General features: G+C 32.7%; 6 protein-coding genes across 8 annotated transcripts; 2 read left to right on the top strand and 4 right to left on the bottom strand.

Moving 5' to 3' along the window:
- Positions 1-14,384: 14,384 nt before the first annotated feature.
- LOC120082131 lies at positions 14,385-15,305 on the bottom strand. Of its 2 annotated transcripts, XM_039037373.1 has the most exons (3): positions 15,007-15,305; positions 14,788-14,917; positions 14,385-14,707 (listed from the first exon to the last, which is right to left on the bottom strand). In XM_039037373.1, the coding sequence occupies exons 1-3, from the start codon at positions 15,116-15,118 to the stop codon at positions 14,593-14,595; spliced, it is 357 nt and encodes a 118-aa protein (XP_038893301.1). In that variant the 5' UTR covers positions 15,119-15,305; the 3' UTR covers positions 14,385-14,592. The 2 variants fall into 2 exon arrangements, with proteins under 2 accessions (XP_038893301.1, XP_038893300.1); XM_039037372.1 differs by having other exon boundaries at positions 14,479-14,917; positions 15,007-15,299.
- Positions 15,306-19,959: 4,654 nt separating this feature from the next.
- On the bottom strand, positions 19,960-24,756 carry LOC120082229 (repressor of RNA polymerase III transcription MAF1 homolog). Its single transcript, XM_039037506.1, has 11 exons — positions 24,531-24,756; positions 22,859-22,977; positions 22,672-22,742; positions 22,517-22,566; positions 22,223-22,296; positions 22,070-22,132; positions 21,613-21,700; positions 21,045-21,107; positions 20,893-20,972; positions 20,729-20,800; positions 19,960-20,555 (listed from the first exon to the last, which is right to left on the bottom strand). Exons 2-11 carry the CDS (start codon positions 22,888-22,890, stop codon positions 20,474-20,476), a joined length of 675 nt encoding a protein of 224 aa, XP_038893434.1. The 5' UTR covers positions 22,891-22,977; positions 24,531-24,756; the 3' UTR covers positions 19,960-20,473.
- An 8,029-nt stretch (positions 24,757-32,785) lies between these two features.
- Positions 32,786-40,479, top strand: LOC120081748 (sulfhydryl oxidase 2). 2 transcript variants are annotated; one of them, XM_039036862.1, is made up of 12 exons: positions 32,786-33,355; positions 34,210-34,234; positions 34,328-34,420; positions 37,181-37,362; positions 37,449-37,521; positions 37,627-37,695; positions 37,798-37,871; positions 37,955-38,093; positions 38,688-38,728; positions 39,201-39,347; positions 39,421-39,849; positions 40,047-40,479. In XM_039036862.1, exons 1-12 carry the CDS (start codon positions 33,150-33,152, stop codon positions 40,090-40,092), a joined length of 1,524 nt encoding a protein of 507 aa, XP_038892790.1. In that variant the 5' UTR covers positions 32,786-33,149; the 3' UTR covers positions 40,093-40,479. The 2 variants fall into 2 exon arrangements, with proteins under 2 accessions (XP_038892790.1, XP_038892791.1); XM_039036863.1 differs by having other exon boundaries at positions 39,421-39,898.
- A 1,244-nt stretch (positions 40,480-41,723) lies between these two features.
- On the top strand, positions 41,724-43,389 carry LOC120082021 (putative fasciclin-like arabinogalactan protein 20). The gene has a single exon (XM_039037230.1). It carries the CDS (start codon positions 42,252-42,254, stop codon positions 43,230-43,232), a length of 981 nt encoding a protein of 326 aa, XP_038893158.1. The 5' UTR covers positions 41,724-42,251; the 3' UTR covers positions 43,233-43,389.
- Positions 43,390-44,581: 1,192 nt separating this feature from the next.
- Positions 44,582-49,263, bottom strand: LOC120081994. The gene is made up of 9 exons (XM_039037191.1): positions 48,933-49,263; positions 48,213-48,397; positions 47,118-47,296; positions 46,304-46,588; positions 46,164-46,222; positions 46,031-46,067; positions 45,874-45,945; positions 45,376-45,697; positions 44,582-45,237 (listed from the first exon to the last, which is right to left on the bottom strand). The coding sequence occupies exons 1-9, from the start codon at positions 49,048-49,050 to the stop codon at positions 44,785-44,787; spliced, it is 1,710 nt and encodes a 569-aa protein (XP_038893119.1). The 5' UTR covers positions 49,051-49,263; the 3' UTR covers positions 44,582-44,784.
- Positions 49,264-60,670: 11,407 nt separating this feature from the next.
- On the bottom strand, positions 60,671-62,118 carry LOC120082185 (probable ribose-5-phosphate isomerase 2). Its single transcript, XM_039037442.1, has one exon. The coding sequence runs from the start codon at positions 61,770-61,772 to the stop codon at positions 60,945-60,947; it is 828 nt and encodes a 275-aa protein (XP_038893370.1). The 5' UTR covers positions 61,773-62,118; the 3' UTR covers positions 60,671-60,944.
- Positions 62,119-72,089: the final 9,971 nt, after the last annotated feature.

Raw genomic sequence — 72,089 nt, 5'->3', positions numbered from 1 at the left:
CCGAGCGAAGCAACGCATCTCCANGGTTCAAAAAGGTGAACCGGGTCTTGAACCGTCCGAGCGAAGCAACGCATCTCCAACCATCGTGTACCAAACTCCCCGCGATCGTTTACACAAAAGAACAAATGCTTCGCTCTATCGTTTACCAGCACTCCCAGAGCTAAACGATCGTTTAGCAATGATTGTGTACCTTTTACTAAGCGATGAAGCCCAAGGTATGCGATCGTCGAGCGCGCTCCACACAACGCATGCCTTACACGATTGTCTAAATGACTACGATGCGGCAAAGCACCATTGCCCACACGATCGCTTAGCTAGTGCCTTCATATTGTATATCGCACGATCGTGTAGGTAGTAACTAAGCGATGAGACTTGCTAACTACATGATCGTCTAGCGCGCGCCTTTTACTCAAAGATGAGCATCATATGCTCCCACTACGATCGTCTACCTCCAGCACCTACGCGATCGGGCAACCAACGCTATGCGATAGAGTAAACGATTTACCCCATCGCTTAGCATTAGCTAAACAATCGTTTAGTAAATACTACACGATCGTATAGAAAAATGTACACGATCGCTTAGATAAATCCCAATGATCGTTTACCTTAGGCTACACGATACGACTAACTCTTGGTCTTTTTCCTCGTTGAGAACCGTATCTCCATGCTCTGAAACTTCATCATGAATGACTCGACTAACTCAAACTCTTTGAATTACAGACTTGATTGCAAGTTAATTACGCCCAAAAAACACAAGGGACCTTATAAATTAACACTTTGTAATTGAAGAAAGCTTTAAACAAAGGCAATTAAACCTGAAAACATTCATCAACTCCATCCACAAATGCAGAAAACCCACCAAGACTGTAAAAGAAGTTCAAAAAACATAATTGAAATTTGGAATATCATAACAACTTGGCTCTGATACCAATTGAAGGAAATCGAACACGAGGATTTCCATGAGTAGCAGAAAGATCATTCCAAATTACAATCATATATGAACTTTACAATTACAATCTCAAAATAGAAATATATGGTTATGCAAAAAATATATAGATTACAACATGCTATACATATGATCAAGGACAAGAGTAACACACTTTTGCAGACTCATCTTCTGGCTCCTTGATCAAGTAATGAACTAAGAAAACATGCTTCCATTCACCCTTATACTATAACGCTTATAATATAAAGATGCATGAATATGTTTACTGCATGCATAAATATAACTCTTATATTTCATGATGCATGCGCATGCTCTTGTAATTTCATCATGCCAAAGACTATATTATAACACTTATAATATATGATGCATGAATAATTGCACAACCTAAGGTGGGTTTCAAATCTATATGTCATACACTATGGCATATAAACAACATACATCACATGTACATTAAATAAAAGTTGATGAACCAGGATAATTAGCTTCAAAATCCTTAAAACCAAAGCTAATTATTACAAATAGCAAAGAGTCTTCAGTTCAAACAGGAAAACCGAGTCTTGAACAATCTGGGCAGAGAAACGCGTCTCCTTTGATCATGTACCAACTCCATGTGATCGTCTACACAAAAGAGTAAACGCTTTACTCAATTGTTTACCAACGCTTTCTGAGCTAAACGATCGTGTACCTTGACTATGCGATGAAGCATGAGGTACGCGTCGTGCAGCACACAATGTACAATGCAAGCCTTAAACGATTGACTAAATGACAATGATGCAGTGAAGCATAATTGTCTAAACGACCGCTGAGTAAGCACGAGGTATCGCACACCGAGTGATCGTGTACTCAGTGACTATGCGATGAAGCATGCTAACTACACGATCGGTTAGTGCGCGTGCCTTTTATTAAACATTGAGCATCAAATGCTCCCACTCGATCGTTCACATCCTGTGTCCATGCGATCGGGCAACCAATGCTACGCGATAGAGCAAATACTTTACTCCATCATTTAGCATTAGCTAAACGATCGTTTAGTAAATACTACACGATCGCGCATAACTTTTCTAGATGATCGTTTAGTAAAAACTCAACTGTCGTTTACCTTAGGCTATACGATACGACCAACCCTTGGTCTTCTTCCTCGTTGAGAATCGCATCCATGCTTCGAAACTTCATCATGAACGAATCAACAAACTCAAACACTTTGAATTACATACTCGATTGCTTGTTAATTATGCCTAAAAACGCAAGGGCTCTTACAAATTAACACTTTGTAAACGAAAAGAAAGCTTTAAACAGAGGCAATTAAACCCGTAAACATTCATCAACAACCATCCACAAACGCATTTAACACATAAACGCAATGCAGAAAACCTACCACGACTGTAAAAGAAGTTCAAAACAGAAATGAAATTTGGAATACAGAACAGCCTGACTTTGATACCAATTGAAGGAAATCATACATGAGGAATTCTATGAGCAGCGGAAGGATCATTCTAAATTCCATTCAAAATTGAACAACAACAATTACAGTACAAGAACGGAAACTAATAGGTCATGCACAACAAGAAATTACAGCATGCTTAAGAGTGTCAAGGGATATAATATACATACCTTTGAAGACTCGTTCTTCAAACTCTCTCGATCAGTCTCCAAGCGTCCAAAACATTAATACACGAACACTCGAACACAATGACTGGTACAACACGAGTACAACGAACACAACGATCACGAACCCAACGAACGGTCTCCAGAATCTCGAAATCAACCAAGTTGAGTGAGGACACCACCACAATGGTTACCTTGGTATTCTCAATGTGAGAATCCAGGAGTTGTGAGCTTTGTATGGACTTGGTTAGAGGAAGAGATAGGAGGAACAACAATCGTGTAGACGATCAAGCAAGTGGGAGATGGTATGTTGTCTATCGTATAGACAATATGTTAGATCGTATAGAAGATGGTAGCCTATCATATAGACAATGTCACGCGATCGTTTAGCTACAACCAGCTGAATGAACTATCGTATAGTTAATGTCCACGATCGTTTAGTCTCTCTACTAGCTATCGCTTAGTGAAACACTTTCATTTAATAGCTTTACCGTGAGTACTTTCCGAATTGAGTAACACTTTAAAATTAGGAAAACATTTTTCCTTTTATCTCACGGTTACCATAAAACCATCAATAACCTCCCACTCAATTGGTTATTAGAGAAAAAGAGATAATTATCAAATAATTAATATTATTATAAATAAATATGATAACCAACTTACCATATTATATTTATAACCTATAGTTTTAATATTTTATCTCATGAAACATATAAACCATAGTTCTTTTTCTATTTTATGGTACTTAATGTAAGTCATATTTACATTAATCCTCCACTTGATGTATCTCATATATCATACTAATTATATTATATATAATTAAATTTCCTCTTGTCAATTTGAACACTTCAAACTAACACCAAAAACTGATTCTCAACTTAAATCCATTGAGCTACCAAGGCGACCTTATAGACCTGTAGCTTGAAGCTCTAATGGTACGTGAATAACTGACTAAACTCTTTAGTCACGGATCCACCATCCGTTAACTGTTGGGCACTCCACTAAAGACCGACAGCTGCACTCTCCTCCCTACAGATATATTTTTGTGTCCTTATCAACCAATCAATAGTGCGATAACCCTTCACAGATCGCTCGTAAGTACAGTTGGGCCAATTTACTGTTTTTCCCTTCTAGTTACATCTAACTTCTTAAGTACCACTAATCCCTCTAATGAACATAAGTCATAGTTTTACTATGACTGAGTCCTCTATTCCAAAGAGAGGATGTGGCCACTATGTTCAAGACCCGGAATCAGCCCTTAAGGGACCAATCTATCTACTTACCCTGCTTCGGGGAAGGAGTGAATTCCATCTTGTGTAACTGAGTTCCCATCTCCCCAATCAGACAAATCCCCAAAAAGGTAGGCTTGTTGAGTTGGCAATCTAACCACTCTCACCCATACTAATCAAAGGACAACCCTCAAAGGTAGAAGTTCCTAAAACACTCAGGATTGAGGTCATGTCACCTATGGTCGTTTAGGTGAGAAGGTGAGATATAAGTCTCAAGTATCAACGGTGTTATATAAGGAGACTAATCATCTCGTGGTCCGATCTTATACAAACTTTTATATAGGACACTTCTGCTCGCATGTCTCCACATGAATGGTCAAGATTAGACCATTATAGTAGTTCACAAGACTTGCAAACCTCTACAAAGCAAAGTTGTACATTGACTTCACAATGGAAGCGAAATACATGGTTGCATGTGAAACTGCTAAAGAAGCAGTATGGCTACACAAATTCTTAGTTAATTTGGAAGTAGTTCCAGATATGCACCTACCTATCACACTGTATTATGACAATAGTGTTGTTGTTGCTAACTCGAAAGAACCAAAGAGTCACAAACGTGGAAAACATATTGAAATAAAGTACCATCTCATCAGAGAGATAGTACACCAAGGAGATGTGATTGTCACAAAGATTGCCTCTGAAGACAACCTTGTTGATCAATTTACAAAGGCCCTCTTGGCTAAAGTGTTCGAGGGCCACCTAGTTGGACTAGGACTCCGAGTAGTGTAATTTAGGGCAAGTGGGAGAATATCTATAGTATTATAGATGTCCTAGTTTATTATAATTTCCTTTTATGTTTCTCAACATTATATTGTATGTATTTGTTCTCACTTGAGTTTTAGTCCAAATGGGAGATTGTTGGAAATGTCCTGTAACTCGTAGTTCGTATTAAACATTCTATTTATCGATAATAATAAGTTGTTTATTTTGCATTCTATTATGAAAATCCAATAAACATATCTATGGCTATAGTCTGAATACTTTAACTTTATATGGTGACACAAACAGGATCAAGTTAACAGTATATAGCATAAATGGTCTAATAAGTATATGGATGAAACTAGGTATCTCATCCTGATAACACTATTGGATGTGACCCCACTCTATAGTTGTTACAAGGAGTTGTAAAGTGCTATAAATGATGTGATCCACAGATCATTCATGTTGAGACATGTGAGTAGAGACATCCTATGCAATGAGTTTGCATATAGACTAGACCACGAAAATAGTCACTTTTCTTTATAACGATCGTTTACTATTAAAACTGACTATTTCATTTATAAAGTAACCTAGGTTAACTCGATCTTAATCCTGAGCTAGCTATGAACTCCTGTTTGCTCGGGATTATCCTTTGATCTACATGGGTGAGAGTAGTCCAACAGCATAGCTCAATAAGCCTCCTATTTTGGGGTTAAGACCGAATGAATAGCTGGGACGTAGCCCTGCAAGATGGAATTTACTCCTACTCGATTTAGGGTTAGCAGATAGGTTGTTCTCTTAAGTGCTGATTCCAGGTCTTGAACAATCGGGGCCTGCCTTCTCATGATAGAGAAAGGGCTTGATTCATAGGTATTATGAATCAAAACTATTCATTAGAGGGTCAGTGGGAACTTAGGAAACAAGATGTATTTACAGGGATAAAACGGTAATCTTGACCTAGCTGTGATTACAAACAACCTATGAAGGATCGACTTACTGATTATGGTTATATCAAGTGGACATAATATATCTACAGTGATGGGAGTTCAACTATGGGCCATAGTAGAATGACTCATTAGTTAACGAATGGGGATTAATTCGGTATAATGAATTTAGCCGATTAATCTTGGATCGTTGGAACCCATGATCTGTAGGTCCACGAGGTCTCCCTACTAGCTCGTAAATGGATAAGCGTTAGAGTAGCACGATAAGTTAATTTGAAATATTCAAATTAGAATTAAACGGAATAGGAGAATTTATATTTAAATATGATTTAAATATACGAAGGTGGATTTGTGTAAAACTTAATTTCATGTTTGATATTAAATTAATTAGAATTATTTAGATGATTGTTTAAATAATTATTTATTAATTTTATTAGAAAATTAATTTTATAAAATTAATAACATTTTTTAGTTTTAAAATCAAATTGATTTTGAAATCATTTTTTATGAAAATAGAAAAAATTGGAAAATTACACAAAATGGAAAAATGGGTTTTTCCATTACCATCTTCAACTAGCTCACTCAAAAACCATTCACCTTGTCTTCAATTACTCCAAGCATGAACTGCATCTCATTCAATCAATCATACAATTGCTAGCTTCGATAAATTTAACGGTGAAGGATATTCAAACTGGAAATCCAACATAAATACGATATTAGTTGTGGATGATTTGAGGTTTGTGTTGACGAAGGAATGTCCTCCGGTTCCCAATTCAACAGCGAACCGAAATGTTTGGGACATCTATGATAGGTGGGTAAGGGCTAATGAGAAAGTTCAGGCTTATATCTTAGCAAGTATATCTGATGTACTTAATAAGAAGCATGAGGTTATGCCCATCGCCCATGAGATAACGACGTCGCTTCAGGAGATGTTCGGGCAACCGTTATCCTCTGTTCGGCATGAAGCCATTAAGTATGTCTACGTTACGCGCATGAAAGATGGAATCAACGTAAGAGAACATGTTCTCAATATGATGGTCCATTTTAATGTTGCGAAGGCTCATAGGGCGATGATAGATGAAACGAGTCAAGTAAGTATGATATTGGAATCTCTCCTAGAGAGTTATCTGTCGTTCAGAACAAATGCTGTTATGAACAAAATTACTTATAATCTGACCACACTGTTGAATGAGTTACAGACATATCAGTCGATGATGAAACTGAAGGAAAAAGAAACAAATGTTGTTTCTAAACCAAAAAAGTTTTATAAAGGGTCTACGTCTGGAAAGAAACCCACTGATAATAAGAAGTATGTTCCTTCTTCTTCGAAAGATAAAACCGTACAAATGAAGAATAAAGGAAAAGGGAAAAAGAAAACCACTTCAAAGAAAAACTAAAACAAAAATCCCAAAGGAAAATGTTTTCTTTGCGGAGAAGATGGGCACTGGAAATGTAACTGCCCAAAGTATTTGACTGAGAAGAAAGCAAAAAAGGCAAAACAAGGTAAATTTGATTTACTAGTTGTTGAAATATGTCTAGTGGAGAATACTCACCTTACCTGGATATTGGATTCAGGTGTCGCTAATCATGTTTGCACTTTTCTACAGGAAACTAGTTCTTGGAGAGGACATTCTGAACAGGAAATGACTTTCAAGGTGGGAAGGGGTGAAGTCATTTCAGCTCAAGCTATAGGAGATGTCAAGTTATTTTTTTGGAGATTCTTTTATCTTACTTAGGAATGTATATTATGTACCTAAGATGAAAAGAAACTTGATCTCCATTTCCTATCTACTAGAAAATATGTACAAAATATCTTTTGAATGTAATGAAGTGTTTGTTTATTCAAGAGGTGTTCATATTTGTTCTACAAGACTCGAAAATAACTTGTACATATTAAAACCAATTGATGTAAGAGCCATTTTAAATATAGAGATGTTTAAAACGATTGAGACTCAAAATAAGAAACGAAAAATTTCTCCTAACGCCTAACTTTGGCACCTTAGACTTGGTCACATTAATCTCAACAGGATTGAGAGATTAGTAAAAAAACGGCCATCTTAATCAGTTAGAAGATAGTTCTTTACCTCCATGTGAATCATGTCTTAAGGGAAAAATGATAAAAAGAACTTTTTCTTACAAAGGTCTTTGTGCCAAAGAGCCTCTCGAACTTATACATTCAAACCTATGTGATCCGATGAATGTTAAAACTCAAGGAGGCTATCAATATTTTGTCAGTTTTATTGATGATTACTCTAGATATGGCTACATTTACTTAATCAATCATAAGTCTAAAACTCTTGAAAAGATCAAAGAATTTAAGACTGAGACAGAAAATTTGTTAAGTAAAAGAATCAAAACGCTTCAATCTGATCGAGGTGGTGAGTATATGGATTTACAATTTCAAAACTATCTAGTAGATCATGGAATTCAATTCTAGCTCACAGCACCTGGAACACTACAACAAAATGGTGTTTCAAAAAAGAGAAATCGAACCTTGTTAGACATGGTCCGATCTATGATGAGTCATACTTAGTTACCTTAATCCTTTTGGGGGTATGCAGTATAGACTGCAGTATTTATTCTAAACATTGTTCCTTCAAAAAGTGTTTTAGAAACATCGTATGAATTATGGAAAGGACACAAAACTAGTTTACATCATTTCCGTATCTAGGGTTGTCCAACACATGTGTTGGTACAAAATCCTAAGAAATCGGAAACACATTCGAAATTATGCCTTTTTGTAGGATACCCCAAAGAAACAAAAGGAGGATTGTTTTATGACCCTTAAGAAGACAAAGTATTTGTATCGACAGACACTGCATTCATGGAAGAAAACCATATAAAAAATCATCTAGCTCGCAGTAAACTAATATTGCAAGAAATGATTAAAGATGCTACAGAAACATCAATAAGAGGTGTTGATCAAGCTGGTCCATCAACAATTTTTTTTGTCCCGTCACGTACATCCCAAGAGTTGAGGATGCCTCAACGTAGTGGGAGGGTTATTCAACAACCTGAATGCTATATGGGTTTAACAGAAACTCAAAACATTATACAGGATGATGGTTTAGAGGATCTATTAACCTTTAAGAATGCAATGGAGGACGTTGACAGGGAACAGTGGATAAAAGCCATGGACGATGAAATAGAGTTTATGTACTTCAACTCTATTTATGAACATGTAGATCAACCACATGTGGTTACACCTATAGGTTGCAAATGGATCTACAAGAAGAAACGAGACCAAACTGACAAGGTACGAACCTGTCAGACTCGTGGCAAAAGGTTTTACCCAAAGAGAAAGAGTTGATTATGAAGAAACTTTTTTTCCTATTGCCATGATAAAGTCAATAAGAATACTTCTTTCCATTGCCACATATTATGACTATGAAATATGAAAAATTGATGTCAAGACATCTTTTTTGAACAGTTATCTTGATGAAAGTATTTTTATGTCTCAATCAGAAGGGTTCATCAAAAAAGGACAGGAACATTCTGTCTGTAAGTTTAATCAATCCATTTATGGATTGAAACAAGCATCCAGATCCTGGAATATAAGTTTTGACACTGCGATCAAATCTTATGGCTTTGAACAGAATGTTGACAAACTTTGTGTATACAAGAAGATAGTCAACAAAACTGTAGCATTCTTAGTTCTTTATGTTGATGATATCTTGCTCATTGGGAATGAGACAAGTTTCCTTGTTGACGTAAAGAGATGGTTAGCAACACAGTTCCAAATGAAAGATTTGGGTGATGCTCAATATGTTCTAGGAATACTGATCTTTCATAATCGAAAGAATTAGCACTATCTCGGGCATCTTATATTGACAAGATATTGTCAAGATATAATATGTTAAATTCCAAAAAATGTATGTTACCTTTTAGACATGGAATTCATTTGTCGAAGGAATAGTGTCCTAAGACACCTCAAGATGTTAAGGAAATGACAAGAATTTCATATGCATCTGCAGTTGGGAATTTGATGTACGCAATGTTATGTACACGCCCTGATATATGCTTTGCAGTTGGAATTGTCAGCAGGTTCCAATCCAATTCGGGACACAGTCATTGGACTGCTGTTAAAAACATCCTCAAGTATCTAAGGAGAACAATGGACTATATGCTTGTGTATGGACCTAAGGATTTGATCCTTACAGGATACACTGATACTGATTTCCAGACTGACGTAGATTCCATGAAATCTACTTCAGGGTCAGTTTTCACTCTCAATGGAGGAGCTATAGTTTGGAGAAGCATTAAGCAAAGTTATATCGTTGACTCCGTAATGGAAGTGGAATACGTGGTTGCATGTGAAGCTGCTAAAGAAGCAATATGGCTAAGCAATTTCTTGGCTGATTTGGAAGTAGTTCCAGATATGCACCTGCCTATCACACTGTATTGTGACAATAATGGTGATGTTGCCAACTCGAAAGAACCAAGGAGTCAAAAACGTGGAAAATATATTGAAAGAAAGTATTATCTCATCAGAGAGATAGTACACCAAGGATATGTGATCATCACAAAGATTGTCTCTGAAGACAACCTTACTGATCCATTTACTACGGCCCTCTCCGCTAAAGTGTTCAAGGGCCACCTAGTTAAACTAGGACTCCGAGTAGTGTAATCTAGGGTAAGTGGGAGAATATCTATGGTATTGTAGATGCCCTAGTTTATTGTATTTTTTCCTTTATGTTTCACAACATTATATTTTATATATTTGTTCTCACTTGAGTTTTAGTCCAAGTGGGAGATTGTTGGGAATGTCCTAGAACTCGTTGTTCGTGTTAAGCATTCTATTTATCGATAATAATAAGTTGTTAATTTTGCATTCTATTATGAAAATCCAATAAACATATCCATGGCTATAGTCTGAATACTTTAACTTTATGTGGTGACATAAACAGGATCAAGTTAACAGTATATAGCCTAAATGGTCTAATAAATATATGGATGAAATTGGGTATCTCATCCTGGTAACACTATTGGATGCGGCACACTCTGTAGTTGTTACAAGGAGTTGTAAAGTGCTACAAATGATGTGATCCACAGATCATTCATGTTGAGACATGTGGGTGGGGGCATCCTATGCAATGAGTTCGCATATAGACTGGACCATGAAAATAGTCACTTTTCTTTATAACGACCGTTTACTATTAAAACTGACTATTTCATTTATAAAGTAACATGGGTTAACTCGATCTTAATTCTGAGCTAGCTATGAACTCCTATTTGTTCGAGATTATCCTTTGATCTGCATGGGTGAGAGTAGTAGAACAGCACTGCTCAATAAGCCTCCCATTTTGAGGATAAGACCAGATGAATAGCTGGGGACATAGCTCTGCAAGATAGAATTCACTTCTACCTGATTTAAGGTTAGTAGATAGGTTGTTCTCTTAAGTACTGATTCCAGGTCTTGAACAATCGAGGTCCTGCTTTCTCATGATAGAGAAATGTCTTGATTCATAGGTATTATGAATCAAAATTGTTCATTAAAGGATCAGTGGGAACTTAAGGGACAAGATGCATTTACAGGGGTAAAACGGTAATCTTGACCTAGCTATGATTACGAACAACTTGTGAAGGATCGACTTACTGATTATGGTTATATCAAGTGGACATAATATATCTACAGTGAGGGGAGTTCAACTATGGGCTATAGTGGAGTGACCCATTAATTAACGAAATTAATTTTATAAAATTAATAACATTTTTCAGTTTAAAATCAAATTGATTTTGAAATCATTTTTTGTAAAAATAGAAAAAATTAAAAAATTGCACAAAATGGAAAAATGAGTTTTTCCATTACCATATTCAACTAGCTCACTCAAAAACCATTCACCTTGTCTTCAATTACTCTAAGCATAAGCTGCATCTCATGCAGCTAGAGATGTCCATAGGGCAAGGTGGGACCGGGGATGCCATTCCCCATCCCCGTCCCCGTTCCCCATTTCATTCCCCTTCCCCATGAAATTTCCCACGGGGATCGGGACGGGGATTCCCCGCGGGGAATTTTTCTCCGTTACATTTTTTTTTTTGTAAAAAGTCAATTAATTTAAATCACTAATGTGGGCAAATTTTAATTAAATAATTAACTTTATCACTAAATTGTTTATCATGGTTAGTTTTGAATGAAAATTTGAATTTAAAGATAAATTACTCAAATTTTGGCCTAAAAAACTAATTAATTTTTTTAGTAGAAAGAAATAAATATAAATTAAAATAATCACATATATAATCTAAATTTTTCAATTTAAACATATACATTATCTTTCCTAATTAATAATCAAATTTGAATTTAAATGTAATATTTATATAATAATAATAATAACATAACATTAGATAATTATACTAAATAAATATGTAAAAGCTAAATGTGGGCGCGGGAGGGGGAACGGGGCGAGGCGGGCGCGGGGGCATTCCTGTCCCCATCCCCGTTTAGCTCACGGGAATTTTTTCCCCCACTCCCTCCTCCATTCTCTGCCTAATCGGGGAATCCCCGCCCCGTTCGGGACAAGGCCCCGCGGGGCCCGTTCCCGTGGGAAAATTGGATATCTCTACATGCAACCATCTTTTTTGCATGTTCACCTGCAATAAATAAAGAAGATTGGGGTGGAAGTGAGGCATGCATTCAAAGTGGTTTTTTTTAGAGAAATTCGTGCTGAAGAAAGAGTTCTTTAAACGAATTGATGTAGCTTCTTCCAAGTTTTGCTTGAACCCCACAACTCATTCTAAAGCTCCAAGAGGATAGTGGGGAATATCTTGAGGTGGTTCAAGGCAAGTTTTGGAGAAGACAACTGTTGAGGATCAAGATCTTGAAGAGTTCTACAAAGGTATGACTTCAAACTCTCATATATTAGATGAACATACTTTAGTTTCTGCCAAAATTAATGAATTAGAATGTTATTGATCCTTGTTACTTCCGCTGCATGTTAATTTACTCTTACAATGTATTATGCAACGGTTATCAATGTAGCTCCATAACTGGTATGCCTCTTTTATTTTGCTTAATAGATGTGTGAACTAATTGGATATTGGTTTCACTATCTCCTTTTCTCTATGATTAATTCGTTTGAAATTAAATAGTGCAAACTTTGGATTATTATTGAAGTGGTTTTTTAGCCTTTGAGTTTTCTTGTTCAACTTCATATTTAGAATAAAAGATTTGTTGCTTTCAATTAGATATTACTTGTATTTTCTGAACACAACTTCTTAATTTATTATTTTGTATTAGTATTTTATTGCCCATTTTCTAGTTGTTTATCAGAAAACCTCTTAGTTTGTTCATTTTTAATTTTTTCTTTTTCTTACTAGAATGCCCCTCCTCTTGAGAGAACATTTCTCAGAATGGGCTGATTTCAACATTGATGCATTCTCTACAATAACCCTTAAAGGCAATTCATATGCATATTCAGGCATAAGACCCACAAGATTTACTGGAAGCCTAATCATCGAGTTAAATTTCTTTTCATTATTGAGTTGAGTTGTTAGGTTTGATAACTTTGTTTAATTTGTATTTGTAAGTCTATAAGATATATTGTTGATTAGGTATAAGTCTCATTCTTTAAATTTTAGAGCTCTATGTATATATTGATCAATGTAACTTGTTGATAACTTAGATTTTAGAGCTCTATGTATATATTAATCAAGGTATTTTATTGTTGAAAGTTGAATTGTATATATAACAACAAATAAGATTTTATTTTGTGCATGTATAGATAAAAGAAAATTATTATTGATTTGTAGTGCATAAGTAAAAAAAAAGTGTAAATGTATTTTTATTTTTTCAATAATAAACCCATGACAGACATTTGATAACGAACAATTATTGATAAAAAAACAGGTGAAAAACCAATAATAAAGATGATGTTAAATGCCGGTTGAAAACTGACATTGAACATAATTGGCATTGAAATCTTGGTCATCTATAATGTCGGTTTTAAATCAATATTAAAGACTACCAACATAGAAGACCTTTTATAACATGATCTTCAATGTCGGTTTTCAACTTGTGCCCCTATAATGTCAGTCTTAAACCAACATTAAAGCCTAGTTTTATAATAATGTTTGGTTTTTTTTTTTTTTTTTGTATAAAATTGGACATATTAGCTTGTATTTGGAGAAAACTAAAAAGTATTGGTTCTTATCGATTTTTTATTTAACAAACAAATCAAAATCGAACCGAACTGAATCGAGGGTATATATATTCTTAAAAATAAACTGTTAGATATCTTTTAGTATCTTAATTATTATGGTATATATGTATTTGTCGTTTAGGGAAAAAAAAAAAAGATAATTTATCATGGCACTTGTATGTTTAAAAAAGTGCCATAAAAAACAAAATTTTCAAATTTCAACTTTTATATAATATATAGAGAGAGAAAAGAAATATACCCAATTTTAATATAAAATTAGCAAGAAGAACCAAATCAAAATAATGGTGAGAATAAAAAATTGGAAAATAAAAAGAAAATGCAAAAAAATCGAGAACTAGACCAATAATAAACGGAACCAAATAAAAACCAATCTATTTTGTTTTGTTCTTTATTAGATATTGGTTTGGATTCCATCTTTATAAAATTAAGACCCCATCTGATAACTATTTAGTTTTTTATTTTTATTTTTTAAAATTAAGTCTGAAATTTGGATGTGAAAATAAGGATTGTTTTCAAATATAAGAAAATGAATCAAAATTATTTACAAATAATAGTAAAATATCACGGTCTTCTATCGTGATCTATCACAGATAGACTGTGATATTTTATAAATATTTTTAGCATTTTTATTATTTAAAATGATTTTTTACGAAAATAATGCTCATAAGCTTAATTTTAAAAAATAAAATCGTGGGATTTAATTTTTTCTTGATTGGCACCAAATGGACAAAACCAGTATCACCCGTAATCAGTAGTATGCATGTATTATTATTATTATTATTATTTGAAACATACGAATGAATTATTAGAGCCACACATTTTTTTCTACAAAAAAATAATAATAACAAAGGCAAGTACCAGTAAAATGATTGTTTTGGAAATTGAAAATTAAAATATATATTTTTAAAAATGAAAATTCAAAATTCCAAAATGAAAATATAAACCCATTAAAATCATCCAATTACCAGAAATGACGTACTAAAAGAGCAACCAAACAGATGCCTAAAGATCCACCCACAAAAACAAGCCCAACTGCACCGCCAACCGTAGTCACCACCTCCAAGCACCCTGCAATTAGGGCAAATTTCTTCAAAATCTTACCATCAAAACTGCGATCGAACTTCGCGCCGTCGCTCATCGACAAATACCTCCAGCCATTATCGAATTCGAGTCCTCCGCGCCGTGCTGGAAGCGGAATCCGCCGCTCCTTCTTCCTCAAATCTTCCATTCTCGCTCTCAACACCGTCAAATTCGCGTCCACGATGTCCTTCTGATTCTCTGCAGAACATACAAAACAGATTTGTGTTTAAGAAAGTAAAGAGATGAAGATCGTCGATATTACAGAGACAGAGTGCGCGGCTAAGGACCTTCATCGCCGACGCCGCCGTGGCATCTCGGAGCTCTGCGGTGGTCGGACGGTCTTCGCCGCGTGGAAACTGGGCTGTGGAAATGAAACGATGGGAAACGAGCGGAAGCCATTTTGCACCATACTGTGTGTGTGGAAGTTGGTTGTGATTCGAACTAAAGCCTTCTATTTATATGATACTTGGTTACTTTGATGATAGTGATCAACCGCCGGACGAATAAGAGACGCTATAAGATCAAAAAAAAGGAAAGCCCGGGACTAAAATAGATATTTTCAAAAGTTGAGAGGTTAAAATGAAAATATATAAAATAAAAATTTAAAAATCAAAATAAAACTAGTGCTTACAAATTTTAAAATGAAGATTAAATAAGAAACATGTCTAAAGTATTAGTAGATATAGTATAATGTAAAAAGAAATTATAAACAAAATTTAGATATTTTATCCGTGATAAATTAGGGTTGGTAACGGGGACGGGATGGGGATTCTCTGTCGAGGAAATGGGTCCCCACGGAACCCATTCTTTTTTTTTCTAATATATATATATATAAATATAAAATATTTGTAATTAATATATATATATTGAAAATATAAAAAAAAATTAATCGGGGACGAGGTGGAGATACCATCCATGTCCCGACCGAGGACCAGTCAAACCGAGACTCGACCTTGCGAGGATTTTTCCAACCTTATGATAGACCATATCGTTGATAGAATGAATCTATCATTGAGATCATATCTCTAGTAAGAGTTTATTAACGATAAAAGCCTATTGCGGATAGACTTTACTATGTTTGCATTTTTTTTTTTTTAAATGGCAATAGGCTTTGCTATATTTGCAATTTTTTTAAAATTCTATTATATGGTTGGTTATTATCCTAAAAAATTAGGGTTCATAACTCAATTGATATAAAGTTCATACTATCGAGTTCAATTTTTCCACCATACATATTGTCAATATATAAAGAAAAATAATTGGTAGATCTTTACTATCTCGTGCAACTCATTTAAGTGTTCGGTCACACAAGTTATCACGTGATAAAAATTTTTTCTGAAGAAGATAAGTGTGTGTGATTGAAAGGTATGATGAAAATGGAAGTAGCGCTTTCAAGTATTATATATATAAAAATAATATAAACTAGTAGCTTTTTAGAAAAAGTTAAATGTATAGAATTATAATGTAAACCAATAGTTTTTATATAATTAAAATGTAAACCAATGGTTTTTAGAAAAGGTTAAATGTTTAAAAATGGTCGCTGCATTTTCTAAGTGACGTGTTTTTAAGTGGGCACTAAAATTTTGTAAGTGATGTGTGTTTTATCTACTTCTTGTACTCTCTCTTTTTCTTTTTTTTTTAATAATAGGATTGATAAATTTTTTTTAGTTGATTAAACACTTAGAAAGTGAAATATTTATAATTTCTTGATCAGTTATGTCTAAACTAATTTAATTATGTTAAAGTTAATTCGAATGATTAATTTTATTGATTTCTTGCTTACCCTCGTTTTAAGGGTAAATAGACACTAAATTATATGAAAAAATTTAAAGTTCGTAATCTTTTAATATATATAAACTTACAGTATAAAGAGATTGAAAGACAACCTTACTTATAATTTAACCCAACCATGTAATATTAAAGAATCGAAGGGAGATGATGAACAAATATTGAATTCTTTTTTTTTTCTAATGTTTTGTGTTAATTTTATAGGGTGTAGCTTCCTTTTTCTTTTTTCTTTTTTTTTGGGGGGGCTAGTTTGTTTGTATCTTGAGATATAAAATCAAGGCTTGTTTTTAATAAAAGAAAATAAGTCAACTTATTTATAAATATAGTAAAATTTTGTTATTTTCCAATGATAGAACTAAGATAAACGTTTATCAATATTAGTGATAGATGTCTATCACAGTCTATCACTGATAGACAATGACATTTTGCTATATTTGAAATTTTTTTAAGAATTTTACCATTTAAAACAATTAACCTAAAATCAATCTTATTAAATTTTGTCATCTAGTGATCTTAAGCCATGCATAAATGTAAAATTAGTACTTATTTTCATTTTGCATGCATTCTTTTTCTCTTAGATTTACGTGTGACCGTAAAATGAGTCAAATACATGATTGTAAAAGTTCAAAAATATATGTCTTAACTAGTTAAGTTATATATGTATATTCCAAATGGATACAGATGGTCATGAATCGATATAAAAGCACTTATTTTTTTCACTAAAAATATCAAAATGAACGTAATTTAGTGGTAGTTAATATAAATATGTATTTCTTCTTCTAAGTCAGAAATTCAAATCTCCAGTTGTCACTTTATTGTACTAAAAAAAATCCAAATTCTTTATCTCATGCGCATGTGAGCTTACATATTATACATTTTTCTGACCAAACATCTCCAGGTTATTGCATTCAATAAATCCCTTCAACCAATTGTACTGGTTGAGGTTTAACTTATTTAACAAATTGTAAAGAGTTCAATATAGGATATATTTGATACCAATGTCAAAATTCTTTAACTCAAAAATATTAATTTCAAGGGTTCTTTTATTATTGAAGAAACTAAATCAAAATGTTGATTCTTTTTTATTTATTATTATTATTATTTAAGTTCAACAAATAGAAGTGAAGTCGAACTTCTTTAACTTTTTCATCCAAAGTATATGTCTAAATCAAGTTGGCTCAAAATATAATTCATTTAAGCGAAACTACATCTAGTCATTATGATTTATGAGGTCATTTTATTGAAACGTCAATCTTTTTAGATAATGGAATTGAATGAATATACATAAACTATCCTAAGACCAACTCTATAGATAAAATTACTCCCTATATATTAATTATTATTGCATCATAATTTCAAATCTCAAATTATGTTATGTAGATCATCTTAATGAGATGATTCCAAAAATATTGGTAATTTTTTTTAAAAAAAATTTCCAATCCACAAAAGTTGGCAGCTGATTCTGATACATATCTTCTTTCCATGATTGAAGTTTGAAAAATAATTAGTGGGGCAAAATTTAGGATATGATTCATATAAAGGTATTTAAAATTTAAAAGAAAGATGCTCACATCCAAGTTTTGCTAAACAAGTGTCAATTTTTGAGGTTTTGGGCTCTTTGTTTTTTGAGTTTAAAATAATGTGTGATGGATCAGCCAATAGCCCCTTGACAAGATTGCCATTGCTATTTTCCATAGTCACATGGACATGTTTAATTTTTATTTTAACCCTTTTGTTTTGGTTTTGTTATTTTCAATCTTACTTGATTCCATAATGTAATAAAGCATATCAAGATGCATTTCTCCCTTTAGAAACAGCCTAACTAGTTTAAATATATACACTTTTGACTTAGAGATCAAATGTCTGAATCCCTTTACCCCACCTTACATGTCGTGAAATTAAAAAAAAAAAAATACATTTTTACCTTTAAATTTTGAGTAAATCTTTATTTGATACTTAGGTTTCTAGATTTTACACTAACTTTCTATTCATAAATATAAAATAATTATAATATAAAATCTTCAATTAATTTTAATAGTGGCCGAAAATTAATGAAAGCTATCAATAAAAAATCGATGCAAAATAATAATAATAAAAGTGGCCAACAAGTAAAATGTAAAATTTTGAAGTATAAGACCAAATGAAAACTATATTAAAAACTCAAGGGCAAAAATTTACATTTTAAAATCTAAGGACTAAATAAAATTTAAACCATTTTGGAATCTAATACAAACCATACTCAAGATATTATTTTTCTCTTTACTAAATCTAAAAGAAATTGAGAATTCAAATATTTATTTAGAAAAGATAAAACCATAAAAAGAAATTATAAGAAAGGTAAAAAAAAAAAACAAAAAAACAAACACAATTTCAAAGATTCAAATGATTATCAAACAAGACTTAAAGAATTTGAAAAAGACTTAAAAGAATTTGAAAATGAAATAAAAAACGAATATACATGGGTTAATTTGAATCTTTATGCCAAAGATTAAATTACAATTTACAAGAAGAAACATTATAGAAAAATCCATCTTTCAAAAATGGAAAAATAAAAGAAAACTAAAAATGGGGTGAATAGAGAGAAGAGATTGTGGTAGGTTGATAAAATGCATGTGTCAAGAACATAGGCAAAAGGAAGAGAGAATCTTATCATTCATTATTAAAAAAACAAGGGAGGAATTTAAAAAAAGAGAAAGTACAAAAGTCCAAATAATTAAAAGCAGAATAAGTGCTGGAAGAAATGGTATTTTATGGACCCATATTTCACTTTTTCAAAGTTTACAAGATTTTGGGGCACAACAGAACAAGTACAGAATGCACTCTATTTTATAGTTGGTTTGGTAAAAAGTGTTTGCATATCTATGAATTGATGCTCTGTCCCGCAACAAAAATTACTTAAAATATCATTTTGATCAATGTTACTTCCAAACTTTTCTGTTTTGGGGGAAAAAACGACAATCAAAGTCCAACGCTCAACATGGAAAATCAGAACACTATTCTTTGACCTTCTAACCTAGACGAAGAAGAAGGTTGGACAAAAAGAAGAAGAAGAAATTAGCGATCACCAAAGAAACATTGACAATTTTCTTTATTTCGAACAGATCAACATCCAACCCTCCCAAAAAAATAAAAAAATAAAAAAAGGGTCTTCACTCTTCATTGTCTTCCCTCCATAAAGTTGGAAAACAAATTCTCTGTCTTTCATGTATGGAAATTATTATTATTATTTTATCAATTTCAATCAAGATTAACGACAAACTAAAAGTAATTACCCATTTTAAAATTTATGGAAAGAGACCCAACTATTTGAACTTCTAAATGAGTTTAAACTACAGAGACCAAAGAAAGATTTAAGGAGAATGTAAAGGGCAAACATGAAGTACTTTTTTTATTTTCAAATTTTTAAATTCAACTTCAAACAAATCATATCGATTTCCAAGTACCATTCGCCGTCACCAACACAGCTGACACCTGAAGACTTTCCATTGATTCGGGAGGGTTTTGAATAACAGGTATCATAAAATTGAGAACAAGTATTGTTGTAAAGCAATAACTAACACAAAAACAAGTCTATCCTTCCAGGTTTTTTTTTTTTTTTTTTTTTTGCTAACATAATAGGGAGCTCAATTATTTTCTACAGGTTCTCAAAGGACCAAAGTGAGTATAACTCAACTAGCATAAAGTGTATACCCTCGAACTAAAAGGTCTGATTCACCCATGTTGAAAGGGGTGTCTAAAAAAGGTCTGATTCACCCATGTTGAAAGGGGTGTCTAAGGTTACGTTACATCTAGGGACGGATTGTACATTCCTATATACAATAATAAAAGTCATCCCACCATATGAACATGGTTCAAGCGAAAGTATGAACCTAACACCAAACCATGTGGCTTCAAAAGTTAGTACGGAATCGAGAATCAGCCATGCAAGAAGTCTTCATTTATGCACAAATTGATTACAGTACTGTCTCAGATATCCATGTTATCGAAGATATCTCCATCTTCCTCATAACCTATCCCGTCCAAATGAAATCCCTCGGCCACCAAAGTACTGCCACACCAAACAAAATGCAGTGATAAACGGGTATTAAATTAGTAGAAAGTCCTAGATGGAGGACCTTTTTGAAACCGCCTTTTAAATACTTAACGATTTTCACTTGGAAAACCTTTTTTAAGCATTTAAAAAGTCATTTCAAACAGGACTGAACCGACAATTTTACGCACCTTAAACACCAAAAGCGGAAGCTAACAACACGCTTTAACTTTCTATTATAGAAGAAGAAATTGAAGGACCATCTGATGAAGCACACAGATATATCATTAAATGTTACAATCCTAGATGTCGAACTGACTAACATTTTAGGCAACCAATAGATAAGAACACATACATTGCCCCTCTCTCTATAGAGGGATCAGCATCAGAATTCGGGTTGTAACTGTAAATTTCACACTCTGCTAGTTTTACAGCCTGCATTTGAGTGGCTAGATGTCATGAATATTCCTAATATCGCCATTTATATCCATTTAAAACCGCAAATACCTCATCAAGAGCCTTATATGTCATCTCCAGTAAGGAACCACCCTCATTATTCTCAATCCATTCCTGCAAATCGGTGATCCAAGGATTTAAAAATGTAACAACCGGAAGTGTTGGTTATAATGAGTTCTTCATCAGGGCATTTCTTAAATATTATGACATAGAAATTTCAACCACATTAGGTGTCCAACCCTCTCCCCTCTCCAGTTCTCATGTCTCATAACTAAATAAACACCATGACGATAGCCACATCTCCATGAACATTCAAAATCAACAAATCAACAAAAAGGTCCAAAAGAAAGTAGATAGAGACATAATTTGATCCAAATCCAAGAAGGGTATCCTAATATTCACTAGTAAAGCTACTGAGCCCACAAGAAATAAGTTAGAAATAGTAAACAAAAGTAAAATTGCACCCTGCTCTTCGAGAAAAGGGAGCATTGGACAGAAAAGCTAATTCAGCAACATCTTCAACAACACCAAAATTGATAGTTGAGCAGCTAAATTATTACGTACCCATATGGACATCTCAACACATTAATAAGCACAAACAAGTACGACTATATATTACCTTAGATGCTTCTAACATATAAGCATCAAAGATCTGCTTAAAACTGTCCCAGCTTTCCTCTGTAAAGAACTGGTGAGCTTGCATTGCACTAGCAAACAACAAAGACGTATGAAAATATCATATAAGGAAGCACAATGGAACGACATAGAAACTTCCGTATAATCCATATAATGCAAAAATTCAGCACCAACGCACTAACTTGAGAGTATTAGACTTCGGGAAATGGAGAGACTTGAACTCTCAGCTCCTAGAGCAACAGTTCATTAAAACTGTCTGTCAATCCTTTTGACAACACTCCCAATTCTATTTTTATGAAAGGTAGGAATATAAAGTGGGTTGCCACGTCGCCCAATAAGCTGACAGTAGCATTACCCATAATCCTCCATCATGGTTTATTACAAAAACTGATGGTGGCATGCATGAAGTCGTGCACGTGCACTATTATTTTAGCAGATACCTGAAGTCATAATCCGGGTACACGTGATTGAGAGTGAGAACCAAGTATATCAGTGTCTTTCGGCTGCCATGAAGTAAAACTTGTCAAAGAACCACATAATACAATAAGCACCTAGAACATCATATGATTCATATCAAGGTTGCCATTCATCACCTTGATCTGCTCAATAAAAATTCATCTGGTGAAGAAGAGTCAGCATCAGATGATTTCCCAAGATAGTCAAGAATCTGAAAAAACATGAAGACGATAAATCAATACTTGGTAGCTAAAAACAATATTTCCCCAATTCAAATGCATGGCACATCCACATACAGAACCAAATAATGTGTAACAGCATAAATAAAAATTGAAAGTTGGAAAGTTTGACGCAAGGTTGCCCATTATTCGCATGAGTCCAGAGACTCGGAAATATGCAAACATGTTATAAGCAGATTGAAACATCCTTACCTCATTCTCCAAGCTTAAAGATAGTTTCTTATCTATTCCTGTATGTTTACCTAAGGAACATCAAAATAAAGAAAGTTTACACTTCAAGAAATCTGAAATACATTGACAGAAGAACATAAATTTTCAGTTCTACATGCAAGCACACATATTCTTACAAGAATAAGCTTCTAGGCATCCCTTGATAGTACGTTCTCCAAGATTCAAATGACTCAAGAAATCATTCAACCTATAATAACAGTCATACAAAAATCAAAATGAAGTAAGAGAAGACAATATGTCTGAAGAAAATATCAGAAGGGAAAATCGTTGAAATAGACCATGATTTGATTTAACAAGACAAACCTATCAAACGGGGTGTATTCTAGGAACTTCATTGGGTAACTTGCAGGCGGATATGGTAACTTCGTTGCTCACTGCTGAGTAGTATGGTATAAAGTCCCCTTCAATAGTACAGATGATATCTGTGATTCCATAAAACAGGGCACTTAATGTAAGTAGCACAATTATAATGTATAGAATTCTGGGTCTGCCAAGAATAGCATGAGATGCTGAAGAATTTATTATGAAAGTCAACAACCATTGGAAAGACTGGTAAAATGGAATACAATGTAAATAATTATCTGATCAAGAAATAAGGTGATAGCATACTATTACATACTGAATCCTGCATGAAATTATACTGGCACAGAACCCACGCTAGTAGTATGTGTAAATAATCAGGCAACTAAAAGCAATAAAAGGCAACAGCACTCGGAATGAATAACAATGAGAGAACATGAAATGAGAGAAAAGTTTCGGAATAACCAAATTATCAACACCCCTGTGACCCGTGAACTTTTTTTACAATTTTTCATTTTTTTTTTTTAAAGAAAATAAAATTAAAATGCTGCATGTGAACGAAGGATGCCACTTTCATCTAATAACTCAACTCTTCTCAAGCAAGTAATTCACCCTTGCTCCACATATTGTGATTAAAAACTAATGCCTCATTTAATAACCATATGTGGGATGGGATTCCTCATTTAATAACCATATGATTTTTCGTTTTTGAAAAATTGTACTTTTTTCTCTAGCCTTCCTTTATAATGGTTTTCATCTTCTTAAACTAATAAATTTTAGCCAAATTAGAAAAACAAAAACAAGATTTTAACAACTATATTTTTTGGACAAATATCAATTTATATCCTTGAACTTTAGGAGTTGTATCAATTTAAACCCTAAACTAACAGTTATATCAATTTAAACTCTGAACTTTTGGGGTTGTATCAATATAAACTCCAAACTGTATCAATTTAAATCCTAAAATTTTATAAGTATATAATTTAAAAACCTTGAACTTCCATAAGTTCAGATGCATAAATTGATATTTGCCCTATTCTTTTCTTCTTAAATTTTCAAAATTTAACAAGTAGATAACAAAACAAAGCAACCCGTTGGTAAAAATAGATTCCATTGGTGGGAGTAGTTTTTATACATAAATTTCACAAACCAAAACTTTAAAACCAAATACTTAGGCACCATTTGATACCATTTCTTGTTTTCTTACAACTTCATTTCTCATAGTTCTCATCTTTCCTAACTAAATATTTGATTTAGCCAAAAGCCAAAAACAAAATGGTTATCAAACTATCAAACGATGATTAATCAATTAGATTCTTAAATCTGAAAAAAAAAAAAAAAAAAATCAAAGTCAACTAGTTCTCAAATCTTCCTAGAAAAACCCACAAGGTCGCTCTAGAAAAACATTTCAATCCCCGTTCAACTTTCTGAACTCCGAATGCAAAATTAGCACAACAACCATTCTCATCCCTACACACATTGGTTGATTAAGAAATTTCCCAGAAAAAAAAATCAACAAGAAGCTCCATACACGATGAACTCTCAAAGAAAAGCAGCTCGCCACAGAACAATTAGAAAAAAACAAAAAAAAAAAAAAAAAAAAAAACAAAAAAACAAAAGGCCCAAACGAATAATTGAACGAAATGCAACCTAAAATAACACGAATCGAGAGTACCTTTGTGACCAACGACGGTCTGCCGAAGATAAATTTGAAGCGTTAACGACTGGTTTCTCTTAAAAGATATGGTTTTTTTTTTTTTTTTTTTTTTTTTGTAATGGAATTGGGAATGAAACACAAATCTCGAAAATGGGTTCTTTCGATGCGAGCCCTAAAATCGAATATTCTACGATCTACCCAAAATTTTCGACTATCGGTGTCTCGTGTCTGGTAGTTGGGAAGTCATGATTCGTAAACGACGCGTTTTCAGATTTTCTTCTGTTATCTTTGAAACGATGGGCCAACGTCTAAAAAGCCCAGCCCAATTTAAATGCACAGTTGGTCCAATTTCTAAGGCTGATCGTGAAAAATGCCTATAATTATTTTTTAAAAATAATAATAATAATAATAATAATGTGATATTATAATTTTGGTCAATCATCGTTCAATATTGGCATGTGTACTATAACATGTTCAATTTTAATTTATTTAATTATATTTAAATTTAGTCTTTACCATTAGTTTAGCGTTGATTTTATTAAAAAAAAAGTATATAATATATAATAACTTTTCTATATCTCGTCATAAAGTACATGAAATTCATTTGTAAGTATAGAATTTTAAAAAAATCATCATGAAATTATAAAATTATAAGTCCAAGACATATATTTTTATTTTGAAATTAAATGTTCAAATCTCAATACTTAAAATTCGTTCCTCTTATTATATTTTGTCCGACTTATTTTTCATTTTCATATTTTTTTTTTGTTTAATTTAATCTTTCACTTTTATCATCGTCCATTTTTGTTAAAGCTTCATAAAACAAAAAGAAAAAAAAAAGTAAAGGTTGAATTTGATTTGAAATTGATTTTAAAAGAAAATAAGTTTTTAATTAACAAATATTGATTTTATAAAAAATCTCCTAATTTTTCTAATTCTCTCTCCCCGCTCTCTCACATCTTACGTATTATTATTTTCTTCTCACACTTCCTAATCTCTTCACACTCTCACGTTCTCCTTCACCTTCCTCCCCTTTCACACAGTCTTTAAGTCATGGTAAGCTTTGACGTCTCTCTACATTTACCATAAGCATTTATTTTTCTTCTATAAATTGCCAAGGCGACTTACATACCAATCGGGGTCCTAATAAGGTTTATTTTGTTTACTTTGATTTGATATCAATCTGTCATCTAATTATATGTTATCTTTTACTCTCCTCTTTCAAATTAAATATTAAATAAATTGATAGATATTAATTTCATACTTTTTCACTTGAAGATTGTATGTTTAGGGAGGCTAATTTACTGGATTTGATTTGAATATCAAGTACTATATCATCAATTAATTATTGTTAATTCGTAATTTTGTATATACCTATGTGTATAAATCTTAAATCTACTTTAATCTCATAATTTAAAAAAATGAAAATAAATTATGCACTGCAAATATTCCTTAAATTGAAAATTGGAGCAAATTAATATTAATTTTTGAGACATAATTGGAGCAAATTAAAATGATGTAAAGACCTGGAAATGTTTAACTAAAATTGACTTTGTAATTTTACAAAATAAAAAAAAAAATGAATTTGAAAGTTAGTGGTGTTTTCTTGTGAATTTTTTGGATCCATAAATACATAATAATTTTATATACATTGTTTAAAATAATAAAATTGAGAAAAGTAGTGTTTCTTTATGAGTTTTATTATTAAAAATTAAAATACACAAAATTTCTCCCTAATTTAAAATTCTAATTTTGAAATCATTTTTCAAAATTAACATTATTTTACCATTAATAATAATTTTTTAATTTAAAATGAGATCAAGTAGTGTTCTTTTTTAAAAAAAATATTATTAATCCCTTAAATACATGAAATTTCTCATCAAACACTGACAGATTAAAAACATCAAAGTTTGATGTTATAACATGCTTGAGGTGTAGGAAATTATTTCGGGAATCCAAAATAGATTTTTAATTTTCTTAATGTCTTTGATGCCACTCATAGTTATTAGTTCATATTATTTCTAAAATGTGAGCTAGTAAACATGAGATATTTAAAAGAAGAGGAAAATAACATTTTGTGGACCTTATTAGTTTTTTCAATTGAATAATAAGATATAAAATTTAGTATCTGTTTTCACCGTTGTTGTAGGGTGCTAACAACTTCCCTACACACAAATGGCTCTTGAACTCAAATATGAATTTACTTTAACCATTACTTTTTGTAATTAGGTGACCAATCACGCCTTTAATATGATTGTCGGCGACTCCAAAACTATTTATTTTAATAGATCCATACAAGATGACGTCAGGCGCTCTACATCACGGTTACGTTGTGACAATATAAAATCATTTTACATTATATAATATTATTCAGTAGTGTTCTACCTTGTGAATATGGGAATTAAAATTTGAACATGTGGTTTTTTTTAGAAAAAAAAACAAAAACATAGAATTTACTTCATCGTTAAACTATGCTTAAGATAGCAAAACTGATGAAAATTAATTGACATTTAATATGTTATCCGGTTCAATTTATTTAACATCTCGGATTTGTCACAAATTAGAATTATCATAAAATACTCATATTTACCACTTAATTATCACTACACAACTAATCAAACATACTAATTATTATGGGGGAAAAAACAATGTTTATTTGGTTGGATATGGAGATTCATTCAAAAGATGGACCATAAAGTCACGATGCATAAGTATAGAGATCGATTCATAGGATCAACTATAAAGGTATAATGCCTAAGCATAAAGGTTGACCCATAAAGGAGACTAGTGGCGGAGTCATAAATTTTATAAAGGGGATACTTATATGCAATTATATTAATATTATATTATATATTATATATATATATAAATGAATGTAAAAAATGTATTCATAACTTCATAAATTAACTAATTTAGTACATTACAACTGCCCTCTACGAGTTTTCAGCTTTTGAAATCGATCCATGATAATTTGAGTATTTAACTTATCAAATAAATCATTTTCAATATAGGCTAGGAGACAATCCTTCATCCATTAATCTCTCATTCGATTATGCAATGAGTATTCACAATATACATAGCAGAAAATGTTCTCTCTACAGTAGTTGTGGCCATAGGTAAAATCAACGTCAATATGAGTAATTTGTAAACTAATGGATAAACTTTGTCTTTATTCATCATGACCATTTTTACTCCAAGAAGTTTCTTAGGTAAAATTGAGTAAGTTGACTAAGCTTTTTTTTATCAAAGGAAAAAAAATGAATTACTCAGATTTAGACATGTCACAGAGAGAAACAATTCAATATTAGTTTCAGTAAAACAATTATTCAACTCTCGAAGTTGCATGTCAATGAAGGCATAGAAAACTTCAATACGATAATGATGAAAATTTGTAACTTGTTGCGATTTTCGCTTTTGTCGTCCTCGAATTAGAAAGGTCATCCATTTTAAGGACTTCAATATCATGACTACGACAGAAATCACAAACAATACTCAACCATGGATCCCAATCAGACTCTCTTATTTTATTCAGTATTTCTTTACAAATTTTGACTAAATTCATTGCATTCACAATATCTTGATATTTTCTTTGTAATGCTTGAGACAAGTCATTTGTGATTCCCAAGATAATTTTCATAAAATGTATATGACAAACAAAGTCAAAAGATATAATTGAACTTATTAAAGTATCTACTTCATATTTTTGTTCTAAATTTGATCCACCTTGCATAAATGTCTCAAATACATCAACTACTGAAGAGAATATTGTAACAAAACTCGTTAAAGTGTAGTAATGTGATCCCCATCGAGTATCTCTTGGTCGTTTAATCATTATCTCCTGATTTAATCCTCGACCACTTAATATTTCACCATTATTTAAAGCTTCAAAATTTTCCATTCCATGTTTCTCTCGTAGAATATCTCGTCATTTTGTTGATGCCCAATTACATTTGCCACATTTGTAACAATAAAAAAACAGACCAATTTTTTCCACATGTTGTTAGTAGTAGTTATAAGAGCTAATTGAAGTTGATGAGAAAAACAATGAATGTAAAAGGCACATTCATTTTCTTTTAAAATAAGTGCTTTCAATCAATTAAATTGACCTTGCATATTACTTGTTCCATCATATCATTGTCTTCGTAAAATAGCAATGCTTAACCCATGTTGAGGGGGAAAAAAACCATCTATGACTTTCTTAAGTGGTAGATAACTTGTATCATGGACATGTATGATTCCAACAAATCGTTCAATCACATGACCTTTATCCACATATCGCAATAAAATTGACGTCATCTCCTTTGAAGATACATCTTTTGATTCGTCTATCAAGATAGAGAACTGTTTGTTACACATATCTTTTATAACCACATGAACAACTTCTACTGCAATGGAATGCACTATATCTTTTTTAAAATCGAGTTAAGTCAATTTCAAATTTTCTTGAGCATTTTTCAAAGTCACAACTTCAATATCCTTATTATGGTTGCATAACCATTGTAAGATTTCAAGAAAATTACCTCGATTCTTCGAATCATTTGCCTCATCATGTCCACAGAATGCAACTCCTTGTCATAATAAGAATCGAATACAATTAATCGATGAACCTAATCAAGTTCGATACTCAACTCATGCTTGGTTAGATATCCTATTTAAAAGAGTCTCAATATGTTGTTTTTGTTTCAAAATAGCCCCACATTTACCCAAATCCGTGTGCACTATTAAGACCACCAACATGAATATGCAATTTCTCTTTTTTCTTCCAATTAGAAAATTCGTCACTAACAAAACAGTCACCTCCTAACTCGTCACTTACTTCTGGTTTGAATGGATATATAAACAAAATGTGACATCTTTTGAAATGCTATATTCTAGCCAAATAGAATATTCACTAAATCAAGTTGGGTTAAATTGTCTCGACTTTGTACCAAATTTCCTAAGTGGAAAAGTATGATTTCGAAGCTGGCAATGACCTTTTAGCAAGAACTTGATCTCGAATATTATAATTATAATCATATTTTTTTTTATTCTTAGGCCAGGATCTGCGGGTAATTCTTCTATATTAAATTATGTATAACATCGATCAGAACCCAAAACATTTTTCTTCTTTGAAGATGATGCCTCTATTGTCTCCATTGTTGGTTTTCTTTTATAACGTCTCTCCATGTTAATTTTGAATTAACTCTACAAAAGTATTAATAATAATAATAGTACACTATATTATATAGATTTAAAAGCATAAAAACTTAAAGTCTAAAAAGATTTTAAAATTTACTTGCCAAGTTCGTATATTCAAACGAGTGAAAACAAGTAATCCTCTAATTTGAACTTTGAAATTAATTTATACGAGTTATGTGAATGTAAAAATAACATGAAAACAAACAAAAATATAAAGAGAGTAATGTGAATATAAAAATTATGTATACAAAATTAATAGCACAATAAAAATATCTCTCCATATTGAATTAATTTCCATCGAGATAAACCAGAATTTTTGTTTCTATCAAGATAAATCGATATAAGAATCCCACTTTTAAATCTTTTTTTTTCTCTTAAAGATAAACCAGTTTTTGGAGAGGAATTTAAAATCAAAGTTAAAAAAATGATCAAACGAGAATCAAACTCATGTTTCATGCAGCTTTGACAAACCCCTTAACTATTGAACCACGAACGGGATTGAATAATAAGTGCACATTTATTAATTATATTATTAACTATTACTTGAAAATTTATATTAAAAATACAAAACTAATAATTCGAGGGGCATACTCCTGGTCCCTATGTGGCTCCACCCTTGGAACAACCATAGTGATTAAAGAGACCTACTAAACAAAGTAAAGATTATCCCTGATTATTGTAGTTTTGTTCATGCTTAAGTCACTAGTGAAATAAATCCGACAATTCATAGGATTAGTAACGACTTGATTAATGACTTGAAAATTTAATTGGCGACTAATTGTTAAAAATTTTATTTTTATATAATCGAGAGGGCTCGTGATATTTGAGGTAGGATGAGATACATCCCGAATTCTCTACTTTCTAACTCTCTCTAAACGAATACTAACTTGATCATCGGAGTAATAGTTGTCAAAGCACCACAACCATGCGGGGTTCTCTAATTTGTAGGACATTTGTTTGATTCCTCCTGAAGATTATAAATTCATAGTTGGTAGCAAATTTCAATATCAATACTAATCAACTTGAACATAACACAATCGGTCAAGGCACGTCACATACATTTTCGATCGAAATGTTAGAAGTTAGAAGCTCAAATGTCTAGCATGTTTATTACTAAACTAAAAGAAAATTGTTAATTAAAAAATTACATGTGGATGTATGGAATGAAATGCTTGAAAAGGAAGGAAAGTCGGATGAGAGTACTTTAGAATGAAAGAAAGTTGTTAATTAGTTAGTTGAGAATGAGATAAAGAATGGGCAAATCTAGATGGAATATACAATTCAGCATTAACTTCCACAAAAGGCAAGATTTAGCAAATATAATACAATGGTTGGCACTTCACATCTTTAGCACAATGTGGTAGTTAGCACATATAGGATTGTAGTTGTGCAGCCCCTAACTTAATAAAAAATCGCACGAGTAATTTATTAAAAAATAGAAAAAATTAATGTTCGTGTGTAGTGGAAAGAAAGCATGAGATTATGTGCAACCTAAATTGTACCTAATCATTATTATCCATGTGATTTGGATTTTGGGAGATGATTTTGGAGATAAAGTTGATTTAATAAAGAAGGTTAGTCTTGTTGTTCATCAATTAGCTCATCTAGTATTTTCAAGTTATGTTGATCAAGTATGATTGATGATTGATCCCGACGTTTCTGCTTTGTTTCATTGAGATTGTTCCTCTATAATTTGATTCATTTGAATGTTGATTACATCAATAAACAAATAAATAAAGACCACAATATTGATATATTTTAGTTGTTAGTACTTATCTCTCAATAATTGTATTGTAAATTGTAATATATAAGCTACCTAACATGTGGGTAGGAGGATTTGAAAGCTCTCAATCGAAAACGAAGGACTAAAATGTAGTCAAATCCAAAGCCCCCCTCCCCCCCCCCCCCACTAATCCAATGTTTAGGAATGACGTAATCTAAATAATGTAAATTTTGAAAATAATATTTTTATATTATCATTATATATAAATTTTGAATTTTAAAATTTAAAATGCTGAATTATATTAAATAAAGATAGAAAAAAGTATAGAAATACAATATGTTATATTATAAACTTAGTTCATTTGTTTTAAATTTAAAATATGTATGATGTATTATTATAAATTATATGGGACAGATGCAAATATAGACATTGGACCCAAAGTATTAGTAAATATAACATAATGTAAAAAAAAATTACAAATATGGCCAAATTTAAATAGTCTATCAGCTACAAACCATATTATTGGTAGGAGTAGTAAACCATATCACTGCTAAGAGTCTATCAACGATAGAAGTTTATTACTGATAGACTTCTAAGCTTTAGGAGTCTTTTTTTGTATAGAACCACATAACTTGCTCAGAAGCTATTGCATTGATAGGTGGGGCTTACCGGTACCATAAAGCAGACAATTTCATCATTCTCAAATGTTGTGGCAAACACACGGTTGATAAAATAGTTCCGGCCCAGGGTTACCCTGCACTTGCAAGACGGATCGAAGGAGGAAGCCAAGACGCCAAGTTAAGATTCCAGTGGAGATGAAGACCATCAGACACCGATTCTGAGGATTCAGGACACAATACAAGAGAGAGATGGAGTCGTCTAGTTGCAACACGACTTGGGAAACGTTTTTTGATGAGCTGCTCTACAGGGGTGGGAGTCTATCAACAACTATCTATATATATATTTTTTAAATGATGTTATAACTTAATTATTATTCCTAAAAATTGCAACCAATTGGAATTATAAAAAATAAGATAAATTTTGAAAGAGATAAAATTAAATATTAATTATTAATTAAAAATGCATCTAATTTTAGGAGAATATAAAAACAAATAAGATATTGATTTTAAAACTAAATATAAAACGAAGGTGTTTAAAAGTGATTTTAACCGACTTCGATAAGATTTTTTTAATAATTACTTCTATCCCTCCTAAACACAATGCCAAATGCACCCTTATTGCACCCATATTAACATATACTTGAGAGGTTTAGGTTTAAAATTTTAATTACCCAAAAAATAACAGAAATTGAACTGAAAAAACAAAGTCATAGAAAGAAGAAGAAGAAAAAAAATGATAATTGCAAAAAATCGAAACAGGCCGGTACGGACCATAAACCGTCCTAAGAATTGCAAAATGGCGCCGATAACATGACCCTTCGTCCATACATAAATCTCACTCTTTTTCCCGCGCGTGTATTCTACTCGCCCCAACCATTTCCGACCGTCGGAGGTCTTTTTCACTGCCCAACCTCGCCTCCGGCAACTGCATATTCTTCCTTTTTCTCTCAGATCTCTATCTTTTCAATTTTTCCACCAGTCCTTTTCGTTAATCTGTTGAATAATCAATTAATTTCTCTTAGAATCGTACTTCTGTTTTGATCTTTTCTTGGATCCTCCAAGGATTCTATCTACCTTTACGGTTCAACCATTTATTGCAGCCGGTGGTTCATTTCAATGTCTCGTACACTTTTGGTTTTGATTGTGTGTCTGAGTGCGTTGCGGTTGGGAGCTTCGTTGGGATCGCGTTCGATCCTTAGAACAGTTCCTGATAAAAACGGGGATTCTGAAGATTACGCGGTTGATTTGAACGCCACTAATTTCGATGCGGTTCTTAGGGATACTCCAGCTACCTTTGCGGTTGTTGAATTCTTTGCTCACTGGTTAGGATTCTTTTCCTTCTCCTTTTTTTATTTATTTATTAGAGAGCATTGGCTATTTTCTTTCTAATTGGAGTCAATGCTAAAGGGTTGTGCTTGTCGGATGTGATACATGCCTGGGCTGAGAGCTAGGGAAATTTGAATATCGTGTCAGGATGTTAATTTATTTGTCAATAAGAAACCATGGCATCTGACTCAGTGATATTTAAAGCTTCGACCTGGCTTGTCACTTGGAGAGATTGAGTCGGCTGTTCATGATTCGTTGGAGAAAGAGTAATCTTGTTAGGAACCAAGGTAATATGGGCTACCTTTGTCTCACATTGGTTAGAATGGGATGACCAATGTAATACTTAAAGTGGCATGACTCTTCCATCCACTTTTGGGGTGTGGTTCTCAAAGGTGCTCAAGTACGTAACAATGGTATCAGAGTCGGTTTTTGACATTCTAGCGTGGAACCAGTGGAGGGTTCTGACGGATGTGGCTAAGTGAAGAACTGTTGGAGTAGTCGTCAGGATATTGGCTTTTCAAGGATGGGGTATCGTTAGGAACCAAGGTTTGGGCTACCTTTGTCCCACATTGATTAGAATGGATGACCATTGTGGTACTTAGGTGGCTTGGCTCTCCCACCCCAATAGATGGCTTTTGAGGTGTGGTTCTCCAAGGTGCTTAAGTACCTAACATAATTCAACGAATTATTTGACCGTGTCATATGACTTGTGATATGACTTTTCTTCTTCTCCAGAGATTCCAAATGGCTATTTAGAATATTGAAACGTATATGTGATATACCATCTAATATAATCCCAATGCTCCTAGTCAAATACACTCGTGATATTTTCAAATTGTTACTTTTACAGGTGCCCTGCTTGCAGAAACTATAAGGTTAGTTATCATATTCATATTCTCAAATTGATGTTCAAGAGCTACAGCTAGAAGAAATCTAATTGTGCTTTTTGGTTGAACATCAAACCGTAGCCCCATTATGAGAAAGTTGCTAGGCTTTTCAATGGACCGAATGCTGTGCACCCAGGAAAAGTATTAATGACAAGAGTGGACTGTGCATTGAAGGTATAGTGATTCTGCAATATTGAACCCATAACTCTTAGGGACCTTTGAAGTATTTCCCACTTGCCTCTTTCGTTTTATAAAATGTCATTTTTAGCTAGCTTGCACTGGTTCATTTTTAACACGAGGCATTATGGTTTGCACCTTGTAGAGGTTGCTTCCACCTGGAATGTATTGGTGATGAAGTTGTATTATAATTTGCCTGTTTGAGTTGCATCTTTACTCTTTTTTCTCTTGGTTTTTCCATCAATCCCCACCTGGAACCAAATAATTCTGATTTTATGGACCCTTTTCAATGATAATTCACAATAGTTCAGTTTATGCCTGCATTACATTTCGATTCTCATTTCCTTTTTCCGTACATGAAGTTTGTTTGCTCTAAGGCTATTGTTTTTGTTATTTTTTGACATTTGATTTGTACTTTCTGTGATATTTCTTTTTAATTGAAAGATCAAACAATGTGCTTTTGTTTCATTTTTCCTCCATTGGATTTCTTTTTTTCTTTTCAATAAATTGTTTTGCTAGAAATCTCACCTGACCTTTCCCTAACTTTCAAAAGAAATGCATATGTTTAACCAAGGAAAAATGGAGGATGAGACATCTCCCTTATCAAAGGAGTAGTTAGAATTCCCGCCATCCTAGCTAAGAAGATTGCAAAAGAACTTATAGAGAACAATCCAGCTAGAAGCAGGTACAGGACAAAGTTCCAAGGAAAAAAAAAAATCCATGTACCTTCCTCTTGTTTCTTTCCAACCAGGCAACTACAAAGTCCAAAAGAATTGACACATCACGGTGTTCTGTCTTGTTCGTGTCCGTGTTTGTTAGGGCTAGTGAGTTTCTTAAAGTAAAATGCTAGTGTCTCATGACTACTCCATGCCAGATTGAAGTAGCCAGAAGAACCAATACATTCAGTTCATCAAGATCGAAATTTCCTGTTATTTTCTGATTTTTTCTTTTAATATTTTGTAGTTTTTTTTAAATAGTTATTTATTGTTATTGTTATTATATTTATTTATTTATTTATTTTCAATCTCTTGGAGTTGAAGCTTGGAAGTATCAAGCATGTGATGGTATAATTCTACAACATGTGATTTGGTTCTACATGTTTTGAGTGTTATGTATGTAGAGAAATAGACTAGTTTCAGTACCTTGGATGATTTGGATTCAAAAGGACATTCTTTAAAATTTCTTTCATTTGTGGTTGGCTCTGCCGCTCTTCAGCTTTACACATATAACACGTCTTATTTTGGGTTAAAAGCAAAATCCTATAGTATTTGATGGAGTTAAATTGATGAATATAGATTGGGAAAAGAAGTATTTTGAATGCCATCTTAAACTTTTTCTGCTTCTTTTATATTATTTTATTTCACTGAGCCTTCCAATGTCATTTTTACCGGAAAAACTAATTTTGATACAGAGATCCTATGTAATATCATCCATTTATTATTTTCTTAAAATATTCAATTTCTTGTGGCGCCTTTCATATTTTTATCTGTTTTATTATATATATATACACTAAGAAACATCGACACTTCTAAACTAGCAAAGTGTCAGTGTCGGAGGTGTGACCTCCGACACGAGTATGATGGTGATGACTTCAATTTCAAGACCCACGACTGCTGACAACTTATGCAACTTCTCTTACTGTATTTTTTTTTTCTTTTCTCATTTCTGTTTTTTTCCTTTCATTTTTAGCTTTCCTTTTTTTTTTTCCCCCATTTATGCTTTTTTCATACTTTTTCTTGAATATAAATGCGCATATTTCACAATATATCAAATTATGCACACATATTTATTTTTGAAAAATAAATAAATAACGTGTCCCCAACGTGTTGTGTCCTACTTTTTTTGTAAATTGACGTGTTGCCGTGTCGGTGTCGTGTCGTATTCATATCACGTGTCAGTGTCCGTGCATCTTAGTGTCTGTGTGTGTGTATATATATATTACAAAATCATAGTTTTTTCTTGATTAATCTTGGTCGTGGCCTTTTGTTGAGGTTCTTCTCCATGGTGGGGGTGGAACTTGGTGGGGTTCCCTCTTTTCAATCGTCTTTGTTGCCTTCCCCTTTTTGTACAATTAATTTATTATGGTAGTTTGTTAAAGTAGTTTACACAATTAACTTATTAAGGTAGTTTATTGCGGCTTAACCCTTATATTGATTGGCATACCATGCAAAAATACTAGGAGGTCATCATCACACGTCTGCCTCATAAACATAATAATATCATGTTCTGACATTCTGTTTTATTATTTTTAGTTTTTGAATAGAGTATGCAAATTTAAATATTTGTTAAATTTAGATTGATTCTTATCTTATAAAATTCCCCAATTTTTAAAATATGTCAAAATGCAGCCCTATATTGTGTGTCAACCAATAATGATAAGAGTTAGTGTCCAGTATCCATCTTGGGATCCTCAGAAGTCAGAATGAATGATTTATATTACTACTTTTTGACCCTGCATGAATTTCAGATATTGATGGATGGTATCAACATATGCTTTAATCGAAGTGTTGGCTTCACTTTTGTGAATCTTGTGTTTAGTTTTTACTATTTTGGTTGAGGTTGAGTTTCTCTAATCTAATTATTTTGACGATTTGGTCTGGGCAACTTTCACATTGTTAAATGAGGTCCAAGAAGAAAGATGGTTCTGGCTTTAGCATATATATATCTATGCTATTTCTCCTTGTTTGAATTTTGAATATATAAATCTGAAGGCATCTTGGTGATTAGTCCTTGCCCTTTGCTTGTCTGCCAGCACAGATAAATACCAATCTCTGTGATAAATTTTCGGTGGGCCACTATCCTATGCTCTTTTGGGGTCCTCCTTCCAAATTTGTGTCTGGCAGTTGGGATCCTAAGCAAGAGAAAAGTGAAATACGTAACATTGATAACGGACGGACTGCAGAAAAGTTACTAAGTTGGATAAACAAGCAAATGGGCAGGTAGGAGGTACTTCCAATCATTTCTTAATTTGCACTATCGACTTTTACCTAGCCAACAAACAATAAGCAGTTAACTGACTTTTCAGCTCAATTGGCTTGGATGACGAAAAATTTGAAAATGAGCAGCATCTGTCATCCAATATCTCAGATCCAGGACAGGTTGTTTCAGACATTATGATAAAACTTTGATTTGCATATATTATAGATGAAATCATTTTCCACTACTCCTGATGTTAACGATACAAATGTACTCGATGATGATAGATTGCCCGAGCAGTCTACGATGTCGAAGAGGCAACATCCACTGCCTTTGATATTATCTTGGAACACAAGGTATTAGGTGTTATTATTATTATTATTTTCTTTTAATACCATATATGTAGATATATATGTACAACAATTATAGATCAATAACTTTTACTTGCATGCTTTCAGATGATCAAGTCTGAAACTCGAGCATCTCTTATAAAGTTCCTTCAACTTCTGGTGGTTCATCACCCTTCCTTGAGGTGAAAATACATTTGTTATTACTCCTTGTTTTTTACTGAAGTGATATTTTCCCGTTTCATTTTTGAAATGTTTATTCTCTTAGGTGTCGAAAAGGTAGTGCAGAGATACTTGTAAACTTCGATGAGTTGAATCCTGCAGATGTGAAACAAGAGGTTGCTAGTGAAAAGGGTGCTGTTAAGAACTTGCAGATATGTGGAAAAGATGTTCCTCGTGGATATTGGGTGGGTACATAAACGATAAAATTTAACTTGACTATTTATGGCAATATGAGTTGTTTTCTACTTTTCTTTGAGATATCTTGTCGACCCACTACTTGGTTTTGGCTGGATATTGATATGAATTGTATTTTCATTTTCTATTGAATGCAAGAGACATGGTCAATAATTATTTTTCAGACGGTGTACTAAAAAGGGTAAATGGTTAGATGCCCTCCCTCCAGGTCTCCTAAGATCCTAAGAAATTCATGGAGGTTATTTTTGTTCGTGGAAATTCTTTGTATTTTTTTTTATAGATCTCAAGGTGGGCAAAATCCCCCCGCCCAACTTTCTTTTCACCTATAGAATAGTTGGAGATAATTTCATTTTAACAATGAAATTGTTTGTTTCCTAGAAAGTTAGGGAAGAAACCTCCAATTCTAAGATTGTTGCTTTGATATCAGTTATTGGATTGTGTTTCAAAGCCTCCAATTGTTTGAGAGGCATTGAACTCTCACTTTACAGAATAATTCGTCTCTCTTTACACCATACCTTTACCGTGTGTAGTTCCTACACACAAACATCTATTATTCTAATTGTCTTTGAATGTCGTGTTTGCAGATTTTCTGCCGTGGTAGCAAGAATGATACGAGGGGATTTAGGTAAGTTTAATCTTTGTGCTTTAGTTTGATGTGCCAGATAGTCTGAATTGTTCTTTCCGAATTTGTATGGAGTTTGGCTGTCTTTTGAAATAGTTTTTACTCTCAGTCCTATCTTAATTTGGAGAAAAATGGCAACAGTCTTGCAAAACATTAGTTATAATGTCTTCTGGTTCAGTGCTTACAACTTGAAAACCAGATTTTCATGGAGAAAAAATGGAAAAAAAAAAAAAACAAAAACAATGATGTCTAGATAAAAGCCCAAAACAGGAAAATCCTGCTAAAGAAAGGACTATCAAGTATAACAAATAATCTCAAAAAAGACTTTCCTGCTCGATCAAGAGAAACATAGACCTAATGGTAGACAAAGCCATTGCAAGAGCCCCCTCAACTCCTCTAAGGTTCTATTGTTTCTTTCCTGCCACAAACGGCAAAATTTCTCAAACGTTGTGCTTAATTGCATCTCTTTCTGCAGTTGTGGATTATGGGTTCTACTGCATTCTCTTTCTGTGAGAATTGAGGACGGAGAAAGCCAGTTTGCATTCACAACTATCTGCGATTTCATCCATAACTTCTTTGTTTGCGAGGAATGTCGCCAGCACTTTTACGACATGTGTTCAAGGTAGGCTTGGAGTAAATATTTGATTCATTTTCTTTATGTACCTATACCATCCAACTAAAAGTCCTGTTTTCAGCGTGTCTAGTCCTTTCAACAAAGCTCGTGATTTTTCCCTCTGGTTGTGGAGGGTACACAACAAAGTCAATGAAAGATTATTGAAAGAAGAAGAAACCATGGGAACCGCAGATCCAAAATTTCCAAAGATGATCTGGCCTCCGAGGCAACTTTGCACGTCGTGCTATCGTTCTCATAGCAGCCACCAGATCGAATGGGATTTGGATGAAGTACATAAATTCTTGACCAACTATTATGGTAGAACGCTTGCCTCCCTGTACAAAAGCAACAATGCCCTTGGGAATGTTGGTGTCAATGGGGTCCTTGATGAGCCAACCGCTTCAACAAATGCGGTTGCAGTGCCGGTTGGGGCTGCATTGGCGATTGCTCTTGCAAGCTGCGCCTTCGGAGTGCTCGCTTGTTACTGGCGTTCACAGCAGAAGAGTCGGAAGTATTACCACCAACGACATTCTTTAAAGAAATATGATTATTAGGAGAGGGTAATTGGCTCTTTCAAAAAGACTTAAAAGCATAAATAGGGAAAGAAACTAAAAATGAAAGGCATCTAAAGAGAGAGAAAGAAGAGAGTCCAATAACATCTCTGTCATTTATCATCTCATAATTTGTCTTCCATCGTTACCTTTTCAGGCCAAGGAGAAGCTCGGAGCTAAGGCTTTCAGAAGGATATGACTAGACAGAAGTAAAATAAAGGTGAGCTTCGACATAACTTTACAACAACACAAAGAAAATTTGAAGTATTCAACTGCCTGAGATGAGGTTTTATGAGTGTATTCAATTCAAGTCTCTGCAGCAAACACAATGACCTTACAGATACGTGTCATGAACTTATTTTTGAAGACAAATCATCCTAAATTTACCCCTTTTTTCTTTCTTTCCCCCCCTATTTTCACTGCACATTGATTACCTGAGAGTGAGAGAGAAGAGGAGGGGAAAAAAAAGAAAAACAAACAAAAAGAGAAGGTTTTGTAATTTAGCATAACTGAGGATTGAAAAGATTGTTATGATTATTTTTGGTTTTCAGACAAGAATATCAGCTTCTTAACTGTTTTCCTTTGGTAAATCTTTTGGGAATGTGATTTTGGAGTTCTTTATAGCCTTTGATAATTATGTTTGTTTAAAATAGGTTAAAATTTAGGTTAAAAAATACTTTTTGGTCTCAAAACTTTCATGAAAGTAACAATTTAATCTTTATACTTTGGTTGGTAACGATTTAACCCTAATACTTTCAATTTTGTAATAATTTAGTCCATAAATTTTAGTATATAACAATTTAATCTTTGTACTTTCAAATTTGTAACAATTTAGTCCTCACGTAAAAAAAATCATCAAAATTATATGTTCATTTTTAATTATTTTATTTTTTAAATTTTGTATTGTGTAAAAATATTGAGTATCTAATTAGTTTATTGGTTTATTTATGCAAGAAACTTAATTAAACCTTAACATTAATATCTCAGCATGGATTAAATCGTTACAAATTTTAAAGTATAAGGACTAAACTGTTATATAGTAAAATTTAGGGGTAAAATTGTTATGTAATATAGTTTAAGGACTAAATTGTTATAAAATTAAGAATATAAAGATCGAATTGTTACGTCTATGAAAGTTTAGGAACTAAATAGGATTGTTAACCTAAAATTTACCTAACTTTATAAAACAAGAGTATTTTTTAAAGAAAAAAAACAGAAGATTTCAAAACTGATTACTTCTGATGGATGGCAATATATTCTGGATTTCTTGTTCCACTCCCAACTTCCAACCCCTGTGCATGGTCATATAAACAACTAAGAAAAACAAAGGTGTTGAAGTGTTGAAAAGACAAGAAGGTGTTATTAATAATTAAAAAAAAAAAATGATTGTTCTTGCGAACATTAATTTTTTGATGTTTTAAAAGCCTTTAAAAAATCAATCCAAACTTGCTTTTATTATAATTAGATTTTAATATTTTGACAAATTTTTCTTCTCCAATCTTTCTCGTTTCTTGTAACTTTACAAATTCGTCACAATAATTTAGAATGAGACAATTACTTTTCACAACCCAATCAGCTACATGACTTTTTAACTCTAAAGTTTAAACCAACAAATTTATGATTTAAATTTTAAAAGATATTAACTTTATATGACGGTAAAAACACAAATTTAAGGGAAATGTGATCTTGAAACCAAATAGGCTTCTTGATCCCTTTTGATTTTTTTTCTTAACTATAGGGCTAGAAATCAGTAAATGCATGATTTATTTGGGGTATAATAAGAATAAAAACTCCCCAACTTTTCTTCCTAAAAACAGTCATAATAACCTTTTTTTTTTTTTTTTTGGTTATTTTCTATTAGAGTAATTTTGATTAGGTATACTATAACTCACAATTTCCCATTAATTCATTGATTTATATTCTCTCATTATTCGAGCTAAGTCGTTCGGGCCAGTCAGGCAAGATGGGCCATTGTTTGGGCCACAAACGAGACATTGATGAAAGCCCAATAGAACATCACAAAACCGAAAAGAAAAAGAAAGAAAAAAGAAACAAGAAAAAGAATAATCAGAGACAGGCTTCGATCCTGTGACCTGTGGGTTATGGGCCCATCACGCTTCCGCTGCGTCACTCTGATTTGTTATTTTATTTATAAAATTCAGTTGCCCAGAACATCAATGTAGGGGCATTTTCGTCACACCGGGAGGACAAAACTTTCTAACGACCAATTTCAAACGCAATTCTCATCGACGTATCCAAAGCCGCCACGTGTTAACCATTTTCCCGCCAAATTAAAACCGTTCATCAAATCTCTCTGTTTAATAAACCAATTCTGAAGCTTAAACAAACACAGCCGCCATTAATGGCTTCCTCCACACTCTTCATCTCTCTCATCCTTCTCTCTTTCTTCTCTCTTTCTTCCACTTTACCCTCAGAAACCGTCCTCGACGCCGCTGAAATCTTGTCCGACAATGGCTTCGTCTCCATGGCTCTTACGCTTGAGCTCATTGCCGAATCCTTGCTCTCTCAGTCAAGTTCTATCACAATCTTCTCACCTTCAGACACTGCTTTCGTTCAATCGGGTCAGCCTTCGCTCTCTCTCCTTCGATTTCACTTCTTGCCGCTCTACTTATCTCCCGAAAGCCTCAGATCGCTCGCATCAGGCACCAAGATCCCCACGATGTTGCCTGCTCGATCGCTCACGGTAACCTCTTCTCAATCTGATTCCGTAATTTCTTTGAACAGAGTAAAGATTAGTAGCTCGCCGTTTTACGATGACGGTTCGCTTGTTGTTTATGGTATCGAGAAGTTTTTTGACCTAAAATTTCAGAATCCGAGTGTAAAATTTCGGTGTGGTTTATTGACGGTTAGGAATCCGTTTGGTGAAGCGATAGAAACCCTAAGGTCTAATGGATATTCGTCTATGGCGTTGTTTCTTGAATCTCAAATTCTAGGGTTTAATAATGGTCAATCGTCGACGATGACCGTGTTTGCTCCTTCCGATGATGCATTGGCGACTCGCGTTGATAACTTCACCGATTATCCGTCTCTGTATTTTCGCCAGATTTTGCCATGTAGAATGGCATGGAATGATCTAGTGAATCTTGAGGACGGAACAGAGTTATCAACATATTCTGAAGGATATACAATATATGTAGCGAAATCAAGCGGAATGTTGAGGATGAATGGAGTTGCAGTGTTCTATCCTAACATGTATTTGAACGAGTGGCTCGTTGTTCATGGCCTTCTTGATGGTTTTTCTTTGGCAGAGAGAATTTCAACAGTGGAATCTGATTCAGAAATGAGAAGCAACACTCATGGGATGTCAATGGATCATTGGTAAATTCTGAATCCATGAAAATGATTTCTTGCTTCCATTTTTCAAAATTTCAACAACTCTCAATGTTCTTGAACTTGTAAATTTCAACAACTTTTCTGGCTTTTATGTGTATCTGTGGAAAGAAAGTTTGAACAGAGGGCTGTAATATGAAAATTGTCAATTTTTCTTACAAGTTTGAGCTTCTTCTTATGTACAACAATCAAGAATTGGCTTCAATGTAGGTCTTGAGTGAGCTAATGAACATCTTTGGAGATGATTGATGAAGAGGTTAAAATGAAACTGGTTAAGAATATGTTTTTTTTTAATTATTATTTATATCTATTAAGCTAACTATTTAGACTTAGTTTGTAGTTCTTTATTTTTTAAAATAGCCATTTCATCCCAAATTTTTTTTAATAGCAAAGAGTTGAATTCTTGACCAAATTTTTAAAACAAATTCAAGTTTTTAAAATTTTTTTTTCTTTCCAATTTTCAAAACATGGTTTGGTGTTTAAAACATTAGTAGAAAGTATATAATTAAGGAAGAAATTTAGAGGTAGAAAAGATGTGTGTAAGCTTAATTTTCCAGAACTAAAAAAAACAAAACAAAACAAAACAAATGATTATCGAAGCCTTAGGTCATAATGAACTTGTTATAAATTTAAATTGTGGTTAGGATTACATTTTAGCATAATGCGCAAGGAAATTGAGCCAATGTCTATAACAACTTGTTCCAAATGTTGATATTGTTTTGTAAGTATGATAATTAAATGTTGCGGATAATAGAGATTTGTGTTTGAACTAACCTAATTTTTAAAGAAAAAAGAATTGCTAGAAAATTACAAAAGATATTATTTGAATAATCTATTTTTTCTATAATCAAATCAAAACAAAAATATAGAATTGTTATATGCATTTTATACACATAAAGTATTAAAATTTAATTATATTAAAAAAAGAAAGTTTCCGCCCTGAATTTTCTTTTTAATTTTTCTACTAAACCCATCAAACATTCCTTTTAAAAAACACCAAGCAAAGCCATTAAAAGTTATGCTTCTTTTTTTACTCTCTCTTGCCCGTTTTTCAACTCTCTCCAACTTAAAACTATACCATATTAATTTTTTTTTATTTAAAAAAAAAAAAAAAAAAAAAAAAAAAAAAAGAAACCACCAAAGTTTCACCTTTTAGAAGAGGTAAAAGTCACAAGGTTAAGACCTATCTTTATCTCTTCCCATTAATATCCAATCCTTAAAATGTCAATCTCAATAAAATAAATATGAATCAAACGGTTATAGTCCAATTGACGTAAAATTTGTACTATCAAGCATAATTTCATGAAACAAAAATAACCTAAAAAAGTAAAAGATGAGAAGGAAATGGACCAAAAAATTTTCTTTGATTATATACCAGAAATGACATTATATTCGAACACAAAATGGTGCTTCGCCCCATCTTGGTTTCATCCCTTGAAAGAGGGTATATACTTACATATGTATATAGCTACCAACTGTAACATTTGAAGAGGAAACTTAAGCTTCCAACCTCCTATCTATTCCTTTTTTTTTCCTCCACTTCTCTAAACTCCGCTTCTGATGCTTCTGATGCTTCTGATGCTTGATGTCGTGGATTCATCGTTTCCACTGCCATTATTATTCGTATTTGGGTTACTACTTCTCCTGCAGTTTATCGAAAAGGATAGCTTCGCAGACACATCCTCCCTTTGGGGGTGGTTTGCATACAGTATCCATAGCAACAGACACAACAATATTCCAACAGAAATCATTGCAAGTCCAGTATTCACAATCTTAAGATGACGGTGCAGATGAGGGCAGTAGGCTGTGGTGATGTTGTGAAATGTTTCCCTTACAAAATTGCAATTCTGGAAGCTGAGCAAAGGGGGAGTGTAATGCTGAAGTCCATAACTCTCATTCACTGCAGCCACCATCTGGGAATGGATGTCCGGTGAGACCCTTCCGACCGTGATGCACAGCCCAGATTCCGATACTTGACACACAAACTTCTGCCACACCTGCATTTGTAACCAAATTATCCGTCATTATTGAAATCAACACAGGAAGATGATAAGCAGTGGAGATAGCCATCATAACCATGCCTGATGTTCGGATTATAGACTAGACATTCCTAAGTTAAAATTTATGAATCTTACTGTTGATGCATTTTCAATAGTCACGTCGTTATCGCTGCATCTACTTTCTTCCAGCTGAGAGTTGTATGGGTAACAGAGAGCTGGCATTGGAGGTCCTGATTGGTTGCAGTAGTTGGGAGAACCCGGGGGTGGATTTGCATTGGCGAAATTGTAGATAAATTGATCGACGACACTCACGATGTCGTTGACGATCTTTTTGCTCTGGATCAGTGTCTGGTTTGTGGTTTTATGGTCAACACATGGAAGGATGTTGCTAAGAGCTGTTTCTGCTTGTGGATTATCCACCCATTCTTCCATAGCCATACATGTATCAGAAACAGCACTGAAAGGAGAAAAACAGGGCAGAAAATAGACAATAATGAACTTTTTTTATTTCAAAGAAATTAGAAGTGATAACAGTATATATATATAGCAGTTTCCTTTCATACAACAATACAACGATTATTAGTTAATGTTACATTATAACGATATATCCGAACGGTAAACAAACCAACTTACTTGTCAAGAATTACAAACAACCCACAAAGAACAAATGTAATTGTCACAAGTAGCCAACCACTGATTATTAATCTGCAAAATATGATGACATAATGTTATTCTACAAACATATAGATGAATCTGAAAGGTAAAAATGGTATTTCGACGAACAACTTACATATAGATTGCATGTTGATATCCAAAGAAGGACAGGACTGCAACAACAATTCCAGCCAGTGAGTAAAAAAGTATGATCAAGTTCAGTAAACAAGAACACTACACCATTATTCAAGAATTTAGGAAGTACATACAAAGACCAATGAGAGCCAGAAGAAGCATGAGTGCAGCAACGGTAATTAATGCCGAACGCCTACACTAAGATTTATGTTAGCTTTTTGACATCATAAAAGAACATAAACTTGATTGAAAGGAACAAGTTGAAGGTCCATACATCATAGTGAAAACTTTTCTTGTTTTACGAGAATTTACGGTTGTCTTATCTGCCACTGTATCTGCAGCAGTATTTAAATCTACATTTAACTCATCGATGTCATTCATTACGTCAGATGGAAGGAACACCTGGGCCACACTAATGGTCTTTGCAAGTGAGAGATATTCTGTAACATTTTTAAGCGTGTGCACAGTGTAGTCCGACTGGTTTACAACAAACTTCAAAGTATGCAAACCTTCATTGTAAAAATTATTCTGTCCAATACATAGAAGTATGCAGCCAATGCTGTGAAATAGACATGTGAGCTCGTGTCAGAAAGAAGTTAGATAATTCAGACATAAATCGAGAACAAAATAATATGATTAATAACATAAAAAGGGCAAAAGCATTAGTCAGTGCAAGCAGAGGACCGACCATTACTTAGGTTTCTAACTAAACCCATTTTTTCCTTGGGAAGAGGGGATATTTAAGAATTTGTTTGGCAAATGTTTTTAAAAACTATTTTTAAGGATGGCCATGGAAGTTAAAATTCACAAATCTGTGGTAGTGAAAGTAGAATAACTTCGTTAGTTCTAAATATCAAGTCATACATGAAATCAAAAGACTGTTTTTAAAACAGCTTTAAGGACGTCCAAAACAATACTGTGAATCTTGATTTAAGTAAAAGATATTGCCATTTTCTTTATGCGTTGGTCTATAATGGCAACACCAAAACCTGTGAAAAGATAATTAGATTTCCAAGAAACTTTTAAATGAAAGAAAGCTTGGTTTCAAAATCTAAGTACATCAGCAAGGCAAAAACAGAGAGTATTACGTTGCAGCAGATGTGAAAACAACAAGTAATGCTAGGCAAATCCACTGTGAAGTCTTTGATTCTTTGCCGTTAAGGTTAAACTTCCATCCGCAGCAACGATGAATAAGAAGAGCAATGCCAAAGAAAATGAACCAGAAGATGGAAAGAATGAAACCAGTGGCACCAGTAAATCCAACAGACTGCAGACACATATTAACATGACTGAAATGAGTACTGGTTGAAAAGTTTGGACAAGTAAATCGTTACAAATGTAGTAAGAGGATACTAAATGCTAAGGATGAGCCAACAAATGGAAAAATCATAGATTAAAATGTGAGATCCCTGCAGACATAATGTGAAGGTCTTTCAAGGACTACGCACAACAATATATGCTATAGCTATTTGAAGCTCCTGAGGAATTGCCAATAAGAGCATAGCTCAACTGGTATAATGCTTGTACTATCGACCTCGAGATCTGAGGTTCGATTCCCCCCACCCCACACTTTAATTACAATACCTTTAAAAAAAAGCTCCTGAGGAATTAGTCACTATTTAATATCTGTGATATTCTTGGGCTCCAGGTGTAAGACTTGAAGCCTACCCCCGCCTTCAGGCATCCGTTTCTAACAATAAATTTGCAGATTGCCACAACATTAAAAGAAGGGAGAATGATGAGAATGATAGTCGTTAAATCTTTGTACCATTTCCTAAAGAATTACTCTGTAGTCTTGGAAATTAGACAAAGTATGATTAAAATTCGACCATAAAGGGGGCGTTTGGTTCACCAACTTCATAAGTTGGTGTTAAACAAGAAAAAATCCTATTTTGGACATATATCGAGAAACTCCCGATTACAACTCTACACCCCAAACACAAACTTCCTAACTCCAACATATCAACTCCAAACTTCAAACTTCAAACTTCAACCTTCATAGCTCAACTCAATGCCTCAAACACCTCTAAGTGTTCAAAGATTTCCTATCCACCTCAAATAATATATCTTTGCTAGCTTAGATATTCACAAACCAATTCCAAGAAATTGTATTGAATAGTAGAATTCAAGGCAAAATATACCAAACACAGATAGTAAAATAAAATTATGGTAACAGCACTTACAGCCCAGTAATTCGGATTGGCAATGTCCCATCCACCTTCGTACACCCTAAACCCATGAAGAATATCTGGGCGCTTTGTTCTATTTGCTGCCAATACAAGAGGGCTTTGAGAGTTGTTATATGCAGATCCTGAGCCCTCAGCAGTCTCCAATATCTCGTTCTTCCAAGGACCCAAGTTTTCTTGTCCTGCAAATACAAGGCTTTCTTAACAAACAAGCGAACAGAAACAATAAAAACTACTTGAAGACCAAAGTTCTACAACCTTCATAGAAAAAGGGAAAAAGGGAGAGAAATTTTTCGTTTCCCAGAATCGGTTTGCATTTGCCAGAAGAAACCGACCACTAAAACAAAATCCAGCAAACAGGGAATAAATATTCTGCACAATGTGGCCACTTAGAATACACAAGAGAAGAAGGAGATTTCAGGATACCCAAAATCTTCCACTCGTCAATTCATGGAATTACGAAACAAAACGTCTAAATATGCCATAAAACACTTTTAACCTCCTTTAAGTAAGACGAGAGCACCCATTTCTTCAGACCAAATGAAACAGAAAATACAGATTACATAACTTAAAACTGTGATATTTATCAACAACAAAACAGACCCAACATAAAAAACAGAATCAATCGATCAAATTCACAAGAAAAATCACAACCAAATAAGTATATACGATCGAATCCCAAAAGAATTTACAAACAACAGAGAAGGATGTCCAGACCTAATTTGAATTTCCCAGAATCTTTCGGCAGCACATCCTGAGGGAAAGCCAAAACCCAGCTGAAAGTAGCAAAACCCACCAAAAATAGAAGCAAAAACGAAGCAGGGAAACCCTTCATCGGCAAAGAAAATCCCGGTACAGAGACCGCATAATACACAGAACTACCTCATTTGCCGAAATCTCGAGGCATTAAGGCCTCAAAAATCAAACAGTGAAGAACAGAGAAGGCTGGTTTTACTATGATCAAGAATTTTCAGAGCGAAGTTAATGAAGATTTATAGAACTCTGGAGAAAAAAAATGAAAAAGAGAGAGGGAAAGGGACTCACATGGTGGTGGGGGCAGTGAATTAGTGATCATGAAAAACGAAAAAGGCGGGTGTAAATTAATTAATCAAAACAAAATCAGGTTGCCTTAATTTTTAATTAATTAAAATTTTGTGTTCTAATTCAATAAAATGCTGAATCTTCTGTTGTCTAATTGAATTAAGTAAAAAAGCATGGGCAAATCCCTAAATATTTATTTTCTTCAATTATTCCATTTTGTCTCTTTGTACTTTTTCCCCTTTTCTTTTATTTCTTTCCCTTATTCTTAAAAATAAATAAATCGCATTATTTTTACTCGTGTCCCCATTACGTTTTTTAAGTTACCAAATTGCCCTCATACTAATATAAATTACGTCAGAAACTTAAATACCAAATGATATTGTCCAATTTTATTCCATACATAGTTATTAGATATTTTAGTCTATGTACTTTCATTAAATTTTAAATTTAGTCCTTCACAACTATATTTATAAGGGTAGTTGCAAATAATTAAATCTAAAGTATTTAGATATATGAAAAAATGCAAAATTTAAAATTTACTTTCAAAGTTTATTAGTGATAAATTACATTTTTACAAAAATGTTATTATACACTTTATTATTTTTTTTAAAAATATTGTCTAATGTATTTATCCCATTTTTAATATAATTTGGTTGAGTAACACTAGCTATGATTTAATGAAATTAAATATATTTTTTTATAATTCATGAAATGAATGCTAGTAATAACTAATTTTTTTATGAAGAAAACTAATATTAAATTAATTATAGGAATTACTTTTAAAATTTATTAAAAATATAAAAACTAAAATTATGTACTAAATTTCGTATTTTAACCACTATGCTATAAAATTGGGGGTTGAGGGAGATCGCCGGTGAAAGGACGTCGGCAGGTGAGTCGGGGAAACCGAGTTACCGAGTTGAACGACAGAAACGGTGTTTTGATTTGATCAGTTTTAATATTAATTAAACAAAGAAGAGTAACTAAGACATTATTTAATTCCGTTAATTAATTAAACACCTAAAGCAATGTACGTAAGATATGATCCTCTGCAACGCGATCTACGTTATACACTCATACAACCTTCTCGTTACATGGATCCCGCCAAAATAGATAGATCAGTTTATTATTATTATTATTATTATTATTATTATTATTATTATTATAGTGTGGGCCCCTGAAATATCAATCATTCAGTTTTGGTTATGATCGGAAGGTGATGATCGAGTATTATTACATGTGATGTGTGGTGTACGATGAGGTGGGCCCTTGACTGTTTACTCTTTTAGATTTCATTTTTTATCTTTTATTTTCGAAACTAATGTTTTTTCCCCTAATATTTCAATTATTATTACAAATATTGGAATTTAATTCAATTCTAAAATTAAGAATAAATTTTCGAAAACTATTATCTTTATAATTTAAAATTTTACTTGATCCTTTAAAATATGTATAGAAAATATATAAAAATACATAAAAATTATAGATAGAAGAAATGTTTATAAGCATTTTTTTTTAAATCAAAACTAAAAATTATGAAAAGGAGTAATAGTTGTTTGTGTTTAAAAACCAAGTTTATAAACATTATGCTTCGTATTTGAGTTGTGGTGTACTTTATACTATTTTATTTTCATATGTTTTTATGACATCATAGAATTTAAAACAAAATTGATATCAAATGCGACTTAAATATACTTTTTAAATGTTTAAGTTTGTGTCTATCTACTACGATTAAGTTAGTTGACACGTACTATTGATCGAAGTTTTAAATCCTCTTGCCGTTACACTTGTTATATTAAAAAAAGTTTTGTCTATTAAGTTCACCAATTTAAACACTGTATCTAATAAGTCCCTATAATTTACCACATAAGTTATTAAAGTTTTCAAATTATTTCAAACATCTCATTGACCCATTCGGTTTTTTTTAATGTGATATAATAGTCACAAAATTGATAGTTTAGAGTATCGTTTTACATGAAATTTAATTCTATAATCTCATAGGCTAGTTAGTTTTTTAGTAATTAAATTTTAAATAAAAAATCTCATAATATCTCTCTCACACACACATATATATATTTTCTGAGTCAAATGAGACGAATTTGAACCACAAATCTTTTAATCGATAACATATATTTTATTATATCATGCTTTAACAAGGTAGTAAGAATAATAATTGTGTAGTTATTTATAAATCAATAGAAAAAATAGAGGAGGACAAAGGTAAATAACAAACCACTCAAATTTTAAGAAAATCCACTGCTACTTATTTGAGTCACACATTTTTCTAATTTATATTAATCCTTGCATTTAAAAAACTTTTATACATGTTAATTAAGCTTTAGCAGTTTTAAAAATAAAATTCTAATAGATGGTTTGAATTGATTATATTCTAAAATCAAAATTTATTGTTAAAATGAATACAAATTATTAGTCCGATACTTGAGTTACATTATTATAAGCATATTTGTATACATCTTTGACATTAGTACCGATGTTTCTATAAAATTCTTATTTCTTTTGGGAGCATCTATGAAACCAAAATGTCAACAGAATTTTTGTTTTGACTCATAATCCTTTTCCTAATTAATAATAAATTAATAAGCATTTTTGTTGATAATTTAATGTGAAAAGAAGAAATGAAAATGAGATGGGTGAGTGTGGTTGGGGCACGTGAGTGAGACAGTACACAGCGGGCCCACCTAATGACAAACGCGGCGCCACACGGATTGGTGGGCCCCTGCGAGAGCTCCATAAAAGCAGCAGCACATGCATCGCACCTGATTAGAACCCCCATCACCACCGTATCTTATAAATAATATTTTAATAATTTTGTAACACCTTTCCATCTTTTTATGGGATCATGCAACCCGCTTTTAATTTTTGTTTTACCTAAAAAAAAAAACTTAAATGTCAATTTATTTCACCAATTTTTTTAAAAAAGAGGCAAATATCAATTTATTTCACCACATTTTAGATTTTTTTTTAGCAAAATATCAAATTTAAAATGTGAATCCATTAGATTAGTGATTTAGTACTTTTGCATGATTCCATCTAATATCAGTTCAAAATTATGGCGTAACTCTTTTTTAATAACCAGTGAAATTAAAGAAAAATAAAAGAAGATGAGTAGATGAAAAATATGTATCTCATCCTCATATTTTTCTTAAAATTTATATGAACTATTACATTTAAAGGAGTTTATATGTGAAATCTATGCATTAACAATTAAAACAAAATTCTAATAGAGGGCTATAATTGATCTAGTATTTTAATTTAAATAACTCCGAAGTGATATATATATATATTTATTTATTTATATTTATAATCTCGATTAAGAGTAAAAAAAAATGGACAAATTCATTCAGATATATATATTTATAATCTCGATTAAAAGTAAAAAAATGGACAAATTCATTCTGGATAATTATTTTAAATAATAAAATTGTATAAAATATTTTTAAATTTAATAAATGTCACTGACGTTTGTCAGTATTTAACACTAATAAAAAATAACATTTGCTATTACTAAAGTAAACTCATTTTATTGAAATCCATTTATTGACTCTAGATTTTTAATTTTTAAATTTAAAAGTTGCTTTTATCCCCCAAAGTTTCAATGTGGAATATTAAATTAAAAAGTTACTTTTGCTCTAAAAATGAGAATGAGATATCTTTCTCTGCACCCCATTGGAATAGGATGATAATTTCTCAATTTTATGAGAAATGCTTTTTTTTTTTTCTTCATAAGAATAAAATAATATTACAAATATATTAGTCAAATTTGAAGCTTGACCTATGTGACATTAACTAATTATTATTATATATATATATATATATAATTATTTATATTAATATAATTTTGTAAAACAAATCATATGACCTAAGAACAAATTAGGGAGTAGTTAGGTGCAATCTTAAGAGTTGAAGCAATAATTCAAGGAGAAGACCACGCCAGCACGCCAATGTTGGAGCCTTTATGAGAGAAATGATGCTTAAAAAGAAAAAAGAAAAAAGAAAATAAATAAATAAATGATCTCAAGCATATAATATATAATGCATGTTTTGATTGTCTCTTGTTTGATATTCACTATAACACAAAAGAAGTACACATATATGGCATTTATATATTCTTCTTCACTCTTAAAAATTATTTTTAAAATTAGGTTTAACTACCATTTGGATTCTTGTATCATTTTAAAAAAAAGTTTGTAATTTAAATGGTTTGATTTTAATCATTATATTTTCAATAAATTTTAATAGATTGGGTATGAATTGACTATATAAAAATATATTTTTCAAAAAAATCATTTTAATTTAAACATTTTTTATAAAATCTATTTCAAATATACTTTGGAGTGTTTCAAAAACTATTTTGAGTTCATTTTTTTTCCTAAAATAACTTAATTTCAAAATTAAAAACTTACAAAGTTAAATCAACCACACACTTAGTCATTCAAAGTTAATTTTATTGAATTTGGTTAAATAATAATAATACTAATAATAATAGTTTTCATAAAAAAAAAAAAAAAACAATTTGTCAATATATTTTTCACAATTTATAAAGAGAATGCTAATAGATACTGAATATCTTTTTTTAAAATGGACAAATTTTGAGATCTATCGAAATTTGAAAATATAGAGAATAAAAGTAGACAAATAAAAATGCAAATACTAAAATAGAACAAAACTCAAGATGACAAATGATATTTAAACTTAAAATTATCAAATAATATTGGGAGTAGCAAGAACCCTTATCTCTATAATTTATCTTATTTTATCTATATAATTAGACAAGGGAATAGAGTGTAGTAGCTTATGTTTTATTATTATTTATTTATTTATCTAGTTTACATTGCAAACTACCACTTGTCTTCTTTTATTTAACATTTATGCTCACTTTAATTAACCTTAAAGGCAATAAAATTTGCATTAATTCGATTCATTATGTTTCACTTTCTAAAGCTTTCATTTCTAAAGAAGTTATTTCACCTACCCCTTCTTAGTTTCTTAATTTCAATGTAATTCATGTCAATTTGTTTTTTTTTTTAAAAAAAAAAAAGATAAATTTTAAAAATCATCCATAAAGTAGGATGATGATTACACTTTCTACAGTAAAAATTGAGCCCTCAAACTTATAAGTATTTTAAAATTGGACTCTCAAACTTACACAATTGTAAGAATTTCATTATATGGGTTCGAGGGTTCATTTTTTTTTATTTTATTATTATTATTCATTTGGAGATCTGTTTCCTATAACTAGTATAAGTTTGAGTGTTCAATTCTAATACTTGTAGAAGTTTGAGGGCCTAACGTCAAATGAAATAGGTGGTCAGGTTCTCTTTTGATAACCTTATGAATTTTTGAAATTGAAAGTTTGAGGGTGTAATTGCGACTGCTACCATACTTCATGGATAGTTTTTACAATTTGCCAAAAAAGAACAATAGAACAACAAAATATTAATATCAAAATAGTTAAATTGGAATTTATTTTAAAATAAGATAATTATTTTAAATGACAAAATTGGTAGAAATATTTATAAATATAGCAAAATGTCATGGTCCATCCATGGTAAACAGTGATAGACACAAATATTTATCTATGTCAGTGATAGATACCGATAGACACTAATACATAGTAACATTTTACTATATTTACAAATAAATCGGATTATTTTTCTATATTTGAAAATAACCCATAAAAATATTATAAAAATTTATAAAATTGAATGGTAACATAATTAAAATTTTAGATTTTTGAAGGACAAACTAAAAAAATAGTTTCTCAACAGCAAAATTGGAGTAAAAATGAATTAAAAAAACATCCATAAAAGAGAAAAAAATCACAAAGGGAAGTATCTAGCTAAACCAAAGACCAAAGCAAATGCTTTCTTAGATGGTAAGTAAAGGAAAAGAAGCAAAGTGGTTTCACTTGGTAATGTGCAAATCCCTTTATCTTATAATTTAAGCTACAAATATTCAATCCACACTTTTAACTTTACCATTTAGGCAACAATCCTTTTTATGTAATCAAATAATATCAATTAATTATTTTTTTTTCCTTTTAAAACAACTAGTGATTAAAGATATGATTTCCTTTCATCTCATAACTTATTATTTTATTTAATATCAATGAAAGTACCCAAAATCATATTTGTCCTTTTATTAGTAAAGGCCAAAGAATTGTAAAAGGAGAATTATAGTTTGCCAATCTTTGATCAAAACTTTATGAATGCATTTATTGATGTGTGTTATCAAATGGGTCATTCCATTCAACAATCGTTACATTGATTAATAATGAAGATTATGGCATATCTTTATAATTAATTTCCAAAATTTATTTTAGAAAAAAAAAAAAAAAACTTTTTGGTTTCCAAGTTTTAGGTGGAATTTTTGTTAAGTCTCTCAGTTTCAAAATGTTATATATTTAGGTCCGATTTGATAACTATTCATTTTTTATTTTTTGTTTTTGAAAAATCAAGCATATTTTCTCATAATTTCTTACAATGATTTGCATATTTCTTAAGTTCAATAGTTGAATTGTTATTCAAATTCCAAAATTAAAAATAAGATTTTGAAAGCTACTTTTTTTAGTTTTTAAAATTTGGCTTGATTTTTTAAACTATTGGTAAAAAGTAGATGACAAAGGAATAAATTTGTAGGTTGACGTAATCTCTATGGGGTTAAATTTTAAAAAAAAAAAATTAAATAGTTATCAAATCGGACCTTAGTCTTTTAAATTTGAAGTTTGATTTTTATTCATTGTTTATGCTTCAAAATATTACAATTTTACCTTTGAAATTTAAGTTTTGTTTTAATTTAGTCCATATGTTTTAAGATTTACACTTTTATTCTCGATTTTTCATTAAATACTCACCTTTAGTCTTTAGCGTCAATGTCTATTGCTTAATTTAAAATAATTACGAAGTGAAATTTAAAATTTAATTTTACTAAAAATGAAAAATAGTAAAAGTTAATTAATTATAATTCTTTGAAATTAATCAATAGACATTAACACCAAAGACAAAAATTGAATCTTTAGTGAAAATCTAGATTAAAAGTATAAATTTTGAAATTTAGAGACTTGATTGAAACAAAACTCATAACCCAAGACAAAAATTGCAACATTTTGAAATCTATAGACTAAATTGTAATAGAACTTAAATCGTAAGAGTAAAATTACAATATTTTGAAATTTAGGGATTAAATTAAAACCAAACTCAAAATTTAAAGAACTAAAAATGTAATATTTTGAAATTTAGGGACCAAATATAAACTAGATCATGAGACAAAAAAAAAAAAAAAAACCCTTCGTTTTAAATACATTTATTATACGTTTGTTATATGTCGTTCATATGAACAAAAATGTCAAATGAAAGGATACTCTTACGATGTTGACCATACAAAACTCTATTCTTATATTTAGCTAAGAGAATGAATGGACAATTAAACTTGCCATATTAAATAATTTCTTAAACTTGAGGGGCCTATAATCAAGTGGAATTTTGGGTATATGTGCAAATTTAGCAATTTGTTTTTAACCAAATAAGAAATCTTCTCAAAACTTTTCAATTTCTTGTTTGAGGGGTCATGATTCCTAGTCATGAAAATGGGTCCAATGTGAAAACAAATTTCCAAAGTAAAACTTTAAAGTAACAATCAAGAATTTATAAATAAAGCATTTAAAAGGAGCAATTCTGTAAATTGTGTTTGTGGGGACTTTTGACCCAAATGGTGATTAAAAGGGTAACCATCCAATCCAAAGGAAAGGGACAGAAAAAGGAGAGAAAAATGAAAAGAAAAATAAAAAAAAGTTAGGCCTATCCCACTTTTGTGTATTGGTGTTTTATTTTTTCTTGTTTATTTTAATGAGTTAGTTGTAAAATCAGTCCAATTTTGTGGAGTTGGTTGCCTATATATGTATTTAATAGAAGGTTGCCTAAATAGTATTATTCAACTATAGACCATAGTAATAATTATAACAAGCTTAACCATATGCTATAATAATAGAAATATGGAAATTTATGATTTGAGAATAGTGCATTTGATTGACTAATCAATATAACAACCATAAAAATGGTAAAATTTACAAAAATGCCCATGAGTTCGACAACGACGTGAGAGAATAAGTGATAGTAACAAAATGTCAAGTTGAATATAATATAAATAGTTATCATTTTAACTTAGAAAGTATAGGATGTTTATTTAATAATTTAAACATTTTTTTTGGGATGTTTTGTTTATATATATATTTAAAAAGTATTCATATGATTTTTTTTTGTCAAATTTTCCATCAACATTTCTATAAAATCTACACCAATGTCGACGAGTGATTGAATTAGACATTTTGAACTTAACGATATTTATTTTTGAATAGATCTAGAATGTTTTAATTGCAAATCTGAAAATGACTTGACCTCTTGATCTAAATAATTGACTTAGACTATGTTAGTTGATATGATACGTTATTCATTGAGTTATGGTCAAATAGACAAAAAATGAACCTTTGGTTATATAAAGAACCTAATCTAATACAATAATGTAATACTTATTAGATTTATTTAGAGCCATGAAAAGAAAAAAAAGAAAATCACTTCTAGGAAATGTCAACATATTTTCATAAATAGAACTAAAAATAGTAGCTTGATATCATTTTCATACTAGGAAAGAACAATAAGAGACCAATAATACTTCTGGTATTTATTATTATGTAGATGGTTTTGATATTACCCCATTTTGGAGGGCATTAATAAAAAGAATTAAAAGGAAAAGGTCAGTTATGTAAAAGGCAAACAATTATAAAATTAATGGGAATGGGGCCAGGATGCAATGATTGGGCCTCAATGCAGAAGAAAATGGGCCCATTGCTGAAGATTTGTTGGGTCTCAAAGCCCATCATTCAGGCCCTACTTTGGGGCCCAGTTGGCACCTTAAAAGGATGCAGATTCCTCTAGTTTGTCGGCTCTTTTGATCTGAAAATCAGTAACAATAATAATCTGTTGAATAAATTATGACAAATTAATATATTTAAATAAAATCGGCTAATAGTGTGGAAAAATAAAAATAAAATAAAATAAACTTGAACTCTTTCCATAAGAAATAATATTCCGTTTTGGTATGAATGATTAAGGTATGCTCATGTTGACAATCCGACTTTAAAATGAAAGATACCTAAATTAATATATTTAAATAAAATCGGCTAATAGTGTGGAAAAATAAAAATAAAATAAAATAAACTTGAACTCTTTCCATAAGAAATAATATTCCGTTTTGGTATGAATGATTAAGGTATGCTCATGTTGACAATCCGACTTTAAAATGAAAGATACCTAATCGTTAAGGAAGAAATTGTCTCATGATTATTAGGACAATACGCGAATTGTCTTGAACATGAAACTTCTGAAAGTGAAAAACAAACAAAGTCAAAAGAGGTACTTATTGTGCTAATAGTTTACCCACTAGCAACTTCAGAAGAGAGAACTTGGATATATAGAGGTTGTATCTTAGAAGGTATGTCGTCATATATGTCAATGATGCTCCGAGCCCGCTTTGAGATCGAGTCCAAACGTTAATTGCTGAATGTGTGCTTGCTCTTACCTGATTTCATGTTCCATAGCTAAAAAATTGTACCCACCTAATTTCAAGGCATGTTTAGGAGTGATGTTGAAATAGTTACGATCAATTTTTTTTGTTAAGTTAACAAAATCACTCCAAAGTATGTTTTTAATAATTCAAAACTAATTATTTTAACTGTATATAAATCTACCGACATTAATCACTTGTTTGGAATAATTTTTAAGTGCTTAAGACACTTTATTTTGCACTCGAAGCCTTTTTAAGCACATAAAATGTCATTCCAAACAAGCCTAAATTGATTTTGAACGAACATGAATCTAACAAAAGTGAATTTCACTATTTCAAAATCACTCTTAAACTGTACTAATTCACACAAACACTAGAAATTCAGCCAAAGCTAAAAAGCAAAGACAATCAGCACTTAAAAAGATAACAAGTAAAATGCATGTAGATCATGTTACCAACTGCCTTCAACGACTTGAAACGAGGACGCAGAGGAAAATTTTCATCATAGGTTTATCAGAAATAAAGTAAATGTGCTCGAATTTGAAGATATTCACAACTTTGATTTGCTGAATATCTATGTACAAATTAACTCCATAAGAGTGCGCCAAGTCAAGCTGTTTCACCTAAGTGAATCAACTTTTGAAACCAAAGAAGATGCCAAAGACCATATATTTGAAAGGGTATGGCAAACAACCAGTACCAAATTTCCTAGTCCTTATTTTTACATTCAAAGCAATAAGAAATGAGACATCTATCAGGGATGGGAGAAGAGAATTCTACAACTTCACACAAATTTTTGTGCCCAAAATGAAATCTCTCACTTTTGAAAAGTTTTTGACTTTTTGCTTGCATCATCTCCGTGGAAATTACCAAAATGATTAAGTGCATGTGAGTTAGGCTCTCAAGTCTCGCATACGCTAATATGGAGCAAAAAAGAGAAAGCACGAGAAGAAATAGAGAGAGCGAGGAGTGAATAAAACCTAAACTCAAAAGAGCGAGAGCAAGATAAAGAGAGAGAGCGGGAGAAAATAGATAGTGAATAGCAGAAAAACCTAAACCTAAAGTCGGAGGAGCGAGAGTAGTGAGGGCGAGATCCTAATCTGCATGCATAATGGTTTATTTTGGTGATTTCACGATGTGACGTAAGCAAAAAGTAAAAACACGCACAGTGTTATGTACGCTGAATATTATGATTCCTGCACAGCCAACTGCTAAGTTCACAAAACCTAAGCATGGAAGAAGCAAGATCTTCAGCTGCTTGTGCTTGCAATGAAGGAAGGAGTCAAACAAACAATCCTGAATACAAGGTTGTAACTGAAACTCCACAATCTTCCACACAAAACAAGGCTAATTAGGCAATACTGAATCAGAGATTGAGCAAGTCAAATTCAAACACAAGAAAATGGTGACGAAAACCAAAAGTTATCAACTTTAGAAAGAGAAAAAACAAATGCATTGCCAATTATAAAGTCAAGCTATAAACCAACCATATGCCAAATGAACATTTTAAGAGTTTCTGTTGGTTTGGGATGGAATTTTCAGGAAACAAAAAGGTCAAGGTCAATTCAACAAGATTTAGAAGAAACAATTCCAACCAGCCAACCAAAGAATTGTCCACAAACAAGTGTTAAGATACTCTCAAAGACAACCACAAACAAGAACCACAAATGAACATCAAATGAAGATAGCAACCAACCAACAGAAAATTTTCAAACACAATGAAATAGTGTAGAGAAACTGTACAAATGTCAAGCAGAGGTTATACTTGCTGAAAGGCAGAGTTCTAGATCCCATAACGAGCTCCAAGGGGTAGACTATGGGGGAAAATCGCAAAGTAAACTGGAATCCGAACGATAAGAGAGATTGCTCATTCAAAAAAGCTAACTTATAGTTATAACTCATCTTAGTAAGTTGTTCATGAGGCCAATTCCTAAAATCGTATCTAATTGGTTCTAAGGAACCAATAACTCTTCTCTATTACAACAATAGCTAATCAAGGTCACCTAAGGATAATATGGTTTCAGAAACCAAAAAATACAAAAAGTAATAGCAGGGTATACCCATTTGAGGAGCCATTAAAACAATCTCTAGCTTGCTTTCTGATACTTGCTACTTATTCTTGATGGTAATTCCAAGTTCCCCTGCAACAATCAAAGTTGTAGCCATCCCAAGAAACATTCCATGCTCAACAACACCCGCAAGACGCAAAATCTCATCACTAGCAATGTTCAAATCTCCAATATCTTCCTTGAAATACAAGTCCACAATGTAATTGCCATTGTCAGTAACAAATGGTTCTCCACTTTCACCTGAGGTTCTGAGCTTTGCAACACAACCAGAGCCTTCAAACAGCTTCTGCAGCCGCGCGGCGGTGAAGTTCCAACAAAAGGGCACAATCTCCACCGGCATGGCTAACCCACTGCCTCCCAAATACTTAACCAATTTCGACTCATCAACAATCACAACGAACTTCTTGCAAGCACCCTCCACCATTTTCTCTCTCAGAAGAGAGCCCCCACGGCCCTTTACCAGATTGAGATGGGGATCGACCTCATCGGCGCCGTCGATTGCGAGATCAAGAACAGGGTGCGAATCTAGGTCTGAGAGAGGGATTCCCAACGAGACGGCTTGCTCATGAGTTTTTTTGGAAGTGGGAATTCCTATAATGTTCTTAAGCTTCCCTAGGCGCAATAGCTCGCCGATTCGATCAACGGCGTGCTTAGCTGTGGAACCGGTGCCAAGGCCCAGGACCATGCCGGATTCGACATACTCGACGGCCTTATACGCAGCAATCTTCTTCAATTCGTCTTGTGTTAGAATCCCAGATGACAATGGGGGTGCCAAAAGGCCAGATGGAGTAGAAGAAGGGACAACAATGGCGGTTTCCATGGCGGATTTCTCCGACCCAATAAATCGGCGGTAATAAGGAATAGCCATAACCCCAAATTGAAAAACGCCTCAAAATCTAATTCGAAAAAAGGGTTAAGGGCGGCGAAGAAGAATCAAAAGGGGTTCCACATGGGACTTAGGAATTGACAATAAAGTGGAAGCAATCAATCAAGGTAGGCAGAGTGCAAAACAGGGGAAACCCAGTTGGGTGAAAGTAAGAATGAGGGAGGGAAAATCAGAGAAAATGGAGAGATTTTCTGTTTGGTTCTCGGGAAAAAGCTCGATTTTAAAGGGGGAGGAAGGGAAGAGGGAAACAACGACGTTAGTGCGTTTGTTTAAACAAAATTTCATAGGATTTGAGAGATTACAGGACGCGGTGCGGGGAAAATTGGCCACTGCTCGACGGCTCATGTTTTTTCACATATATATATTATATGAAAAAACATTCATTAGCTAATTGAACTTTGAAATACCATTTTTTTAGTTAAAAATATTTTCGGCGGTGGGATCGAACAAATTATAAAAGTAGCCATTTTTATTTATTAGAAAAAAAAATGTTTTTTAAAGTTTAAAAAAATCATTTTTATTTAAATTCATCCGATAAAAAAAGTTACTCAATAAAGAGTTTTAAAGGCTATTTTAAGTAGTTATCAAATATTTTATTTTTTTTAAAATGACTTGTCTTCAAATTTAAACATTTAAAAAGTTAAACCCTCTAATTTCTAAATTTAAATTAGTACTTTTTGGTATAGTAAGAAATTTGATGCACGAAATTTTTAGTTGCTAACACATGGTAACAATTTACTTTTTAGTTTTTGTTTTTAAAAATTAAGCATATTTCATCAACATATTTTATATTGTATCTTTCTAGTCGAATTATTGGCCAAATTCCATAAACAATTTTTTTTTAAAAAAATTACTTTTAAGTTCTCAAAGTTATAGGTATATTTTTTTTAAAAAAAAAACATAAAACAAAATGATTACTAAACGGGCCTTAGTTTTCAAACTTTAATAATTAATGATTTAGTTTATTTATTTACAATTGTTAATGATTTAATCTCCATGGTAAAAAATATTATTATAGCTGAATGAAATTTTCTACACCTTTAGATCAATTTTTGGATCGGAAATCAAATCTACATATAAACTATAAATATTGAGTCATTATAAAGCAAAAATTGACATTTAGTTTTAATGAAATTTTTTATTATATGAACTAAAATTGTTATAAATTTTAAAGTATAAAGACTATATTGTTATTTTTTAAAGCTCTTGAACCAAACTATTACAAATTTGAAAGTACAATAATTAAACGTTGCGAGTTAAAATTATATGGCCATTTTTTTTAAAAATTTTCATGATAGTTTAGGTACCAAAAGTATTTTAATTCTTTTCATGGTAATTTGGACCATATTTCAAATTGCTCTAATTTAAATTTGGTCAAATTGCAAATTTAAATTTAGATAAATTACAACCAATACAAACATAACTCAACTAACATATAGTACATGTTAATGATAAATTTGTGATTTGAATCCTCATACTCTCTATTTTACTGAAAAAATTTAGTTAAATTACAAATTTATTTCAAAACTTTTAAATTTATGTCTTTTCAGCTTTAGTCCTTAAAAAATGTCTAATGAATTTCTAAAATTTTAATTTTATCTTTAGTAAATTTCTATTTTTCTTTTGTCTAAATAGGATTTCAAAACTTTTAATTTCGTCTGCGTCTTATTCTGACCAGAGTCTTTCTTACGGTAAAAACAAGAAGGCTCTATTCGGTAGGGTATATGAAAATTAAAGTTTGAAAACAATGGATTCAAAGAAAACAAAGTTGTATTTAATGTTTTAAAATATGTGTTTGGTAACATATTCAAAAACTGAATTTTAACTTATAAGATGTGTTTGAATCATAAAATAGTTACTGACTAAATATTAGTTAACAATAAACTATTATTAATTTAGTTATGAACATGTTTTATCTTAAAAAATTGTACAATTATTATTTTTTTAATATTATATAATTTACACTACATTACATAATACATATTATAATTTTAAAAGAATGAATTGAGTTTATAATGTAACCTACCGTAATTCTAAATATTTTTATCTCTATTTAATATATTCTCACACTTTAAAACTTAAAATTCAAAATTTGGATACAATTAAAACATAAAAATGTTATTTTCAGAATTTACGCCGTTTGGATCACATAGTTTTAAAACATTTTTGAGAAATATGATTTGGATTATCTACCAAACATATATTTGCTAAATTGAATATGAAAATATAAAACAAAATCTAGATACCAACTAAACAGTCTTTATCTCTTCTTCAATTAAAGTTTTTATTCTATTTTTTAACAATTTTTAAATAAGTAAATTTAGAAATTAAAACTAATCTTCAAATTCGAATTTGTGTATGATATCTAAATTTTTTCACTTTCCTTGATGATTTTCCTTTGACTTTGTGTATGATATCTAAATTTTTTCACTCTCCTTGATGATTTTCTTTTGACTTTGTGTCCCATAGAGGTGGCGCCATCAAGTGATAGACCTCATCACTATTTCTTTTGCAAAGATACTTTTCATATATGATATATTATTTACATTCCTCTAAGTTTCATACCTTGTTGACATATATATATATATATAAAAGAAAAAGAAAGTTTCATGCCTTGTTCTAATTCAACCATGATTAAGATATGATTTATCTTCTTCAAAATAGAAGATTTGATCTTATACCTTACCATCTTTTGACTAAAAAGAATAGCATTAATCTTTAATTTTGTTATTAACCATGTCACCAAAATATAATTTCGTCTCAAAATTTGATATTTGACTTATTACATGTGATTATAGGCTCTACTCCATTTGATAACTATTCGATTTTGAAAATCAAAATCTTGTTTGATAACCATTTCGTTTTTTGTTTTTGGTTTTTGAAAAACCGTGTTTGTTTTTTTACAACTTCTTACCATGATTTTTATATTTCCTAACATTTGAATTCTTAGCTAAATTATGAGAACAAAAACAAGTTTTTCAAAACTATTTTTCTAGTTTATAAAACTTGATTTGGTTTTTGAAAGCATCCATAAAAAGTAGAAAAATCAATAAGTGGAAGTAGTGTCTATAAACTTATTATTATTTTTTTAATTTTTTTTTTTTTAAGAATGACTTAAGTTTTATACTGCTTATATCCATAAATTTTCTAGTTCTTGTTTTCCACTTTACATTAATAATTTTTAAAATCATACCAATTTTTAAAAATTAAAAAAAGTTAATTTTTAAAAATTTATTTTTATGTTTAAAAGTTGACTAAAAATTGAAGCGTTTCTTTTAACAAACGTGAAAAAACATAATCGAGGTAGGAAATAAAGCACTAATTTCAGGGTTATTTAGATTTGTGGGGGAGCTTTGAAAGTTAATTAGGGAAAAGGGGGAGTTCGAAACTTATTTAGGGGAAAGTGAGTCTTTTTTTGTCCCCATCTCAAGAGACACATTCGACAATTGTTGAATGAGAAATTTTGGACCAATCACAAGTCACCACATCGTTTGCTAAATTAACGACGAATTTCTAAATCATTGACTTTGGGTCAAATTAGAAGTTGACACATGTCCCGAATTGAATTGAAGATAAGTTTCGATGACGTCACACGGATGAATTAGATGAGATTAAATTGGTCAAATTTGATATTATGATTTGGGCTTAAAGTCCAAACTACAAAAAAAAAAAAAAAAAAAAAAAATTAATAGACCCAAATTCCAGATCAGGCCCAAAACCAACTAACTGGGCCCAAGGGTGTCACACCCCGCCTCCAGACCACCTTCTTAGCCTAGGAGAGGGATGCGACTGCAGCAATTATCAACCCTCGAGCTGGCACTTACTGCCTAATGATTCTTGCGGAATAACTCTGATACCATACTATAACTTATACACAGCGGAATGATTAAGAAAACATTTTAAAGAGTGTGAGCTATTAAGCCCATTGAGTTGTTCTTTTAAGATGAAATTCACTTTGAAAATCATCGTTTTTGGGAAATCAATCACATGCCAACACTCGCATTATAACTCACGCACAGTAAAAGGTATAATCATGCAACCAATAATCTTTATCTCAAAATCTACACGTAGCATGCATATCATATCATCAATCAATACAATCATCTATGGAAACCTTTCTATGACCTCAATTCCCGCCAATGTGCACGTCAACCATTTTATTTATCCAGCTAGCAATGCTTAGGTACTTGACCATATTTCCCGCCGGTCGTCACCGACTATTATTTTCCGCCGACCATTATTTCCGCCGACTGAAGTCGACCATTATTTCCCGTCAAGCACCTTTTGTTAAGCATGCTAACCACATCTCGGGCATAATCGCAGTTTCCATAGTCACACACAAACAATATCATGGCTTCACAGTATTTACGATGCACTTCTCTTTTTAACTTAAATGAATATTCACAATGGATTTTTCTGTAATGCTTGCGAGAGATGACGGCAAACCCTATAATTCATAGGATAGCAAATTCTAACATCTCAAGACTGTGATCTTCAGGTTATACAACTATAATATTCACATTACGTACTGATTTATCAAAGACACAGTGCTAACAAAGAAGTATAACACCCACAGTACATCAAGCTACTCACTGTACTTTCTGTCTAACAAAGCACGTACTATTTACCAAATATACTGACTTTACTCAACTATCATGCTAACAAATGATACTCTGGAGTGACATAACATTTACCACGTATACTAACCTAGCAAAATTATCATGCTAGCAGGGATGGTATTATCTAATGCAACATAATACGCACAACATCTACTGAATTACTAAAAGCAATGTAACACTCACAACACATGTTAACTATCAAAACTATAACACTCACACTATGTTTAATTATCAAAGCTATAACACTCATCTTAATTGCTTAGGAGCCTTTCTATAGTTCCCTTTTTTTACCTCGGGCTCCCTTTTTACCCCTAGAATCTAGATCCAACTTACAGCTTAGATTAATCATAGTTCTAAACCTTATTTTGAGATACTTCCTTCTACAAAACTATTCTAAAATGTCTCAAAAAGCTTACCATAAAATCTTAGCTCATAACTCTTCATGGTTTAGCCGAAATCATCCAAACATCAAGATTGGCCCAGCTTACCCGATAGCTCGAACCCTCTATATTTTTCTCATTCTCCAACCCAATTCCTTAGAGCTTCTTCTCCGGCAGCCTCACCATGAACACTAGACTCTCTTATCTTTTAGATGGCTTTGGAATTATATAAAACGATCGAGCATATTGGGAGATCTCCTCGTCTCAAGTTGATGCATTCTCCTCCACCCTCACTGTCCAATGCACTCTACTCTCCCCCTCTTTTTACGAATTTTATGATTTGTGATTTGAAAATAACATCTCAAAGGCTCTATTTATAGGCGTCCAAACCTCCTATGGTGTTGACACCACCTACTTGGTTGCATGACCAAATGTTTAATCCTCCTCTTTATCAACGTAATCTGACTTCACCTTGGTTGAATGTGTTTTTCCCAAACGCATCCAACACAATTTCTTAGGATTTAAGAATTTCTCTTAATCGGACACCTAAATTTTAATTGAAGTTTGCCCTTACGTCTTCAAGCTTTGTTTGTATTCAATTTAGGGTTTTCAATGCATAATCTATAAGATCGTGGCCAAATTCAATGCATAAATGCCCGACCATTCGATGCACAGGTGGTTTCCTTCGATCGAGTGGGCGTGACGTTCGAATGAGGCATTCAGGCGGCTCTCGCTCTCTCCGCTCTCGCTTTTTCCCACTTTCTCGCTTGTCTCGCTCTTTCCATTTTCGCTCTCTCCCACTTTCTCGCTCACAATCTCGCTCTCTCCAACTTTCTCGCTCAAACTCTCGCTTTCTCCAACTTCCTCGCTCAAACTCTTGTTCTTCTCCAATCTCGCTCTCTCCTATTCTCTCGCTGCCTCCACTCTCGCTGGTATTGCTCTCTCCATACTCATTCTTTCCAATCTCGTTAGCTACGTTGAATATGGTTTATCTCCGTGCAACTTCCACATGAATTTTCCCAAATAATTTTCTATATTTTCCTCAGTTCTTCAATCCTTTCCTCATTATTCAGGATTTAAGTCTTCAAGGTTTTCTCTTCTTTTTATCCTTTTAAGGTCCTATCTACTCGTACTCCAGGATCAAATATGGTTATCGTAACTATAATACCTAACCATTAAATAGTTTACATTCACTCTTACTAATTGTTGATCCACAGAAAGGTGACAATTATTACAGTTATTATGACAATTGTAAAATTATTAGATATTTACATAATATAGGATTTAATTTTCTCCTAATTAACCCTTTAATCACTTACTTAAATAGGAAAATGGAGATCCGGGTTTCACAAAGAGTCAGGCCCATGGACCAACCAACACGAAGCCCACCTGAGAACTCTATAAATAGAGAAGTTCTCTTCATTTGTAGGGGAAACATTTTTTAACACTCAGAAGACCCAGAGAGAATTCACTAACAAACAGAGGACTCCCAAGACTTCTAAAGCTGGCACTCCTATAAAGGCAGAAGACCTTTGAAGATATAGATACTCTTCCAAGACTTTACTTCAAGCTTCGCAAGACCCTGAAGTGCACTCTATAAGCAAGAGACCTTTGAAGACATAAATACTCTTCCAAGACTTCTACTTCAAGCTTCCAAGACTTCTCGAAGTCTGCACTTCTATAAGGCAGAAGACCTTTGAAGATACAAATACTCTTCCAAGACTCTCATGAAGCTACATCTCCGCTATAAGGCAGAAGACCCTTTGAAGACATAAATACTCTTCCAAGACTTTTACTCAAGCTTCCAAGACTCTTGAAGCTGTATCCTATAAAGCAGAAGACCTTGAGAAACACAAATACTCTCCAAGACTTCTACTTCAAGCTTCCAAACTCTGAGCTGCACTCTTATAAGGCAGAAGACCTTTGAAGACACAAATACTCTTCCAAGACTTCTACTTCAAGCTTCCAAGACTCTTGAAGCTGCACTCCTATAAGGCAGAAGACCTTTGAAGATACAAATACTCTTCCAAGACTTCTACTTCAAGCTTCCAAGACTCTTGAAGCTGCACTCCTATAAGTCAGAAGACCTTTGAAGACACAAATACTCTTCCAAGACTTCTACTTCAAGCTTCCAAGACTCCAGAAGCTGCACTCCTATAAGGCAGAAGACCTTTGAAGACACAAATACTCTTCCAAGACTTCTACTCCAAGCTTCAAAGACTTCTACTTCAAGAACGCTCGGTGCTTTCCTTCTCCAAGTCAAGCATATTCACCTAATTGAGAGAGAATTAGAGGATTAAGTATTAGAGATCAAACCACATCGCATCAAATCAACTCCAACATCAACACCAACTCAAGTTCAACTCCACGAAACACGTTTCTCCGGAAACCTCGTGTGAACAAATTGGCACGCCCAGTGGGACGTCTCTACCTCTCATCTCTCTCTCATTATCCAAGTCAATAAACCTACAAATGGCACCAAAGAAAGTTGCATCCAAAGCTACCTTCGCAAGCAATACTTACATAAGCTCTGTCATCATGGAGGAAATCTGGGACCAGCTAGTGGAATTTCCTAAAGGCGGGATCGCCATCAGAGAAAATCCCTTATTTGAAAACTATGCTTCTGGTACTTATCTATTAGAGAAAGAATCACATTTTGATGTGGTGTCTGTCATGATGACTGACGTAATAATTGAGTCGACTATGGCAGAGATGGAGGTAAAGATAAATCTCCTAATGAAGGTTGTAGAGGAGTGAGATCATGAAATCGCTGCTTTAAGAGATCAAATACAGGCTTAAGATACTGTTGAGTCAAGTCAATCTCCAGCTACAAAAGTCAATGACAAAGGAAAGGATGTCTTGCAGGAAAGTCAACCCCCACAATCTACCTCTGTTGCCTCCCTGTCAGTTCAACGGCTCCAGGATATGATCACAAATTCCATAAGAGATCAGTACGAAGGACCGTTGCAAACCTTCTTTATGTACTCCAAGCCATACACCAAGAGAATCGACAACCTGAGAATGCTAGCTGGGTATCAACCTCCAAAGATCTAGCAGTTCGATGGAAAGGGCAATCCAAAACAACACGTTGCACACTTCATTGAAACCTGTGAAAATGCAGGAACTAGAGGAGACCAACTAGTCAAGCAGTTCGTTCGTACCTTGAAAGGAAATGCTTTCGATTAGTATACTGATTTGGCGCCAGAAGTGATTGATAGTTGGGAACAACTAGAAAGGGAGTTCCTGAACCGCTTCTACAGTACAAGGCGTATTGTTAGCATGATGAAGCTGACAAACACCAAATAGTGGAAGGGAAAGACAGTCGTCGATTACATCAACCGATGGAGAGCTTTAAGTCTGGATTGCAAAGATAGACTTACTAAATTATCTGCAGTGGAGATGTGCACTCAAGGCATGCACTGGAAGCTTCTCTACATCCTACAAGGGATAAAACCTCGTACGTTTGAGGAGCTGGCAACATGCGCTCATGATATGGAGCTGAGCATTGCCAACAGGGGAACTAAAGATTTCTTAGTCTCTGAAGGGAGAAAATACAAAAATGATGCCAAGGGCACTGAAAAGATCATGGGTAGTACCACAACGCTGAAATTTTCCTCCAAAGGAAAACAAACAAAATTTGAAAGAAAGCACAATGAGGGCGAGAAGCGTCGTCCAACTCTTAAAAAATGACAAGAGAAGGTTTATCCATTCCCTGACTCTGATGTGACAGATATGTTGGAGCAACTACTAAAGAAGCAATTTATTCAACTACCGGAATGCAAGCGGCCGGAACAAGAAGGAAAAATAGATGATCCTAACTACTGCAAGTATCATCGGGTCATTAGTCACCCAGTTGAAAGGTGTTTCGTGCTGAAGGAACGAATTATGAAGTTGGCTCGTGAAAAGAAGATTGAGCTAGATTTGGATGAAGTAGCTCAGACAAATCACGCTATAGTAGCGGTGACTTAAAATGTTCCAATATTGTCTATGTCCCATGCTCAAAGACAAATTTCGATCCAGTTTAAAGAATTCGAGCCTATAGTTGTTCAGTNAAATGCTTTCGATTAGTATACTGATTTGGCGCCAGAAGTGATTGATAGTTGGGAACAACTAGAAAGGGAGTTCCTGAACCGCTTCTACAGTACAAGGCGTATTGTTAGCATGATGAAGCTGACAAACACCAAATAGTGGAAGGGAAAGACAGTCGTCGATTACATCAACCGATGGAGAGCTTTAAGTCTGGATTGCAAAGATAGACTTACTAAATTATCTGCAGTGGAGATGTGCACTCAAGGCATGCACTGGAAGCTTCTCTACATCCTACAAGGGATAAAACCTCGTACGTTTGAGGAGCTGGCAACATGCGCTCATGATATGGAGCTGAGCATTGCCAACAGGGGAACTAAAGATTTCTTAGTCTCTGAAGGGAGAAAATACAAAAATGATGCCAAGGGCACTGAAAAGATCATGGGTAGTACCACAACGCTGAAATTTTCCTCCAAAGGAAAACAAACAAAATTTGAAAGAAAGCACAATGAGGGCGAGAAGCGTCGTCCAACTCTTAAAAAATGACAAGAGAAGGTTTATCCATTCCCTGACTCTGATGTGACAGATATGTTGGAGCAACTACTAAAGAAGCAATTTATTCAACTACCGGAATGCAAGCGGCCGGAACAAGAAGGAAAAATAGATGATCCTAACTACTGCAAGTATCATCGGGTCATTAGTCACCCAGTTGAAAGGTGTTTCGTGCTGAAGGAACGAATTATGAAGTTGGCTCGTGAAAAGAAGATTGAGCTAGATTTGGATGAAGTAGCTCAGACAAATCACGCTATAGTAGCGGTGACTTAAAATGTTCCAATATTGTCTATGTCCCATGCTCAAAGACAAATTTCGATCCAGTTTAAAGAATTCGAGCCTATAGTTGTTCAGTTCCAACAAGAGATCAAACAACAACTTCCGAAAAGAAAGATGAACTTGTTGAAGATGACAACGAAGGGTGGATAGTAGTGACTCATCAAAATAGAAGACAACCAAACTCCACCCAAAAAGAGTCGCGTTCCTATCGAACCTATAGAAAAAGAAACAAGACTCGTAAAAAAAGGCAAAAAGATGACACAGAAGCTTAATCCTGCTAAGAGAGAAGATAAAGACTTCCCTCAATTCCGATGGCCGGCAACTTCGGCAGAATTTCTCCCAAGAAGCTTTCTCAATAATCATCCAAAGAAAGTATAAGAAGTTATTGCATGTTACACTGTTGGCATAGTGGCAGTCGATGACAATCATGTGACTGCTGAAGA

The sequence above is a fragment of the Benincasa hispida genome, chromosome 7 (assembly GCF_009727055.1).
Source record: "Benincasa hispida cultivar B227 chromosome 7, ASM972705v1, whole genome shotgun sequence".
Classification (NCBI taxonomy): Eukaryota; Viridiplantae; Streptophyta; class Magnoliopsida; order Cucurbitales; family Cucurbitaceae; genus Benincasa; species Benincasa hispida.
The sequence above is the reverse complement of the archived record's forward strand: the minus strand, read 5'-3'. Positions and strand labels throughout refer to the sequence as shown.

Bases quoted from the DNA above. Each gene is read 5' to 3' on its own strand.
- LOC120082131 (XM_039037372.1), bottom strand. From the start codon at position 15,118: ATGGCTTCCGCTCGTTTCCCATCGTTTCATTTCCACAGCCCAGTTTCC. The intron at 14,918-15,006 runs GTCCTTAGCCGC...TATGTTCTGCAG, and splicing joins CGGCGGCGTCGGCGATGAAG to AGAATCAGAAGGACATCGTG.
- LOC120082229 (XM_039037506.1), bottom strand. From the start codon at position 22,890: ATGAAGTTCCTAGAATACACCCCGTTTGATAG. The intron at 22,567-22,671 runs GTAAGAATATGT...GATGTTCCTTAG, and splicing joins ATGCCTAGAAGCTTATTCTT to GTAAACATACAGGAATAGAT. The intron at 20,973-21,044 runs GTATTTGCGGTT...ACTCAAATGCAG, and splicing joins CATATAAGGCTCTTGATGAG to GCTGTAAAACTAGCAGAGTG.
- LOC120081748 (XM_039036862.1), top strand. From the start codon at position 33,150: ATGTCTCGTACACTTTTGGTTTTGATTGTGTGTCTGAGTGCGTTGCGG. The intron at 34,235-34,327 runs GTTAGTTATCAT...ATCAAACCGTAG, and splicing joins CTGCTTGCAGAAACTATAAG to CCCCATTATGAGAAAGTTGC. The intron at 38,094-38,687 runs GTGGGTACATAA...TCGTGTTTGCAG, and splicing joins ATGTTCCTCGTGGATATTGG to ATTTTCTGCCGTGGTAGCAA.
- LOC120082021 (XM_039037230.1), top strand. From the start codon at position 42,252: ATGGCTTCCTCCACACTCTTCATCTCTCTCATCCTTCTCTCTTTCTTC.
- LOC120081994 (XM_039037191.1), bottom strand. From the start codon at position 49,050: ATGAAGGGTTTCCCTGCTTCGTTTTTGCTTCTATTTTTGGTGGGTTTT. The intron at 46,223-46,303 runs GTATGGACCTTC...ATCTTAGTGTAG, and splicing joins AGAAAAGTTTTCACTATGAT to GCGTTCGGCATTAATTACCG. The intron at 46,068-46,163 runs GTATGTACTTCC...TTGTTGTTGCAG, and splicing joins TCTGGCTCTCATTGGTCTTT to TCCTGTCCTTCTTTGGATAT.
- LOC120082185 (XM_039037442.1), bottom strand. From the start codon at position 61,772: ATGGCTATTCCTTATTACCGCCGATTTATTGGGTCGGAGAAATCCGCC.